Here is a 72,089-nt window from a genome sequence, read left to right as displayed (position 1 = left end):
TTGTGTAGCGGGACCACCGTTGACATGCGCCATTCTATGGGCACATATCCTGTGGAGAGGCTGAGACTGAACAGGGTATTAAGATGCGGGGTTAATTCCTTTTGGAGCTCGCGTATGACACAGCCTGGGACACCATCTGGTCCCATGGAGGCAGTGTTTTTAGCTTTAGATAGAGCCTTGTTAACCAACGTATCAGTAATAATTGGACTTACACAATCCCCTGGAATGGTAATAGGCCCTGGCGTAGGTGGTGAGTGGGGGAGAAATTTGCACTGAACCTGTCAGCCAAGATGTTGGCAATGTCAGAAGGGTCAGTGTATTTTGTTCCATTTTGTACTAGCTCAGAACAGACCTGAGCATTGCCATTTAGGTTTTTGACATAGCCATAGAAGGCCTTATGGTTATCCTTGGCAATTTTCTTTTCAAAATTAGCTTTAGTTGACTTGATGAGGGCCCTCAATTTCTTACTAATGCTGCTCAGGGATGATTTTTCTACTTGAGATTTGGCCTTTTTTTGTAGAAGTCTCCTCCTTTTATTGTAAAGTTTTCTTATGGCCGGGGTCCACCAGACTGGTTTCTTCTTGCTTGAGGAAGGAGTCTTGGTTTTATTTGGGATAGCATGGTCCATGCAATCCTGAAGATGCATATAGAGTGCCTTGGTGTATGATTCCGCATCCAGAATATCATTATCCTGCTGCAAGGGAATAATGAAGCTTTCCACTTTGGATGCAAGTAGTTTGAAGTTTGCTTTGGAAAGGTTTTTGACTATGGTTTCTTTGACTGGGGGAGGTGGAGGGGTGAGGATGTCCAGGGTTATCAGTTTGTGGTTGGATCTGACCAAGGAGGGAGTGATAACGGGTGTGGTACAATGGGCGCCCATATTTGTGATGATTAAATCCAATATGTTGTCCCCTCTAGTGGGGGAACATACTAGTTGTTCAAGGGCATTTGAATTTATAAATTCTATGAATCGCTGAGCATAGGAGTTGGAACATTGGTAGTTCGCCCTGCCTATATCGGGGTAGTTGAAATCACCCAAGATTATGGTGTTGGGTAGGACCTTTATATTTTCCAATGTCTCAAGGAATGCAGAGTGAGCATCTTGGGACATGGTGGGTGATCTATAACCGGCTACAACTTGAAATGTGGTTTTGCCTGCTGATAGTTGCGCATGGATGATCTCTGGGGCATCATGCTGCACTACTAACCTGGAGATATGGGTATCCTTGATGAATATGGATACACCTCCACCCTTTGTACTGCGATCTGGTAACTGAGGCCGGAAGGTATGATATGAATTGTAACCTGGCAGTGCTGGGGTGCTCTCTTGAGCCTTGAACCAGGTTTCCATCACTGCACAAACATCGATTTTCTCCATGCTGAGGAGAGCCTCAAGTGTGTGCATTTTGAGGTTGAGACTTCTGGCATTGAGTAGCATTACCCTTAGTTTTTGGTTACCTGTGCTGGTTGTGGTGGTTGGTTTGTCCTTTGAGCCTTACCTAAAAAAGGCACTATGGGGATGGCAAGAGCCTTGGCCAGTATTCGAAAACCTAGGGGTGACAGGTGCAACCCATCTCTGGCAAACCAGCGAGGCTTGTCTATCATGTCATCCCAAGCAGACAGACACTGGATCCCCTTAGAATGACACCAGAATCTTAGCCAATTGTTGAAATTGATCATTTTGTCTTTGTATTGTGGTATCATTCTAGGTGAAGGTAGTATGCTACTCAAGGTCAGGGTCATACCAGCTTGGGCTACATGATCACAGAGCTCCTCAATGTCTCTCTTCATGTAGTCCAGGGAAGTACGTCTTAGATCATTCACACAAACATGTACAATGACAGCGTCATACGTGTACTTGTTCTGGAGTGACCCAAGTGCTTGTGTTATGTGGCGGATCCGAGCACCCGACAGGCAGCTGACAGTAACCTTCTCCTTGTTCAGCCTGGTGAGTGGAACATCCGTGTGCCTTACTATAGAGTCTCCTATTACTAGTGTGTTAGGTATGGTGTTTTGCCTTAAGGGCTGTTGTGAGGCACACTGCTGAGGTGAATTATGTGTTTTCTGGCTTGTATTTGGGGGTGCAGGTTGCTTGCTTGTCTGCTTTGGAGGGCACTGTTTCTTTTTCAGATTGGTACCTAGTGCCTCCAAATATGTTTTTGTGTATTTATGCGTATGTTTTGCCGGTGCTTGTTTTGTAGATTCATGTGTGACAGGTGGTGTGATGGAAGTGTGTCCCTTATCCTCTTGACTGTCTGTTACAGTCATGGGTTGAGAGCGCTTAGCCTCCAGTCTGGCTGTTTATTTGCATCTCTCACAACTGTTTCTGTCTAGAGGTAAGAAGAGAGGGTTGTCTGTATACATGAGGCAGTTGTGACATTGCCTCAGGATGCCCAATTCCACCAGATGAACTGGAGAGTACACCTGGAGCTGACCTCTGGACATGCTTTGAAGAGTAAATTGAACTTAAGTTCTGCGGACGATCGAGGGTCTTATGCTATATTACAATAGTGCTGTCTAAGAAATTTGGAGAATAATAGTGCTGTCTAGGAGATTAGGACAAGTGCTGATTTCTGGTTTGCAAGTGCTGCAATAAGAGCAGCTGATCTGAAGCACTTGAGTAGAGGCTTGTCTAGTTCTAAGGGAAAATTTACAGCACAGACTTTGTAGGGCCGGGAATAGTATACCCCAGCTAATCGGTGCTGCCCGACGCTGCTCTGTGCGCAAGACCGCGCAGTTGCAGGGTTTTTCCTCTAGATAAGTGAGGAAAGTGAGTACAAGAGCTGTTTTTCTCTAAGCAAGTGAGAAAAGTAAGTACAAAAACTGTTTTCCTCTAGGTAATGAGGAAGATAGAGTGCTATAGTAATTAGTAGCTTATTTAGTGCTTACAAGTTTTGAACAAGTGCTGAGCATGAACAAGCAAATTTAAGTGCTAAAACTAAGAATCTGTATCTGCACTAGATGAGTTACAGGACAGAAACAAGTGCAAATGCAGGCTTTCAAATCAGAAAGTTGAGAGAGATTGAAGAGATTGCCCAAACGGCCAATAACTATAAATTCTGGGCCAGAACCACTACTTATGTTGATGAACAGAGTTGTCTTCCTGCAGTAGATGTGCAATGAAAACTTTTAAGAATTCAAAAAAGAATCACAAACACTTTGAAAATAGTCAGATATACAATGTCTGTGCCCAACTCTGCAGAATTTGATTTCTTTGATTGTACACTAGATTATGAAATGTTCTGCCAAGACGATTGCATTGATTATAGATATAGAGTAAAACATACGGTGTAGGAATGTCTTCAGCAAATAACTGGAAACTGATGAAATTACATTTGCAAAATCATGTAACAAAAGAAGCAACATTCTTTGAACAGAGTGGAAGCAAGCCTTCATTGGGTGGAAGAATATTTAAATGAAGGCCTAGATATAAAAGAATGTTAGTTTTGTCAGCTCAAATGCTGAGTTCACATTTACTTCCTGTTACAGTGACCAAATTTATTTCCTATTAGTACAATCAGATTTAATTGTTGATACTGGAGCTCCTTCTCTACTGCAGTGGTGGTGCTGCGGTAGCATTGTCGCCTCACAGTAAGACGCTGTCCAGTTCGATTCTCAGCTTGAGCGTCTTCTGCATGGAGACATATGTGAATGGACATACCTTCGTTGAAGGTTGTGCATCAGGTCTGGTAAGCCGGTACGTAAAAAATCAACTGTCAATCATTAGCAGACCGGAGTTCCACTGTGGCGACCCCTAACCGGGAAAAGCCGAAAGACACAAACAAACTGGGGCTCCTTCTCTGTTTTAATTAAATAAAAAGGGTTCCTTTTACTGGTATAATTTTATTCTTTCCTATTTCTAGTTGACCGTGTAGCCAGAGGTCTCAGAAGTTTTGATGGAAGTGGAGACATAGCTGGTAAGTTGTAAGCAGAAGTCTCAAACCCTGACATATTACACTAGAGAGAGGAAATAATATTCAGCCCATGAAACTCATTCAGTACCTGTGGAGATGGATCACTTTTCAAGAAATGATTTTATTAACTTTGCAGCCTTTTTTTGATGGCCAGGATTTCTAATGTTGTAACAGTTGGAGCTTGTTAACATCCCGTGTGAGCAAGGCGTCAGGGGGTTTCTGATAAAACATTACTCTGGCAGCAAGATATTTAGTACAGGACCTGAAAATGGTGGTGAAGCAGGTGGAAGCAGACAGTTGTACAGAGGAAGCGGGAGCAATGAGAATACTTTCTATTCAGTGTATAAACAGTGACAATGAAGTCATTCATGAGAATTAGTCTAAAAGAGGTGCAGATGAAAGTCATTTTTAATGAAGAATAGAATCCCAATCCTGTTGCAAAAGAAATGGCAAAAAGTACACAACAATCTTGGATAATCATTCCCTGAATAGTGAACTAATTGCATGGTAAACCACTTACTCCTTTGGCATCTCATTAAAAGACCATAATGGTCAGAAATTTATCAAAACATAATTTTCATCACATATTTGTGGTTTATGCAGGTCTGCTGTCCGCTGTCCCTGCATTAGTGTAGGTAGTAAGTTTAATGTTATTTCTTCTCTTTCAAAGTAGCCAAATAGAAACTCCCAAACAATCATGATTTTCTTTTTCAAGTAAAGTTTTTTTGCCTTGCGGTGTACTCTCTGACACCACAGTAAGGCTTTTTGCCCTTCCTTTGCTGCTCTATCTATACATTTAGGCAAAGACTACTTTTTTAGTTATGTTTTAGTGAATAATTTCTGGAAAGCATATTTGTATATTTTTTAATTCATGACTACTTTAATTTATTTTCTTTGATATCTTATAAACAGACTTTCATTAGTTGTTTTTTGTATTCAGTGCAGGAAGTCATTAAATAAGCTGCTTATGTGGAAGAGGAAGCATGTTTGAGCTAAAATATGCTCTTCCAATTGTTAACTTTGCATCCACACGAGTTTAATTTAAAGAGGGTTTCTCTCTCTCTTTCTCTATCAGTCTATCTCCTGAGAGGGTATGTGGGGTTTCCCACCGAGTAAGTCACTCTTGTTCTGCAAAGTGTACTCACTTACTCATTTTTTAAATCTGAATCCACTTAAGTAAATCTGCTGGAGTCTCCCTATTGAAATGTCTGCACTTGAAATGCCCAGTGCTGATAAACTGTAAAAAAAAAAAACTACAACAGAAGAGTGAATCTCAAAAATTGCTCTTGTACTTTAAACTTCTTTTTCTGCCAGAGGGCAAGCCTCCCTGCAAAGGGTATTTACCCCCACATCCCTAGAACTTATCTAACTCCGAAATGACCATATCTTGGAGATAAGATAATTTTCAAAGAAATGGCATCTTGGACGTGTTATACGTAAACCTGTTTTTTCAGCCATTCATTCTCTCTGTTTTTGGTCTCAATCTAACAGTTCCCAAAATTTCAAATGGTTACACTGTTGGAGACCTAAATGCAACTTTTCGATGAAACAGATTACTAGACAGCTGTTAAAGGATGCTAGAAAAATGTCTGCATTTGCAAAATGTTTAAAATATATTTGTTTTATTTTTTTAATTTTTTCCTGGAATAGTCCAACTGTGTTTGGCATGAGACACTTTCAGTGGAAGCCAGGGAAGTAAAGCTCCATATATTGTATGATATTTAAAACAGTCATGAAAGTTTAAACAAAAATTTTTAGGTTTATATACAGTATAAGATTATACATAAAAGAGAATAAGCAACAAGTTAAACTTTATAAACTGTACAATAATCCACATCCAACATAAAAAGAAGATATTTATACACAGAAACAATTTATGGGCAGCAATAAGTTTATTTCATGGGAATACATTCGTCCTACCATAAGTCCTCAGTGTGGTAAATCAGTTTTTGTGAAAAATTACTTCTAAGACAAAAAGTACTTTAAGAAGTAATAGTGAACTGCGGTGGTGGTGCTGCGGTAGTGTTGTTGCCTCACAGTAAGACATTGTTCTGTTCGATTCTCAGCTAGAATGTCTTCTGTGTGGAGATGTGCGTGAAGGGGCATACCTTCGTTGAAGGTTGTGTGTCAGGGCCGGCAACTCGGCACGTAAAAATCTACTGCCAATCATTAGCGGACCGGAGTCCCACTGTGGCGACCCCTAACTGGGAAAAGCCGAAAGACACAACAACGAAGTAATAATAGTAAAAAGATAGTAACATAAGCATCTCAAATGTCAGAACCTGCTAGAGTGGGTCCCAAAACACATGGACTGAATGGCTGAAAAACAGACTTCCATATACAAAGTCTGAGATGGCCATTTCTTGGGATATTCCCTTTTCTCCACAGTATAGTGATCTCAGAATTGGTATGTATAAGTTTGGGAGGGCTTGCCTTCTACTTGGGGATAAGGGGGGCTTGCCCCCTACAAAAAAGAAGTTTGAAGAAGAAAAATCGTTTAGATTCACTCTTGGGCTTTCAGTCTTTTTTTTTCCAGCTTCTCTGTATTCGGGATTTCGAATACCGACATTTCAACAGGGAGCCAATAAAGATATAACTGACTGAGAATAGGAGAAAATTAATGTGAAGAGAAATCAGAACTGAGGAAGGGAATACAGTCAGGAATGTTCTAGAGATGAGAAAAGATGAAGACTATTGATATTATGGCAGCCAGTCTTCCATCATATGCATCTTCCTGAATTTAAACCTATCTCTGTAGAGATTGCAAACAGTTTGAAAATAGACAGCTGTGTTAATGTCAGGTGCCCAACTCTTGCCTGAGTCTGACATGCTTGACTGTATACCTGATTATGAAAAGTTCTATCAAGAAGATAATATACATTATAGATAGGTACAGAGTAAAATTTATGGTATTAAGACTGGCTTCAGCGAACAGCTGGAAATAGATGAAACTTTGGAAACATATGCAAAAACGTAGCAGAAGAAGCAACATTGTTTTAAGAGAGCAGAAGCAAGCCTTATTTGTGTGAACATGTCTTTATATGATGGCTTACATGTAAAAGAATTGGAGTTTTTTCTGCCCAAATGCTGAGTTCACATTTACTTCCTGAGAGACTGACCAGAATTATTTTATGATAGTTTATATTCACTTTGTTACTAAAATTAGATTTCCTGATACAGAAGTTCCTTATCTTTTTTAATTAAATGAAAAAGGGTTCTTCTTTGTGAAATAATTTTTTTATTTCCTATTTCCAGTTGATCGTGTTGCCAGAGGTGCCAGAAGTTTTGATGGAAGTGGAGACATAGCTGGTGAGCAGCGAGCAGAAGTCTCAAAGCTTGACAAATTATAAAAGTGAGGGGAGATAATATTCAGTCTGTGAATCTCACTCAGTGTATGTGGAGATGAATCAGTTTTGTTGAAATTATTTTATCAACTCAACATTTTTCAATAGCCAGTACCTCCAATGTCTTGAAAACAGGAGATGTTATGTGGTCCTATCTCGCCTACATTCATTACTGATGGGTTCGGAGCCGATAATCGGCTCCAACTCAGCCGACTATTTTCTAGCATGAAGTCTCTAATTGGCTGGGCTAACCCATATCCCAGGATGCACCTCTCCCAAACTCCCAGATCTCGTTTGCCGCTCATTGAGTTAGGACGTGGTCTCGAGCTTGGCTGTGGCTAAGTACCTTTTTGACTGAACTTTCTAAAGTTTTATACCTTTTCTGTCAAACAAAAGCTATTTTCATAGCTATATTGGGTTTTGCGTGTGTTTTGAGCTTGTTAGAGTTTTGTGGAGAGTGTGTGTAGTTTCCTTGTGTTTGGTGGGCTAGGCCCGTTTAATTTAGAGGGGCCTAGTCCTCCCCTTCATCTTGTTCTCAGTGTTTTCTCTTGTCGATCCCTAAGGAGCGTTTAAATTAGAGTTCCTATAATGTATCCCACCTTCCTATAGTTGTGTTGAGTGTTTGGAATTTGTTGGACATGTCTAAAGAGCAAAAGGAGCATAAACCCTCCGGGTTTAAAAAATGCTCAAAGTGTGCCTATAAAATGTCGATCACAGATGGGCATGCCATCTGTGTGTATTGCCTTGGCGTGATTCACTTACAGGAATCCTGCAGTGTATGCCATTCCTTCAGTTCCAGGGTGCTGCAGGAAAGAAAAAATAAACTGATTTTGAAGGGCCTGGTCAAGCCCTCCTTTGAAGAGGATATGGAATCTGCTTCTTCTACTGGCAAATCCAAATCCACCAGAACTAAAATGATTTCTGGCTCCATCTAGTTCTTCGGAGCCCCGGAGAAGATTATGAAAATAGTTACAACTTCCTCAGCTCCGTTGGCTTCGGAGCCGCAGGATAGGAGCTCCAGTTTGTATACTGCTTCCTCGGCTCCATTGTCTTCAGGGCCGCAGGAGGTATCAGTGGTACTGGAGTTGACCTTGGCTCCAATCATATTGGAGCCGATTCGGAGCAGGTCACCCAGTGTTACACAGGAATCAATAGGTAGGAGATCCTCATCTCCTTCAGTTGTCTCCAAATCCTCTAGGTTATCTGATTTGGACGTGGATAGGGTGGTTCAGAGGTTCCTTCAGTTGCCGGTGTTAGCCAAATTGTTTTCGGCTCTGACCCAGCCAGCTCCGGAGCCTATTCCTTTTTCGGTACCGATGATTCCTCCTCCGAGCATTGTGTCATCGGAGCCAGAGTGTTCGGTGCCGAGTGATGTCCTTACACCGGCTCTGATACCCCTGGCGGGTTTATTGGAGCCGTCGTCGGGTCCAGCCATTTCGGTTCCGTCATCTGGTTTTGGCACTCAGGTTTACTCGGTTGGGCCCTGAGGGGGATGCATCGGGACTTCTGTCGGCCCCGAGTCTCCCTCTCGGCACTTCAGCTAGGGAGATCCCGACTCCGGTTGTGGTCTCGGAGACGGGTCAGTCCTCGGATTCGGGGGGGACCTGCCTTTGAGGCCATGAGGAGCACACTGGCTAGGTAGTCAGTGACATCACTTGGATCAGCCACTCCGTCCCCATACACACCGACTAGAACCTCTGATGCCCCCCTATCAGTGGACAGCAGAGCTCAAAGGCCTGAGGACACTCCCATGAGTGGTCCTCAGCTTTCTGAGGGCCCCTCAGAGTCTGTGCCTGTGGAGCCTCCCAGGAAGAAGCTGTGCAAGAGGAAGCACATAGACTCTCAAGACGAGTCCATCACCTCGGATACAGACCTCGATGATGCAGAGGGGTCCCCTAAGTCAGCCTCCGATGACGTCTCCTTCTCCGACATCCTGGAGATTTTGAGGCAGAGAGGCGACTGGCCTTCCAAGCCCCCCCCCTGAGGAGGAGCCGGTATTCCTCAAGGCCTTCAGAGCTCAACCTTCTGCCTCCTGTGTGTCTCCACCCTTCGATGAACTCTTAGACCTGATTTGTCGAAGGGTGTGGGAGCACCCTGATTCCGTGGAACCAGTGCCCAGTCATCCTAATAAGTTCCTGTCTGCTTCTCCGGGGAAAGAGTTTTTGACAAAAGGGGTCCCTGTAAATGCCATGGTGGTGGCGTCAGCTACTCAGCAAGAAGTTGCAGAGGCTTCTTCCTCCGTCCATCCTCCTAACAAGGAGTCCAGGAGTATGGATCGATATGGGAAGTGTACCCTGTCTTCAGCGACCTTTACACTGCAGTCTCTGAATTACCTTTATCACTTTACTCGGCTCCAGAGAGATCTCCTCAAAGAGTTGGGAGACACCTTGATGGGTAACATGCCTGAGGCGGTAGCGCAGACTGCTAACGCCCAGTTGTCTACCCTTGGTTCCATTGCAAACATGTCCATGAGGCTCATATCCTATGCAGCCGAAGGGGCAAGTAGGGCAGCTAGCTCAGGCTTGGCTATTAGGAGGCAAGCCTGGATGCGCCTATGTCACTTTGCAGAGGCCTTCAAGTCTTCCTTCATGGATGCCCCCAATGGGTCCTCTCTTTTTGGACCCAAAGTGAGAGAGACTCTCACCAGATGTGAACAGGAGGGTAAGACTTTATCTGCCATAGGGGCCCATTTTTCTCTTCCCCCTAGGCCTTATCCCAAGGCTCAGAGAGGAGGGAAGATGTGATTCAAGAAATCACAAAAATCTTTCCCTGCCACGCATGGTGAGTCCCCCTCCAGAGGCAGAGGTGGGGGAATTATTCTGGAAGATGCCATCCTAGGGGCAGAGGAAGCCCCTGCAATCTGGGAGACCGTGACTCCTTTCGTGGATCTTCCTATCAGCATCCCTGAGGGATTGCCCGGCTGTGCTGCTCCGGAGCCAGTCGGGGTAATTTTTTGAGGCATCCTCAAGCCTGGGAGAGCATCACTCAGGATCGATGGGTGCTTCGAATAATCACCGGAGGTTGCACCATGCCCTTTGTTTCGCCCCCTCCCCTAATCAAAAAAATCCCGGACATTCCACCCAGTCAAAGGGATCAAGTAACGCTAGAGATATCAAAGCTGCTAATAAAAGGAGTCATCCAACCGGTCCCCTCAGACCAGATCGGATCAGGAACTTACTCAAGACTCTTTTTGGTGCCGAAAAAAACACGGGACCTGAGACCCATCTTGGATCTCAGTCAATTGAATCACTACGTCCTGAAGTCCAAGTTCCGAATGGTCACTCTTCAATACATCTTCCCATTGTTGGGAGAGGGAGTATGGATGTGCTCCATCGACCTCAAGGACGCCTATTATCACATCAAGATAAACAAGGCATCCAGGAATCATTTACACTTCTGGCTGAGAGGCAGTCATTTCCAGTTTCAAGCCCTGCCCTTTGGTCTCACCACAGCCCCCAGGGTGTTTACCAAGTGCTTGGTTGTGGTGACAGCTCACCTGAGATGTCTAAGATTCCAGGTGTTTCCTTACTTGGATGATTGGCTCATTACCGCCCCCACCAGGCATTTCCTCATCCAAGCCAGAGAGGCTACCATAAACCTTTGTCAAAGGTTAGGAATTACACTAAGCTAGGAAAAATCTGCCTTGCTGCCCTCACAGCGTGTTGTGTTTATAGGCGCAGAGTTAAACTCGGTCCTAATGAGGGCCTTTCTACCTCAAGAAAGGATTACAGTGTTGCAATCTCAGGTCCAGGCTCTATTGCCCCAGAAGAAGGTCCAAGCCAGGTTAGTTCTTCAGTTATTGGGATCCATGGTGGTGACCATCATGTTAGTACCCTTAGCCAGGCTACACATGTGGATCCTCCAGTGGCTCTTATCAGTCCAGTGGTCCTATCAAAAATTACCCCTCTCTCACCCAATTCTCCTCACAGAGCATTGCAGGCAGGATCTCTGTTGGTGGCTATGTTCCTCCAACCTGGACAAGGGGAGGAATCTAGTTCCCCTCTCTCCTGCTGCCACAGTGACCACGGACGCTTCCCAGATAGGGTGGGGGGCATTATCTGGGCAGAACGGTCCAAGGCACATGGCAGGATCACGAGGTACACTTACACATCAATGTCCTGGAGATGAGAGTAGTGCTGTTAGCATTGCACTTCAGAGCTCTCTTCCCCGGGGAACAATTGCTATTCTCTCAGACAGCATGTCAGTTATTTGGTACCTGAACAAGCAAGGGGGAACGAAGTCTTACCCCCTTTGCAAAGAAGCCATGAGAGTGTGGAATTGGGCAGTGTCTTCCCAATGGTTTCTAGTGGCAATGCACATTCCGGGAAAATCCAACGTGATAGCAGACAGGCTAAGCAGAGCTATTCTGATGCCTTACGAGTGGTCCCTGAACAACCGAGTTGCTACTCGGATCTTCAGCAGGTGGGGTCAGCCTTGCTGTGATCTCTTTGTCAGTCCCCTCAATGCCAAGTGCAGCAACTACTTCACTCTGATCCCCCCACAGGGGGAGTCACCCAGGGACTCTCTAGTCCACGGTTGGCCTTTCCGTCTGCTCTATGCCTTTCCTCCGTTTCCTCTGTTACCAAGAGTGATTCAGAAAGCCATTCACTTGGGAAGCAAGATGATTCTAATTGCTCCACACTGACCCCACCAGTTCTGGTTCCCCTTCCTTCAGCAGTTCACTGTGGACAGTCCTTGGACTCTGGATCCAGTACCAGACCTTTTGACTCATATGTCGGGACAGCTCCACCCCTCCCTTACAGTCCCTCAGGTTGACAGCCTGGCTGCTCCACTTCCACTGATAGTTAGACTACATTCCTTTTCAACTGAGGTGGTGCATATTCTTTCGTCGTCTCACAAGTCCTCCACCAGAAGAATTTACTCTAGCAAATGGAAGAGATTTTCCATCTGGGCTCAGGCACAAGGTCTAGACCCTTTCACAGCCCCTATAATTGGCAGTCTTAGACTTCTTAGCTATGCTCTTCCGACAGGGCTCTGCTCCCTCGACCATTAAAGTGCAGCTGGCGGCCACTTCTAATTTCCATGTATCCTATGATCCCTCTCTTATGGGCCATAAACTTTGCAAGGCCTTTTTGAAAGGAGACTGGTTACTGCATCCTCCTGTGTCAGAACCCATCATGCCATGGGATTTAAATCTGGTATTGCAAGCCATCACTTCTCCACCCTTTGAGCCGGCTGCCACTTGCGAAGTGAAATTCTTATCCTGGAAGACAGCTTTTTTAGTGGCCATCACTTCGGCTAGAAGAGTATCAGAACTTCAAGCATTGTCCATTAAGCCCCCGTATTTGATATTCCATAAGGACAGGGTATCCTTCAGACTTAATCCATCCTTTCTCCCTAAAGTGTCATCTAGATTTAACCTCCACCAATCCATTGAGTTACCTGTGTTTTTTCCCAACTTCTCCAACAGGGAGGAGTTCAAATTTCATCAATTGGATGTGAATAGACAACTAAGATTCTATTTACACAGGACAAAACATGTAAGAAAATCAGATCAATTGTTTGTCTCTTTTTCGGAGAATAGAACGGGTAGTTCTGTTTCCAAGTGCACAATTTCCATGTGGATTAAGGATTGCATTACCTTTATTTACTCATCAGCAGGCAGAAACTTACCCCTCCCAGTCAAGGCTCATTTCACTAGGGTGGTCTCGACTTCAATAGCATATCATGCCAGGCTTTCCTTGGACGACATTTGTGCAGAGGCCACCTGGGCTTCTCATCACACCTTTATCTCTCATTACAAGCTGGATGTGGCATCTAGGGGCCGGGCTTCCTTTGGTTCCATGGTTTTCAGGAGTATTTTCCTATGAGCCTCCCAGGTTAGAGGTGCTAGGGACGCTGTCCCATCAGTAATGAATGTAGGCGAGATAGGACCACATAACATCAGTTAGTTATGTACTCACCATAACGATCGATGTATGTGGTCCATCTCACCTACATTCTTACGTACCCTCCCACCTGCCCCCTGCCTGAAGGATTTGGAGGATAATTGCTCTGAGACCCTTCAGAATTGGTTTATTCCTTTTTCTTAGTGGATGATACTCCTCTTACTGAGGTTGGTGTATGTGGAGTGACTTGGATGTATGCAAACAAGATCTGGGGGTTTGAGAGAGGTGCATCCTGGGATACAAGTTAGCACAGCCAATTAGAGACTTCGTGCTAGAAAATAGTCGACCGAGTCGGAGCCGATTATCAGCTACGAACCCATCAGTAATGAATGTAGGCGAGATGGACCACATACATCGATCGTTATGGTGAGTACATAACTAACTGTTTGTTAGACAGGTAGTCCAGGTGAGATGAAGCTGATTATTTTCTGAAAGACATGGAGCATTGTCCAGTTTAAAAACATGCTCGGAGTCACACACAAGGTAAATGGAAACTGAAGGAATCAGATTCAAGGAGACAGCATGAAGGTCATTAGCAGCTAATGGACGTTTTCATCACTAAACTGCCAGACTACATCATGTAAATAAGTAAGTAAATAATTAACTAACCAAGTATAGCATAAATAAGTAAATAAACTACTTTCATTATCATTGTCATTATCAACCTTCTTTTCTCCATTTTTCTACATCGGGTTGGGGTATTGTGCTGTCACCATCTCTCTCTCATTTCAGTGGTGCTCTCCTCCTGCTTTCTTCAACAGTCAATCCCAACTGTCACAGGTCTTCTCTTAAGCAGTCCATTCATTCTCTCTGTGCTGAACATCTTCATTTCCTGTTGCTTTCGTCCTGCCTCTCCCACATCCTTTTCATTGCATTCTCTTCTCCTTTCCTGCCTGTGTCTGTTCACTTTCAACTATTCTCAGACAGGACAGAGACATTGATCGTTTTACTGTAGTGGCTGCCAACACAATAAAGCAATACATTTGTCTGCTTTGGCATTCGGTTACAGCTGATTAGACTTACTTGGATGAAACCTTTTTACCAGTTTCTGGGTAATAGATGGAAGGCCACTGGTAATGACTGATGGAATGAATACTTTGGAAGGCAAGTGAAGGAGTTGAGATAGTACTTAGCTTTATACAAAAACAGATATTTAGTTAACATGTTTTGTGAACCAAGCCTCAGACAGTCTATGCTAAACATTCCTAGGATAGAAATATATTGAGTACAGCAACCTCAACTGGAGGTGAAGCTTTGGGGGGGGTGGCAGACAATGGTAGTGAGGTGCAGACAATGGTAGAGAGGACCAACTACCTTTCTATGTATAAACAGGAATGGAGACAATTAAATTAGTCATTAGAATTAATTTTCAAGAGGCGATGATAAAAATTATTTTCAATGAAGAATGGTGTCCTAATGCTGTTGTGAAAGAGACAGCATAAGCTATGCAACAATCTTGGATAATTGTTCCCCTACATTTTAAAAGAACTCTGTGGTAAACTGATTACTCTTTTGGCATATCCTTAAAAGACCAGAATTGTCTGAGACTTATCAAAACATACTTCTTATCACATTTGTGTTTTACCCAGGACCATTGGTTAACAATGGATGAGGGCAAAATCGTTAACACTGCCTACCTTGATGCGGCCAAGGCATTTGACAGAATAACCCACTCGGACATCGTTGACAAACTCAAAAGGTTAGATACAAACCCATATGTCACCCGACATATGGATAGCCAGCTGGCTCACAGACAGGACCCAGGAAGTTAGAATTGGGGAGTCCACCTCTATAAAGAGACCAATCACAAGTGGAGTCACTCAGGGATCAGTCCTTGGACTGCTCCTTTTTGGGATTTATTTCTCAGAACTCAAGGCCGATATCAGTGGCTGACTAAATTTGCAGATAATTGCAAATTAGGAGCGGTCATTGAATCTCACACTGACACAAATGTTCACCAGGATGGGCTGACACAGATAAAGTACAGTTGTGTACACTTACTATAAATGTAGATGTTCGAGTGTATTCACTGTCGCAGTCATCACACTTGGGTTATCTGCCTGCAGGTAGCCCTCAGTTGGCCCGAATACCAGAGACTTAGTATTTCTGCGTTGCATGCTGTCACTTCTTCCTTGACATCAGGTCATCAGGGATATAAAAACAGGCAGACGCCATTACAAGAGTTTTTCTTGCCCCAAATGTCAGGAGCCCCCAAATAGTGAGCTAGGATATGGTGGGGAAAACACCACCAGCAAAAAGTAAATACCAATACCAGTAGGAATAGCCATAGAGAGGAGAGATAGAGAAAACCAGGGGGCTGGAGGGAGAGAAACCAGGACTGCAACAGTGAATACACTCGAACATCTACATTTATGGTAAGTGTACACAACTGTACTATGTTCTTCATGTTTCATTGTTGCAGTCATCACACTTTGGTTGATTCCCAAAGCTGAGGAAGGGTGGAGGCAGACAAGAAGAGTTAGGGCTGGCTAGTAGGCCTTGCAAGACTGCTGTAGCAAAACTTGCCCTGAATTTGGAAAAGATAGGCAGGTGGTAATGCTTGGTGAAGGTGTGTACAGAACTCCAGGTAGTAGCTTCCAGGATGTCCCTGGTAGAGACTCCCCTGAGCAATGCTGTAGAGGTAGATGTAGCCCTAGTGGAATGTGTTCTGACCCCTGGAGGGGTTGGTTTTCCATGGTGTTTGTAGCAGAAATGGATGCAGTGTGCTATCCATTTGGAAATGGTTTGTTTTGAAATGGCCTTGCCCTCTGCCCCTGTTTCAAAGTTGACTAGCAACTGGTCAGATTTTCTGAAATGCTTAGTCCTCTCAAGGTAGTATCTGAGCTGTCTGTGCACATCCAAAGAGTGCAGTATCCTTTCCCCTTTATTTTGTGGATTAGGGAAGAAGGTTGGCAAATGGATGGATTGGTTGAGAGCCACACTGGACACCACTTTAGACATAAAGGAAGGGTTTGTCCTGAGGGAAACCCTGTCAGTATGGAAAATAATGAAAGGTTCCACAGCCATCAGTGCTTGTATCTCAAACACTCTTCTACCTGAAGTGATGTCTAGAAGCAAGGCTGTTTTCCAAGAGAGGAATTTTAATTCTGCTGAAGCAGCAGGTTCAAAAGAGGGAAGCATGAGCTTTTCCAGTACAACGTTAAGGTCCCAAGCAGGAGTGGGTGCTCTGCTTGGTGGTCTTAAGTTGTTTGCCCCTCTCAGGAACTGTTTGATGAGAGGGTGTGAGAATGGAGGTGGCTCAGTATTGTAATAAGCTGAGAAGGCAGAGGCATGGATCTTAATGGAGGAGAAGGACAGGCCTCTGTGGAGTAGTTCTGCTAGGTAATCCAGGATTAGAGGTAAGGAGGGCAGTGATGTGTCCTTTCCTTTAAACTGAATCCAAGAACAATACCTTTTCCACTTTTCAGTACAGGATTTCCTTGTACTTGCCCTTCTGGTTTCAAGGATGATATCCAGCACCTGTTTGCTTAGGGTTGCTGGTGTAGTATTTAAGGAATAAGCCAGGCTGCAAGATTTAGAGTTTGCAACTGTGGATGCAAAATCTGTCCCTCCTGCTGAGAAAGCAATAGGGTTGGGGTCTGGTGTAGGTGCCAGGGTGGCACCATTGTCAGGCTGCACAGGAGTGGGTACCAGTGCTGGCGTGGCCAGTCTGGGGCAATCAGAATTGTCCTTGGTCTGTCTTGTTTTATACTGAGTAATACTCTTGAGAGAAGGGGCAGTGGAGGAAAGGCATAAATTGAGAGGTTTTCCCATTGAAAGGATAGGGCATCCACTTTCCAGGCCCTGCTGTGAGGGTTCCTGGTGCATAATTTGCTTAACTGGTGGTTGTAGGGGGAGGCAAAGAGATCTACCTCTGGGGTCTCCCATTTCTGAATCAGAAGGTTGAAGGTGCGGGGCTCCAATTTCCACTCGTGGGTCTAGATGATTTCTTCTTAAGTCATCTGCCAGTGAGTCTTGTTTGCCTGGCAGGAATTGAGCTTGTAGATAGACTTGGATGTCCAAGGCCATGTTCCACAGGGCCATGGCTAACCTGCAGAGCGGGTAAGAATGGGTTCCCCCCTGCTTGTTGATGTACCACATAACTGTGGTGTTGTCTGTTTTTATCAGCAGCTGTCCTGGCAACAGTAGGTATCTGAAAGTTGTCAGGGCATTCTGTACAGATAGCATCTCTTTTTGGTTGATGTGCAGATGAATTTGACTTGGGCTCCAGTGGCCCTGAATACATTTGACAGCCATGTGATCCCCCCATGCATAGTCTGATGCATCTGTAATCAGGATCTGGGTGGCATGGGGTTGAGTAAAAGGCAGTTCCTTGTTGCTGCATGCCTCTGCCCACCAAAGGAACTCTGTCCTTAGACAAGGTATAATAGGAATGACTGTTTCCAGGTCCTGAGAATGTTGGCACCAAAGACTTTTTAAGTACCACTGAAGTTTCCTCATATGCAGTCTTGCATATGGAATTAGCAGTATACATGAGGCCATGAACCCTAGAGCTTGCAGTATTTTTCTTGCAGATAGCTGGGTTCTGATGGCCATTTGTTTGAAGTAGTCTGTCAGATAGACCTGTTTTTCTGAAGTGAGGAATGCCATCTGGGAAGATGTGTCCAAGCTTGCTCCCAGGAATACAATTTTTTGATGGGATACCAGTTGTGATTTCTTTTCATTGATGTTGTACCCCAATGAAGTGAGAAGGCTTTTTACAAATGCCAGGTGCTGAAGCAGCAATTCCTGTCTGCCTGAATCAGGCAATCGTCCAAGTATGGGTAAATTTGGATATTTCTCTGCTTGCAGTATGCAATGGCTGGAGCCAGGCATTTTGTGAATACCCTGGGCACAGCAGATAAGCCAAAGGGAAGTGCAGAGAACTGATAATGCATAGACCCTGCCCTGAAATGTAGATACTTCTTGTATGACTCCCTTATGGGGATGTGTAGTTAGACTTCTTTTAAGTCTAGGGTGACTAACCAGGCATCCTTGGCTAACAAAGGGAGAAGCTGTTGCAGGGTAAGCAACTTGAATTTTGGTACCACCAGGAAGGTGTTGAGAATTGAAAGATCCAGGATTGGGTGCCAAGAGCCCTCTTTCCTGGGTACCAGGAAGAGTCTGGTGTAGAATCCTTGACCCCTCTGTTCTATTGGAACAGGCTGCACAGCTGTGACATTGAGCAGGGGAAAGTTCTTGGTTTTGAGCCTCTGCCCACTGGTTTGGAGGAACGTCTGGAAACCCGCTTGGGGTTGGCAGTGAATGGAAATAAAATTTGTACCCCTGGGATACAATGTTGAGGACCCATCAGTCCTGAGTGATGGACATCCAGTTTTTTGCATGAAGGGCAAGTTTTCCTCCTAGGGGCACAAGCAATTGGGCAGGGCTGGGAAATAGAAGTCATTGTGAGCTTTTTTCCATAAGGAGGTGGCTTACCACTCCCTGCTTTAGGGGAGGGGGCACTCCATTGCTTAGATCTCTGCATACCCTGAGACTGTAGTCTGGATGGCCTGTTTCCCCAGGGGCTTGTTTGGGAAGGCCTGGAGGAGGCTGGAAAGGACCAGTGTTTTGAAGGGCAATGACTACTGAATCTAGGGGTTGCACTTGTAGGAATTATTTAACGGTCTGCATAGATTTAGCTTTTTCTTCCATCTTTTTAAGAACCTCTTCTGCTTTGGTGCCAAACAAACAGTTCTTATTCAAAGCAGCATCTAGTAATTTAGATTTGACATGATCTGGCAAGGTCTGCTCCTTCAGCCAAGCAGGTCTTCTCAGTACAGAGCCAGTGACTACTTCCCTGCAAGATGCTTCTAGGGCATCAAAGCCACACTGCAAAGTATTCTTACTAACTTGGTTTGCAGAGTGCATAAGCTCCTGCAATTCTTTATTTTCTGCACAATTTGGAAAAGTTACCACTTGTTGTTTAATAATTTCCATAATATGTTGCTGGTATTTCAGCATGTGAAACTGGCAATTCAATGCCCTGATAGCAAGAGTTGCAGAGGTATATACCTTTTTATCCCATCTGTCCAAAGCTCTGGAATCCCTGTCCAAAAGGGTGGGATTTTTGGCTGTAGTAGCCTTAATACCTTTAGGCCCCCGAGAAATTATCTCTGGGTCAGCAGTAGGATTCTTGAAAAGAAACTTGTATCAGGTAATCTGTAGTACCTGTCTGGTTTTCTAGGGGCAGGACGTAAAGTGTCTGGAGTAAGACTGGATTCCATGAAAACATCATCTACAACATCCAGGACAAGGGGTATAGCTAAAGGCCTGTGCTGAGGCAACTCGATAAATTCTCAAGTCTCTTTTTGGACTGAGGATAGTCTTGGCATTCCCAAGTATGTAAGGTTTCAGCAAAAGAAAAATCCTCAGAAGGGGATGCAGACGGAATGGATTCCTCTGCATCTGAATCCTCATAGGTGGATAAGGGCATGTCGTTATAATCAGAAAGGTCAGAGTCATTGGCTCCTGGTCTGTAGAACCTGAAGGGGATTGGATTATTTGTCTCTTTGCAGGGGGAGGCTGGCTTCCCCTAATTAGCGTAATAAGGTCTTCAGCCATTCTAAGCATTTGTTTTTCTGGCATGGGTGCCTGAGCATGCTCTCTGGTAGTCAGTTTTCTAGGCGTAGTGCATACTCTGGGCCCAAGAAACTCGGTAGTTTTCATTAAAAATGAAGTTGGTTTGTTTCGAACATCGGTAGAGCGAAAAACTGGCTCAGAAGCCGGTGCCTGCACAGCGGCTCCAGACCCATCCAAGGTAGAGACATCCACTGGTTCCATAGTCGAAGAAGCATCGCGCAGCATACTGGACTCTGAATGGATCTCAGCAGAGGCCTGCAAATCTATTGAAGTGGGCATCAGGGGCTGCAAAGGAGCCTCACTGAGTACCAGCGGACTGGCAACTAGCTTAACGGAAGCATCATCGGCAGTTTTGGACCTACGCGGTCTGTCTCCTGTCTTTCTCCTTATGTTTTTTGGGAAGATGGCATACCAAATTCATTTCAGAATACGGAGATAGAGGACGAAAGAATTTAGCGACAATGAGAGCCCGATGACGAATGGTTCAGGTGTTAAATAAGGCAAAAAACTGACAGCGAGGGACGTCGTGGTCTGGGCCGAAACAGGTGACACAGTAAGAATGAACATCTGTGTGAGGTATTTGCTTTCCACAGGCAAGACTATTGTTAACTTTTTCTGACATTGGTTAGAGCAAGAAAAAAGGATCCCTAACGGGGTACTTAGCTTTAGAAGACTACAGGATTATTCACCTCGAAAACGAAAAATTCAGGTAGCGGCTGACTGGCACTTGCAAACTGCTTCTGCTTCAGGCTCCTCCTCAGCAAGAAAGACTGATGTAATGGCGTCGGCTGCCTGTTTTTATACCCCTGACAACCTGACATCAAGGAAGAAGCGACAGCATCTGATGCAGAAATACTAAGTCTCTGGTATTCGGGCTACCTGCAGGCAGATAATCCAAGTGTGAAGGATGTAACAGTGAAGCACGAAGAACATCTGGTGTCAGAGCCAAGGACTAAAACTAAATGCCAGGAAATACATAATAGTATCCTTTGGGAAGTCATCCATCCCTGGTAACTATCATATTGACAACACATCCCTTAGAGTTGAAACAGTACTCAGGGACTTAGGGACACACATAGATAGTAATCTATCCTTTGACCATCATGTGTCTACAGTGGTGAGGAAATCATTCTGCGTTGCGCAATTTATAAACAAAGGTATGGCATCTAAGTTCCACTGTATTCAGCATGGTATGTACCTAATCAGGCATATCCAACAATTGGAATGTCCACAGAGGTTCCTCATGAAAAGAATACAGGATGTAAGTAAAATGTCCTATGCAGTCTGCCTTAAGGCCCTATCCTTGTATTCTGTCTCCTACAGGCTTTTGAGGGGAGATCTATGCCTGGCATACAGGGCATTGTCAGACACCACTCTGCTGGACCTCCTGTATATCCACAAAACAAACAGCACCAGAATTACCTGTTCTAAAGACTTAAATCTTGTCTGTGATATAAATAGGACCTGCTGGAGAGATAGGTATTTATCCCAAAGACTACCCGGCCTATGGAACAAGCTCCCCATCCATGTGAAGCAGAATTCCTCTCTAACCCAATTCAAGTGCAACTTGGAAAATTGCATGGGAAACCGGAAATTCATCCATGCTTTAAACACCTATGTCTCTAATGGACACAGGTAACTTGTAAATGGTTCATCTCCCAAGCCCATGCTTATACTTATCAGATTAGAGATTTTGGCTGTATGGCTAGGCTTGAAAAGGCCAGATTAGAGATTTTGGCTGTATGGCTAGGCTTGAAAAGGCTCTTGTAGTCATTAGCCTAGTAAACACCTGTGACGCTATGAACCTATATTGTCCCCAGTTGATGCATTACTCCAGGTAGTTAGTTTACTTTTTATTTGCACTGTCCTGAAGCAGCCCAGTAAAGACTGTGGAGGATCCAACAAGTCATTCTTCAAGCTCACCAGTAGGCAGCCTGGTATGTTATCTGGCCGCATAGATGCAGTGTTCTTAGCCTGAGATAGCACCACTAATACTTCAGGACTGATGTTACTGTTCTGACACATTACTGGTCCTGGTTGGCTATAACTACAAAGTGTATTGCATATGTTTAGCTGTAAGTGCATCCATGTAGTTGACATCTTACAACTGCATTGGCAACTGACTGGTTTGTTAAAGTTCTCATTTTATATACAGAACATAAGTACAAAATAATGTTTCTTGGATGAAAAGCAGCCCCACTTCATGCCTCACACCCATACTTTTTAAACACTCCAAGGTTTCACACCATCAGGAAAAAAGTTGTATTTATTTCCATGTATTGTGTGATCTCCAATTAGACCATACCAAACTTTTGAATTTTATCCTCTCTGTCAGTTGGTGCAGCAATAATGAATACTCTGCACAGGAACTATTCAATATGCATACATACAGGTGCAGTGTATTTTATCTAAGACACATTTTATCTACAAAAAAGAGTCACAATTGATCTAAACACATTAAATGACTGAATCACATTTAATAGAAAAGTATCTAAGGCTATAGGGAATGACTGCTGGTGTGGCTTTTGATCATTGGAATTACAAAGCAAATTAGTGTTGCTCAGTATTTGTGCCTTGCTAATGTCCACTGTTATGTTGTAATTCAGTGGATTATTTCTGATTTCTACACATTTGTATCTGTGTAGTGATACAGATTTAAAAGGGAATCTTTGGAAAACAATAAACTACCCCTTTGCCATGTAAGCATTGCTATTCATGCTACATACCTTATTTGCATATATGTTAAATATAAGCTGCCTACTTGGTGTTCAATGGTGTTTTGCTACATGGCTGCATCTGAATCAGAAATAGGCAATTTCCCACACAAGTTTCAAGCACTTTCCTTACTCAGTGATTAACGTCTACGAAACCCACCCGGTATTCCCAGCATTGCTCTTTTGGCTGCATTACATGTCATGGGAGCCACATATAAATAGTTTACTGTTATTATTTTTTTTTTAAATCGTTTCTTTACTTTTTTTAACTTCCTCAAGGTTGATACTGTGAAATTTATTCATAAGTGTGGTACCATTCACAAATGAAGACATACAAAATTAAGCGCCGGTGTTGATAAAGCTAAATTAAGAAAGAGCTTGTGGAAGTAACTCACTGATTATATTGGCTCCTTTGGAAAAAAAATACTGTATAAAACTTTATGAATTAAAAAAAAACTCGGGGCTAACACATTTGTTTTAAGGTTAATTAATAATATTGTCTTAGTTCAGCATCATATAGCTGGGCACTGAAATGTATAAGTTAATTGAATTAAATATTTTTTTGATTTCATTCTCTGTTACTTCTTTCAGTAGACCTATTTGGTCACAAAATACAGAATGTGAACAATGAAGCATTTTGAAGACCTGTGTAAATATAAATGAATAAGTAAACGGCAGTTGTTATGAAAGTGTAACACTCAAAGATACTCTTCATGCTGAACATTAATCATGTCACAACTTCACAATACTTCACTGGATTTACATTTTATGTACTGCAGCAGCACTGCTCACATGATCACATGTACGGATGCAGTGGTGGTGCCAAATAAAACAATTTAACAATCAAATAATGGTTTGTTATTTGTATATAATACAGCATACCTTATTTTTATACATAACCAGAGTCTGCTGTGTTCGAACCTGTTGCAGTGACTTCAGATTAATTTTAATTGTCATTAAATGAGCATCTAATTTCTTAACACTTATTATTGCTAGTTGCACCAAACGTAATTTCCAGTTAGTATCTACTTCTTGTTGCTGGATTCTGCAGTATTGTTATTAACTACAACATTTTGTTAACTTTTTTTTTTTACATTTTATGAATAAAATATTGTGTTATAAACAATACTGTCTGTTTAGTGTTGGTCTTCCATTAATGTTTGAACTGCACTGTATTCTGCATTTCTGCACTGACCTTGGGTTTGCCACTGTTAAGAGGTTAGAACCAGGCTGTTCCTGGCTGTAATGAGTTACGAGTAACAGATATCTCCAGTATGATGAATATCACTAGTCAGTGCTTTTGACCAAGGGGTAGTCAGAGCAGGGTAGGGCATTACAGGGCTTACTGTATCAACTAGATGCCAGTGCCATAACTATGCAATATGCAACGGCAAGACACATTACCTGCTTTACTTCATTTTTTTGTTTTCAAATGTACAAATATGACCATCGATAAAGAAACACATTGGGAAGATAGGGTAGGAAAACTGCTTATTTTACTAGTTAGATTTCAGGTGACTCACAGTAAATTGTAGCAAATGATTCACAGAGATGTGATGCTTCCCTGCACATTCATGCAAATTTTTGAAATACAAGTAGTTTGTTCTTTTTTGCTTGTCAGCAAGAGTTGAATGCCAAAGAACATTTTAGAGTTGAGTTGCTAGCCTCTTGCAAGTTATATTGTCTCATGTGATAAATAGTTAAGTATATTTCTGAGGAATAGCTAAACCATTATAGCAGTCATTTTAATGCTTGGCTATTTTTGCTGTGGGCTGTGCTATATCGAAATGGGAGACAGCACTCAGTTTCAAATGTGTGGTATGTTATGGTGGTTATAATGCTCACTGGAAAGTGAGGTGAGCTTAGAAAAACTGTAGAAAGTGCTGAGGAAGTGAGCAAAGGGTACTATTTAAGGAATAGGGTCCAATGTGACATTATCCTCCGTGCCCGCAGATTAGTATGTAAAATTTCTGGTATTCCTCGAAAATTCCATATAAACAACAGCTTATGAATTTGTAGTTACTTCAGGTATTCCTCCACAGATTGGAGTATCTATACTTCCAATATAGGGCTTGCACATTGAGTTTCCTAATAACCAATACCACCCTCTTTAGAGACTTCAGAAAGGCCAATCTAATACAATTATATAAAAACAAAAGAATCAGCAGATTCACGTGGGGTTAATGCTCTTAGTATGTAGCACAGTACGATAATGTAAAAAACACCAATCAAGAGCAATGCAATGAAGGGCATACAGTCCAAAATAAATCAAGATTTCCCCGACAGTAAAAGACACATCCAATAACGATATCCAAGCGGTATATGAGGCAAAGGATTTAATACAAGTGCACATACAGGACAGTGGTTAGCGCTTTCGCATAATGCTTCATCAGACCAGTTTAACTGTTGATACAATAGGATTTAAATACTAAACTTGGCGGGAAAACATTCAGAAATCCACTGTTCTTAAAGGAATAACCATCCACATAAAAACTCATCAATACTAAAAAATTTTGACATACAATCAATATTGACTAAATATTTAAAAACTTTACAAGTATAGAGGTATGGGTATATATACACATGTCAGCACTGAAGCGTACCTTTTCAAAATATAACAAAACCATACATATATAACCCCAGAGCATGGACCAATATAAGTCCATTAATCGTGTAAAACACCATCAAATATACTTCAAATATACTTCAAATATGTGTATGTCTTACAATAAAGTCATATGCACTCTACTGTATATGCATTTAATTAACATATGAACTCATATATTGCAATAAAAACATATATATACTATAAATGTTAAAAACATGCATGCATACATAGCATTTAATATTCAACATTGATATCAACTCATCTGATAAATTTTAAAAATAAACTATATCTTAAGCCTCCTCATTTTCAAATAAGGCTTAACTGGTACTTTCCCATTCAATCCTGGGGGCTTATCAGACCTAAGCTTAATAATCCAGTCACTTTCCTTGGATTCCGTGAGGTTGAACATATCCCCCTTCCTAAATGAGTCATATAATTTTTCAACTATCCTAAATTTAAATGTATGGTCTGTGCCAACCTCTACAGTATGTTTGGCCAAAGCATTGTGGAGGGAACCCTTCCTGATGTGATACATATGCTCACGCATTCTATCCCGAAGGCACCTGTTGGTCTTGCCAACATAGAATGCGGAGCATAGAGTGCACGTTGCCAAATACACCACATTAATGGACATACAATTACCGCCAGCTCTTGCTTTAAATTGACCGAACCCACTGGGATGAATAAAAAATGGCCTAGAGTCTATGTAGGTACAAAAATTACAATGTTCACAAGGGACCGTATGGTCTACTACTCCCAGGTCACTATATAACTGAACCTTAGGATAGCACAACAGACTCTTAAGGTTCATTTTATTCTTGTAAACGAACCTGGGTTTGTCTCCAACTACATCCTTGATGGCTGGATCAACTGACAAAACATGCCAGTGTTTACTAATGACGTCTTTAATATTTCCTACATCCCTAGTGTAGTAAACAGGACAAGTAACTCCTCTAGGACCACTGCCCCCTCCTTGATCATTATTACCCAAATCTGCTAGTCTATCCGAAAAATAGGGTGCTGCTCTTCCCTTCCTCAGATTATCTATATCCAATGTACCTGTGGATAAATCTCTATCAGTATATCCTCTCTCTCTCAACATTGATGTAAGACTACCTAGTTCTGCAGCAAAGCATGCATCACTAGGATTATACCTAGAAACTCACATAGCCTGGCCTTTCACTATGTTCTTATAGATGTGACCTGGGTGCATGCTATGTCGATGTAGAAAGGAATTCCTGTAACATGTTTTCCTGTACAGTCCAGTATTTATAATACCCCCTTCCAATCTCTCTACAAAAATATCCAGGAAGGATATCCTGGTCTCAGATGACTCATAAGTAAATTTCAGGAAGCTGGTAGTGTCATTCATTTCTTGGTCAAACTTCTCTAGTTCGTCAACAGTTCCCCTCCACAAGAAAAACAGGTCGTCCACAAAACGCCTGTAAAAATGTGCATTCCTACAATATGAACTGCTGGTAAACATGTGCCTGAACTCCCATTCAGCCATAACTAAGTTGGCGTAGCTATTGGCACAGGAGGTGCCCATAGCTACGCCATCTTTCTGGAGAAACAAGTTCTCTCCAAAACAAAAGACATTGGACTCTAATATGGCTTCTAAGAATGTCATAAGCAGATCAATCTCCTTGCTATTAAATCCAGACACTCTCTTCAAATAGGTGCCCACCATCTCAAGTCCTGCAAGGTTGGGTATCATCGTAAATAAGGACTGTACATCCATCGTGACAAATATATATCTAACATCCATAAAATTCGAGCCCAAGAACGTATACAGATCTAACAAAAATTGTTTCGTGTCACGTAGGACGTATTGATTGCTATTGACAATACCCCTCAACTTGTGTTCTACATAAATGGAGAGTGGTTCCGTAGACCACCCTCTCCCAGCTACTATTGGCCTATAAGGAGGATTAATTAGATCCTTGTGGATCTTAGGTAGGCCTTGGATAACTGGTGTCAATGGGTGTATCACTTGTAGAAACTCAAACAACTTTTCATCAATTATGTCGCTCTTCAAGAGATCTAATAACATACTATTCACCCTTCCACAGATATTGGTGGCCTGTTCCATGGGGATGGAGGCATAAAACTGTTGGTCGCTCAACATATTCAACATATCACTATTATATCTATCTACGTCCAATACAACCATGCCACCACCCTTATCTACAGGTCTCACTATAATATTAGGATTGCGGCGTAGATTATTAAGTGCTGTTTTCTGACAAACGTTCAGGTTAAAAAACTTCTTATCATACTTTTCTCGTTCTTTGTATCTCATATTGTATAGATCATCTTCAACGAGTTTACTATACGCTGCTAATAAAGGAGGAATGTGAGGCATATAAACACTGGGTTTCCTAATAGCCCCACTACAAATAGAACCTTTAAACTCTAATGCTAGAGACAAATTACGAATATAGAGTTTGAAGTCTCTCAAAGTTTCCTCTAAACTACTAAAGCTGGTAGGAATGAAGGACAACCCTTTCGAGAGCACATCCATCTCTGCAGGTGTCAAATCATGGGACGACAGATTAAAGACTAGTCCCTGTTCCTGGGTCCCCACATTTTCTTGAGATTCAATGTTTGAGGGCGGTCCGGGGAAAATTTCCTCTTCTGCCGCCCTCTGCTCATTGAGCGGTTCCTCCCTTCCCTCGAGAGGGACCTGATAGGAAAAGGGTGTTTTGCATCAAACACCTTGACTACAGAGTCATTACCATCTGGGGATGAGGTGGTTGTTCTTTCTACCAAGTTCGTCGTAGACCCTCTAGCCACCCCCACTTTCTTCCTAACAGCAGGGCCCTCTACATTGGCCACAACTGAACTTGTACCTGACGGAACAACAGTCGAGCAACTCACATGGACTCCCATTGTATCTTTATTAGTCTGTATATCCCTTTGTGTCTCAAGTCTATCTAAGGACGTAGCTGACACCCTCTCAGTGTGGTTTAAATCGCACTTGTCAGCAATTGGGTCTAAAGCTAAATTATTCGATACCTGTTCACCAACAGTTGATGCAGGATTCAATAAAGAAACAAACCCATCATTAACAAAACTATTAGTGACCTTAGGAACAGGCTCTCGATGTTGTGTTGTGACATTTGTGCCATTATTCACTCTGGGCCAAGTGAAAATATTGCCCATTTTAAAATCCATAGAGTCCTGTTGTAATTTAGTTCTTTTCTGATTATAGAGCCTTTTTTCATATTGAGTCACATTGTCAATTAAAATATGGCAACAATCATTAACAGCCGAGGCTGGAAACTGAGAAAAAATAGAAGCCTTTTGTTGTTGTACTTCTAACCTCAATGTCTCTTCAATTGGTACAAAAAACTTGTTCATTAACCTCATATAGTTGAGGCTTACCTCCAAATTCAGTTGCTGCCATTCGAAAAGGAGTTCTGGATATAAACTAGCCGTCGTCGGCATTTTCAGGACCCTGAGGCCCCTCGGGATTAATTTCCTTTGAAGGCAAGCATCGAAGTGTTGCCTTTGAATCTGTAACCTTTTTAACTTGAATAAGTCCACTTCGAGTTTTTCCATGGCCAAACGCAAACTTTCTCTATCGTATTGTTCATCAGTTCCTTCTACATACAGACGATCATCACATTCAAACGCTTCAAGGGGGTTCACGTCATGTCGCAAACAATCCGCAAAACGGTCCACAGCTGGGCGTGAGGTATCATTCGCCTGTGTCCCTTGTAGAACATAAGGAAGCTCAACAGGCTGAGGTAGCCCTTCCATCATGCCCCCAAGTGAATCGGAAAGCCACGGAGTAACAAAAACAAAAAGATCAGCAGATTCACGTGGGGTTAATGCTCTTAGTATGTAGCACAGTACGATAATGTAAAAAACACCAACCAAGAGCAATACAATGAAGGGCATACAGTCCAAAATGAATCAAGATTTCCCCGACAGTAAAAGACACATCCAATAACGATATCCAAGCGGTATATGAGGCAAAGGATTTAATACAAGTGCACATACAGGACAGTGGTTAGCGCTTTCGCATAATGCTTCATCAGACCAGTTTAACTGTTGATACAACAGGATTTAAATACTAAACTTGGCGGGAAAACATTCAGAAATCCACTGTTCTTAAAGGAATAACCATCCACATAAAAACTCATCAATACTAAAAAATTTTGACATACAATCAATATTGACTAAATATTTAAAAATTTTACAAGTATAGAGGTATGGGTATATATACACATGTCAGCACTGAAGCGTACCTTTTCAAAATATAACAAAACCATACATATATAACCCCAGAGCATGGACCAATATAAGTCCATTAATCGTGTAAAACACCATCAAATATACTTCAAATATGTGTATGTCTTACAATAAAATCATATGCACTCTACTGTATATGCATTTAATTAACATATGAACTCATATATTGCAATAAAAACATATATATACAATAAATATTAAAAACATACGTGCATATATAGCATTTAATATTCAACATTAATATTAACTCATCTGGGAAATTTTAAAAATAAACTATATCTTAAGCCTCCTCATTTTCAAATAAGGCTTAACTGGTACTTTCCCATTCAATCCTGGGGGCTTATCAGACCTAAGCTTAATAATCCAGTCACTTTCCTTGGATTCCGTGAGGTTGAACATATCCCCCTTCCTAAATGAGTCATATAATTTTTCAACTATCCTAAATTTAAATGTATGGTCTGTGCCAACCTCTACAGTATGTTTGGCCAAAGCATTGTGGAGGGAACCCTTCCTGATGTGATACATATGCTCACGCATTCTATCCCGAAGGCACCTGTTGGTCTTGCCAACATAGAATGCGGAGCATAGAGTGCACGTTGCCAAATACACCACATTAATGGACATACAATTACCGCCAGCTCTAATTAATCCCCCTTATAGGCCAATAGTAGCTGGGAGAGGGTGGTCTACGGAACCACTCTCCATTTATGTAGAACATAAGTTGAGGGGTATTGTCAATAGCAATCAATACGTCCTACGTGACACGAAACAATTTTTGTTAGATCTGTACACGTTCCTGGGCTCGAATTTTATGGATGTTAGATATATATTTGTCACGATGGATGTACAGTCCTTATTTACGATGATACCTAACCTTGCAGGACTTGAGATGGTGGACACCTATTTGAAGAGAGTGTCTGGATTTAATAGCAAGGAGATTGATCTGCTTATGACATTCTTAGAAGCCATATTAGAGTCCAATGTCTTTTGTTTTGGAGAGAACTTGTTTCTCCAGAAAGATGGCGTAGCTATGGGCACCTCCTGTGCCAATAGCTACGCCAACTTAGTTATGGCTGAATGGGAGTTCAGGCACATGTTTACCAGCAGTTCATATTGTAGGAATGCACCTTTTTACAGGCGTTTTGTGGACGACCTGTTTTTCTTGTGGAGGGGAACTGTTGACGAACTAGAGAAGTTTGTCCAAGAAATGAATGATACCACCAGCTTCCTGAAATTTACCTATGAGTCATCTGACACCAGGATATCCTTCCTGGATATTTTTGTAGAGAGATTGGAAGGGGGTATTATAAATACTGGACTGTACAGGAAAACATGTTACAGGAATTCCTTTCTACATCGACATAGCATGCACCTAGGTCACATTTATAAGAACATAGTGAAAGGTCAGGCTATGCGAGTTTCTAGGTATAATCCTAGTGATGCATGCTTTGCTGCAGAGCTAGGTAGCCTTACATCAATGTTGAGAGAGAGAGGATATACTGATAGAGATTTATCCACAGGTACATTGGATATAGATAATCTGAGGAAGGGAAGAGCAGCACCCTATTTTTCGGATAGACTAGCAGATTTGGGTAATAATGATCAAGGAGGGGGCAGTGGTCCTAGAGGAGTTACTTGTCCTGTTTACTACACTAGGGATGTAGGAAATATTAAAGACGTCATTAGTAAACACTGGCATGTTTTGTCAGTTGATCCAGCCATCAAGGATGTAGTTGGAGACAAACCCAGGTTCGTTTACAAGAATAAAATGAACCTTAAGAGTTTGTTGTGCTATCCCAAGGTTCAGTTATACAGTGACCTGGGAGCAGTAGACCATACGGTCCCTTGTGAACATTGTAATTTTTGTACCTACATAGACTCTAGGCCAATTTTTATTCATCCCAGTGGGTTCGGTCAATTTAAAGCAAGAGCTGGCGGTAACTGTATGTCCATTAATGTGGTGTATTTGGCAAAGTGCACTCTATGCTCCGCATTCTATGTTGGCAAGACCAACAGGTGCCTTCGGGATAGAATGCGTGAGCATATGTATCACATCAGGAAGGGTTCCCTCCACAATGCTTTGGCCAAACATACTGTAGAGGTTGGCATAGACCATACATTTAAATTTAGGATAGTTGAAAAACTACATGACTCATTCAGGAAGGGGGATATGTTCAACCTCACGGAATCCAAGGAAAGTGACTGGATTATTAAGCTTAGGTCTGATAAGCCCCCAGGATTGAATGGGAAAGTACCAGTTAAGCCTTATTTGAAAATGAGGAGGCTTAAGATAAAGTTTATTTTTAAAATTTCTCAGATGAGTTGATATCAATGTTGAATATTAAATGCTATGTATGCATGCATGTTTTTAACATTTATAGTATATATATATTTTTATCGTAATATATGAGTTCATATGTTAATTAAATGCATATACAGTAGAGTGCATATGATTTTATTGTAAGACATATACATATTTGAAGTATATTTAAAGTATATTTGATGGTGCTTTACACGATTAATGGACTTATATTGGTCCATGATCTGGGGTTATATATGTATGGTTTTGTTATATTTTGAAAAGGTACGCTTCAGTGCTGACATGTGTATATATACCCATACCTCTATACTTGTAAAGTTTTTAAATATTTAGTTAATATTGATTGTATGTAAAATATTTTTTAGTATTGATGAGTTTTTATGTGGATGGTTATTCCTTTAAGAACAGTGGATTTTTGAATGTTTTCCCGCCAAGTTTAGTATTTAAATCCTGTTGTATCAACAGTTAAACTGGTCTGATGAAGCATTATGCGAAAGCGCTAACCACTGTCCTGTATGTGCACTTGTATTAAATCTTTTGCCTCATATACCGCTTGGATATCGTTATTGGATGTGTCTTTTACTGTCGGGGAAATCTTGATTCATTTTGGACTGTATGCCCTTCATTGCATTGCTCTTGATTGGTGTTTTTTATAATACAATTATATGACAAAATCTCTAAATTCGCCCACAGTTTTTCCACAGTTGACCCTGGATATACAGCCATTGATACAAAAAAAAAAATTATACCAGTTTAGATAAATGCATTGCTTCAGTCTTCGTCCCTAGAACCAAATTCATTAGGAAGTTAAAAAATAAACTACTGTAGTGGTCAGTCAACATAAACTCTATAACAAAATGCAGAAACTCCTTAAATAGCAAAGTAAGAGTAGAACTCCCAACAGTAAGAACAGTATATACAACATACTAAGAAACTGAAGGCCACTTTAAAGACAATTTGAGGCAAAGGATAACTATAACTCCTTCTTCAGCTAAGTAAAAATAAATAAATAAATAAATAATGATTCACAGCATTTTTCTAAACTTTTTTCACAATGAAGAAAAGTGTGTTCCATGCCAATTTCTTTTTTTGAAACTCCCATTCTATCTCCAATCAACCCCTAGTCACTCTCCACCCCCTACCATTACTACTGATCCTGTCTTTATGGTACTTTCAAACACCAAAAGCATTTATTCCATGGGTCCTGATAATATAACAGGTTGTTTAATTAGTAGTGTAAAACACTCACTCAAGGACCCCCTCCATTAAAATGTTTGGTAACTTAAGGCTAGCTACAGACTATGTCTACAAATCCTGGCACATTGCTATAGTGATGTCACTTCACAAAGGTGGAACCTTCATGGACCCTGGAAACTGCAGACCTATCACCCTTATGATTACGTAAAGTCAGAGCACATTGTCGTTCATCATCATCATTATCATCATCATCAGTGACCTTATAAACCATGATATCAAAAATCTCAGTCTCAACCCACAATCATTTGGCTTTGTAAAATGTACATGCCTTCTAAATGTTGTCGGCGTCTTTGAGAAGGTCACTCAAACAGTGGAGAATGGAAATACCATTCATGCTGCCTATCTTGACTCGGTCAAGGCGTTTGACACCATACAATATGAAGGAAATATTGATAAGCTACTGCCTTAAACAATGATTCCTGTGTGGTAAGTTGGATAGCCAAACAGCTCAAGGACACAACATAGATTGTCTGTATAGTTGATGTCTCAACAAACAGTCAATAAGAAAAGTTTTCTCCTAACTAACACCTCCCTGCAAATCCTTAGTCACCTCCCTACTAACATGCCCTCCCATATAGATGCCCATGATACTCAGGGACTCAAATGGCTTGCATTGCGTGACGAGGCCAAGGCCCTAGTGGTCATTAGCCTAGTAACAATCTATGAGTAGAGAGAAGGAGACCAGTAGTGTCTCCTGGGATTAGTGGTTGGTTTCTTCCTGTTCAGCATTTATTTCTCTAACCTCAAAACTGTTAAGTATGATCTCTGGTTGGCCACATTTGTTGATGACTGCAAAACTAAACATAACTGTCAAATCTGAAGATACGTTTAATCTTCAAAATGAACTAACACAAATTAACACCTGGTGTTTAGAAAAAGGGATGGAAAATGAATGCCAAGCAATGTAGTACTATCCTCTTCAGGAAATAGCTAATCAGTGTGACACCCCATTTATCAAATGAGACGGTGATTAGAGGTCTGAGCACCTGGGTGCCAATCTCCCTGCCTCTTGATCACCATGTACCTACTGTTGTTAAGAAATCCTCCTATACTTTGCAGATAATTGCCAAAAATATCTCTTCCAAATCCAAGGAAGCCATTGCTCCCTTATATTCTGCACATATATACTTTTTGTGTTTACAGTAAAGGGTACGTAAAAGATTCTGATTATATTAATTAGAAGATTTGAGGTTCAATTCCTGTCTAATTAGTAGCTGCTAAACTGACAATTAAGATGTCAAATATATTGTAGCATATAGTGAAATCAAATAGAGGTGTTTATTTTATGGTTAGTGTGCCAATAAATTACAAGGAATTTCAACACTAATAAATTTATGGGCAGACAGATAGAAACCTTCATTCACGTAGATGGTGGTAATCAATAAAAATTGACAGTTGTTTCATACCAATGGTAACTAGTATAATATAACTGTATCTGGATTATTTCACACATGCATATTTGTGGAGTTTCACAATATTTTTTTTCTAAAATTATAAAAACTTAAGTGGGATTTTATTTTGAAAAGCAAATTTTATATTCAGATTTTTTTTCTGCATGACTTCAGTGATATGCTATAATAATTCTCAAATTCTTTTGAAGAGGAATATGAATATAATTGTCTAATTAATGACAGAGAGAAAAGTTGATCCATTTACAGGATAAAGAAAAATGAGTTACAGAAAATGACAGTAAATATGTTAAAACCAGGAGGCAGAAAGTAGTATAACTGCTTGCAGAATGAATGTAATGCACCAGACAAAGTTAGGTATAGCATTAATTATATGTTTATGTCTATGCATCAGTGGGGAGGTTACTTATGAAATGTGAGGCACATTTCGTAGTCATAGTTATTTTATAGTTATATTGACCTGAGGTCTGACCTATGCATTAAAACATATTTAATGACTTTCTTCTCTTGACAGTAAGGACATCAGTAGTTAAAACAACTTTACCAAATTCCTAAAGCATAATGAGATTTTGTTAGAATTCTACCAACAGGAAACACAGCTATTCCAATGTTCAATACAGTGTGGGAAGTTTAAAACGTTGCCAGAAAGCTTCCATATGATGCACAGTATGGTTGTATGATCAAACAGATTTTACAGTATAGCATCCCAGCTGACCCTATTCAAGAATGAGCTTGAAAGTAGAAGTGGCTTGTTAACTGTGATATGTTTATCAACATGAGTTATATAGCTACCTACAGAAACATGAATCAGACATTATTTAATGATAATAACCATAAGCTATATAAATCAAGAGAACGATAGGCTATTACAGATCTTGAAACCTTAGCAAGTTGTAGATTTTTCATATGCCTAAAAAAGTTGATATCTCACTGTAAGGATGGGTAATCAACCTGTTTTCAGGTTGGGAGAGGAAGGCATTAAATGTTCTTAGCTGTAGCATTAATTCTAATTTTGTTATATTTTATGTGTAGCATTTTAATAATAAAGATAGTACAAAGCAAGTATTGAGTTTATGTTTGATCGGGTCATGAATTGTGGAGAACTGTTACATAGAGTCCTAATACAGACGTCAGGATGGATTTCCTCAAATAGAATTTTTTCCAACATTACTTCTATGCAAGCTAAGATAGAAAATATAATTATATTCCGTGAAATTACTTCAGACATCATGCTGCAGAATGAGAAAAGAAAACCTATCCATGCTTTGTTTGTTAGGTTGCAATGTGAACAAAAGTATTGTCAGACAATGCATGACTATGAATATAGTTAAAGACATCATCATACCGCTCGGATGTCCAGATTTTCACAAAATGTCCAGATTTTTATCTAATTTTTCTAGTCTGTTCCTCATAAAATTTTTGTTTTGGTGGCAAATCATTGGTGGTTGAAGTCACTAAATAATGACATACATTTTCGTTTCAGACTTCATATCTTTCAGAAAAATGCATGCTAAAAGAAGTCATTCTAACAACTTTCTAATTTTATTAGAGCAATATTTAAAATCTCCTCCCATTTTTGCCTTTGTCCTCCTATTGCTTTATTTCTTGAGCTAAGATGTTGAAAGGTGTGGACATTGTAGAGATAAAACACTGGTATATATAACCCTGCTTTATGACACATTCTGTTCAATGTAGTATTGTTCGACATAAATAAATTTACTGGATGTGACAGAGTGTGAGAAATGTGTTCAGAAACCGAGGTTTCCAGAAGGGTGTCACATAATGAGCTATCATTTAGATGAAGAAAGAAAAGTTTATTGGATAATGGAGCTAAGAAGTGTACTCTGTGTCGAAGAATAATCCAAAAAAAAACAGCTAAACTGAGAAACTGCTGATTTTTTACTTTGTATGCATATATTAGCTAGCTTTTAGTCTGCCATGGTTAGTTTTGCTTTTGCAGTTCTCAAGATGCTGATTTTCCTCTTTTAAAAATAAACCTGCCTTACTGCAACATGATTTATGTCTCCACAGAATTTCTTTTCATAATCTGTGACCTACAGTTTGTAGTTTTGCCCTGGTCATACCTATTATTGAATATAATTCACCCTTTGGCATGTATCTCACTAGACACAAAAAAAAATCAAAAATCCAAAGCAATTCCTAACCAAAAAGGTCTTTGATCTAAAAACTTCTAGTTGCCATGAGAGACTAGATGCTTTGTCCTTGTATTCTATGTCTTATTTGTGCCTCATTTACCATGCCCTTAAGGATCTCTCATTCTTGACCTCTTTTCTTTTTTTAGTCAAGTAGTGCAGCAAACACTAAAACCTCAAATCTAAACCTATATCAAGAAATAAATAAAACAAAATGAGAGGCAAGTTCATCACCAAGCATCTTCATTGCTCTGGAATAAACTTCCTCTGCAGGTCAAGCAATGTGATTTCTTGTTGTCCTTCAAATGTAGTTTGGATGACTGGATTGGCACCCTTAAATATGAAAAAAAAGGTGGTAGGGCTTGATGGTGTTTATTGGCAAGACACACATGACCTCTGGTTTGATTGCTTTGTATATCCTATGATGATCTTACAAGGAGTTATGAAATATAAATGCTGCAGCAGTGACAGTATGGGACTGATTTTAATGTGTCATCACTTCAACTGAAACCATATAAGTTGCTGTCCTGGAAATGGGACAGACTTTGACAACAAGCTCCATAAGAAACAACATGTAAAAAAGGTTGTAACTTTCCTCTTATGAACTGGAAATAAGCACATTGTCCCTGACAAAAAGGCTCTTTAGAGCATTTGTTGCTCCTTTAGAAAAGGCAGCCTCAGAATATGGAAAAGCACATGCTGACAGAAAATTAAAGGGAAAGCAAGCCCTTCTCAAAAGAAGCATCTCAAATGTGAAATCTTGGAACATGCTTCATAAACCATGTGCAATAAATAATTGTTCAGCTACTGAAAATGACAGATAAGGTAAATTGTAGTAATATGTAGTAGAATAACCTCTCTAATGTGAAATGACAAGTATATGTCCATCGTATGTGTTACTGTATATATGTATATGTCTTTTTAATTTGAGCACGTTGCAAGCAATTTCTTTAGACTGCACTTGTGTAAGCTAAGTAACAATAAAGTTTACTTTGATTTTGATAAAGGCTAAAAACAGGAAAATGAATCATTCAGATTAAATAGTACAAGCTGAACAGAATAAACTAGATAATTGCAATGGGTATCTTTAATTTCTCCGATGGTCTATATTATCTTGAGCTCCCTGAGAGTGGAGAGGCCCTTTGAGTATGGGTTTATTGGCTAGGCTTGCAGTGGTTTGCAGACTGATTGCATAGTAATTACCTATGAGCCTATACATGACACAACTGTATGATTAATTTATTATCTACTAATAATGAACTTACTCAAGGCAGTTTATTTGTTGGCTTCACATGAACTTTCCTTACCCCAGCCACCTCCAATTCAAGAAAGCACCCTTGGGCTATAGTAACTGTCATTTTTAGACTAAGAGTATATTACCAGCACAAACTGTTCACCCTTTTATGTCGTAATCTTCCTGAAAACAAGCAAATACTTAAAATATATTAAAAAACAATCTTGCTAACCGTGTCCATGTCTAGTGTCCACTAAGTCTAAAGCCTGAAGTTCCTAACTAGTTGTGTGTCATTGCCAACTGGTTCCCACTTAGTTATTACATCCTGGTAAAACAGAGGTGTGTATTAACTTGATTAGATAATGCTGTGTTTTACACACCTATAACAGAAATGTGAATTGACATGCTAGATGTTTGTTTGCCCTTACTATACACTGACCAAGATAAGCAGCACAACAGCCTGTGGTTCTTTTCTTTTCTTGTAGAAAACCGACTAAAATGATAATTTAGCCCTACTAGTATGCCTTAGAAAATTCTTGGCTTCTGTCTAAGAACATCTTCTAAAAGAAATTGGGTTTGATTAATTGAGCCTTATCTGTAGAATTTGTGGCTCATAAAAAAATAATTTAACCAGTCAGAACACCCAGCTCATTCCTGAGTAAGCCTTTGTGCCTTGTGTCATTATCTGGTTAACAAATGAAAAAAAATCTCACCCAAAATAGCTTGGACGGAAAGAAATTCCTCTGACTTCACACAATGTGGCAGTGCAGTGGTGGTTTATGGTGGGTTGGGGGGGGTAAGAATTGCTGACCAGGCCAATGGTATGAAAATGTACAATAGTGCAGGTAACATTTGTAGTACTTCATATTATATTACATGAAGTAGTTTGGCAAACACAAAGGCTTGATAACCACACATAAGCCATCTGACCCTTCCTCCTGTTTTAATTATTTTTAATTATTTATCATCAATGCACTTTTTATTATTGGATAATGGTTTAAAGTCTCTCTCTGAGTTATGGTCTCAGGTTTCCTTTTGTTCATATGTCAAAGGTGATTGTTTATAAGGTTGCAGCATGGCCACTTTTCATTTGGACCTCCTTTTTTGACCAAGTTAGAGTACAGGATGGGTTCCCTGATAAACATAGCTTACAATTTCCTCCACAAGCCTAAGTATTGGCCAATCACGTTACATAGGGTCCCCATCCCTTTGTATTATTCCCTGCCCTAGGCCTATTGTGTTTCCCTGGCTTCTTGGCTCAGCATTATAGCCCGGTAGAGTAAGGCTGTATTTGATCCAATTTACCTTCTTTTGGAATGGGCTTTGGAGTAGAACAGTAAGTCCCTCTTTGTGCACTAATCCTGAGGGGAATGCCTGATCAACAGCTAGTTAATTATTTTGATTTTTATTCCTTATGATTTCCATACAAGTAATAACAACCCTCTTATGATTTTCTGGCACACTGCTAATTATCCCCAGCTACCCAAGCACTGATTATCTCCTTACATTTTGGGCATGCACCATCAGCATGGAAGCCCTATAGTCAAACAACAAAGCAATGAATGGCACAGGATTAAACTGAAGAGAATGTGCCACAGGAAGATGCTATGGAACTTTCTACAGCATGCTTGCAGGAAATGGAGAACAAAAAATGTGCCCTCAGTTTAGAAGAAAATGAACTAAGAGAAGAGTTGCTTGATTTAATAGAGACAGATATATTAAGAACAATGAAAGAAATAGACTGCAGAAGGTCAATGAAACCCAAAAAGTCAGAAGTTTCATAAAACAATGAATACAGTCATTAGGACAGTTCACAGAAAATATAACCAAAGTAAATAGGATATATTACTGTGCAGCTAAATTAATAACAGAGAAAGTCTTACCACAAGAAATTAGGGTAATAAGGGAAAGGAAGGCAAGAAACTGAATACCATCATGGAAGTATTGAATAGAGAAAACTATAAAGCAATTAAGACAAGAAGTGTCACTGTTAGAAGAATATAGAAGAGGGAACAAAGCAACAAAAATACTCAGAAGGACAGACGTGATAAAAGAAATGTACAGTATTACAACGGATCAGGATTTATCATGCACTATCTCAAATAATAAGTTAAAAATATCAGCAGAGGCAGAAAAACTTAGAAGATACACAGATAAATATAAAGGAAAAGTACAAAATAAGCAATTTATTGATGACCCCCAAAAAGTTTTATAGCGAATTGGGAAACAAGGTAAAATAAACTGAAAGACCACCAAAATAAGAAGAAATAGGTGCATTTTGGAGAAGTATTTATGAAGATCCTGTGGAACATAAAGATGCTAAATGGATAGAAGACGTGAAAGAAAGAATAAGAAGTTCAAAGGTACAGGATATGAAATGGGATGAAGTAACAGCCAGAGAGATTGAAACAAAGTTAAGAAAAGCCTCTAATTGGAAACCCCCAGGCCCAGATGCAGTGCCTAACTTCTGGTTAAAAGTATTAACATCTCTGCACAAAGATTTAGCCATGAGTAAGAAATATTTGTATGCACAACTCAAACAGACACAAACCTGGCTAACAACAGGAAAAGCAATGCTCTTATTTAAGAATGAACTTGCAAGCTACCCTAAAAATTATAGACAAATAACTTGCCTTCTGACGATGTATAAACTATACACTGGAATTGATGCTGACAGAGTTTGTAGTCATTTAGAAAAAACCTCAATTATGGCAATAGAACAAAAGGGCAATAAAAGTAAGTCATATGGAACAAAGGATATTTTGTTATTAAATAAATTCATAGTGCAGAACTGTAAAAAGCGGAAGAATCTAAGTATGGCATGGCTTGACTACAAAAAAGCATTTGACAGCATCCCACATTCATGGATAAAAGAGTGCTTAACAATGTATAAGATACACCCTACACTGAAACTATATCACAGCAACCATGAAATAGTGGCAAACCACTTTGCAAATAAGCCACGACAAAGGGCAAATTATTATTCCAGGGATAAAAATCCAAAGGAGGATATTCCAGGGTGCTTCTCTGTCATCGTTGCTCTTTTGCCTTGCCCTTAACCAATTAAGCTGTCTGCTTAACAGCTTAGGCCATGGCTATAATTTGGCTCCTAGAAAACAATAAAGTGTAAAGACTTCTCCTCCTCTCTTTGTCGATGATTTAAAATTGTACAGCTCATCAGATGAGGAACAGAAAGCATAAATGCAAGTGGTCAAAACTTTTTCAGATGATATAAGAATGTCATTTGGATTTAATAAATGTGCAAAAGCAACCTTTAAAGCAGGAAAGTTGCAGCACCAAAAAAACATCAGCTTGGGACAAGGATGTGATATAAAATGATCAAGAGGGAGTGTATAAATATTTGGGAATTGATGAAGGCTCAACAATAAAACATGAGCAAATGAGAATAAAACTTTGTAAGGAATATTTTAGATGACTTAAATGAATCCTGAAAATAGCGTTGACATCTAGGAACAAAATTCAAGCTATAAAACCAATTTGCTCTTCCTGTCCGAACTTACAGTTTTGGAGTGATTGACCGACTCCAAAATGTGTTAGATAGATTAGACAGAAAAACAAGAAGGATGCTTCCTGCTCATCAAATGATTTATAAAAATCAGTGCATACCAAGATTATATATTCCCCATTCGAAAGGAGGCATGGACCTTCTTGAAATTGATTACATGTACAGATCTGCTATCGTGAGACTGCATATATATCTGCTGACCTCACAAGACCCAAACATAGTAAAAGTGAGGCATGAGGAGAATAAATCTAAGATGAGTTCCCTTCTTAGTCTAGCAGAAGCATATCGGCATCAGACAGGAATGGAAATCAAACCAGAAGTAGATAAAAATCAGGCAGCAACTGAATGTGCCAAAAAACAAAAAAAAGAATATAAGGGTAAGGATCAGACGAGAAGCCAAGAAATGTGGAAAAGCATAAATATATTTGCAAGTATAGAAAACTCCTGGAAGAACCTCATGTTGATCAGGACTGAATGCTGGAATGGTTAAGGAGAGGCAAATTCAAACAAAAATATGAAAGGTTAATACTGGCGGCCCAAGACAGTTGGCTACATACATATTGGTTTACAAAGTCCATTGAACATGTGGGAGAAACAAACAAATGTAGGTTTTGTAAAACAGAATTGGAAACAGTTGCACACCTCATTGCTGGTTGTGATATACTAATGGCAGAAAGACTGTATATGGAAAGACATAATAATGTGGCAAGACTGTTGCACTGGGGATTGTGCAAACATTATAATATTGAAATAGCTGAAAAACACTAGAAACAAGAGCCACAAAGCATCACAGAAAATGATGAAGTCTACATTACATGGGATCACCCATTACCAACAGTTCAAAAGATAGACAGATGTAAGGAAAACCAGATATAGTGGTCCATGAAAAGAAGGCAAAAGTAGCACTGATCATTGAAATCTCTACACCCAGTGACTACAGCATCTTGCATACAGAGACAAACAAAATAATAAAATATCAGGATTTTCAGGTAGAAGCGAGAGCAATGTGAAAGAAAGATACCCAGACAGTTCCAATAGTAGTAAAAACAACAGGTCTTATAAAAAAGACTGAAACATAGGATTGAGGTTTTTGCAGTAGCTGATTTAGTTAAGAGTTTTTGGCTTAGAGAAATATCTCCATTTGAGGTCCAAATGACTTTTAAGAGGAGGGAGGAAACAAGGATCATCCACCCTCATTTTAGCAAGGAAGAAACAGGGATCATCTACCCATGTTATTTTGTTACTCAAGATATGATAATGTAGCACACATTCTCCAGGTTATGCAATAGTCCAATGCACTTACGTTAAGTTACAATTTGGTGAAATGGAGCAAGGCACATGTGAGATGATGTGCAATGTACTGACTAGTCTTCACTTTTAAACTTGATCTTAGGTAACAGCCTAAGAGAGGAATCAAAAGTCGCACACACCTACGATCCTATGAATGTGGAGAGGAAATTCATATACATGGCTATTGACCAACTATTTCAACCCCTGCGGGTGGACCAGTTCCCCTCCACTTGGAAGGACTTGAACTTGCTTGGCAATTTAGATTAAATGCCTATAAATTCCCAGGACTCAACGATATGTGTTCCATTAGTTGTATACTCAAACGTAAGAACCTAGGTAGATGAGTGAGATGAGGGTTGATTGAGATCGGGAAACCAACTGCATATTAATTATTCAGCTTTTATGGCTTATTTTTAAAAGTATTCATGTATATTCTTTTTAATTTAGTGTTTTACTGTTTTTTGAAAGTTTGCCATGACTGATAAACATTGGTGCATCAAATGTAAAGTAACACTTAGTATAACTCTAATAGCAACATATTTTAACTGTATCAAAGTTAAATAGTTGCAGTACATCTTGAAGTTTATTTGTTTCGTTGTACAAGGTTGAGTTCCAATGGGTTACTAGTTAAATGTATTCATACATATGTATTGTTTTAAGTAGTAATGTGGGTTTTAATTGAATGAGATGTATGTTCTAATACGTGACTTCCAATTTGTTCTTTAAATGTCACAAGAACTGTTCTTTTACACTTCTGAAGAAGTTTGCTTTGGTGCAAACGAAAAGCGCTTAAAGTCATTAAAGTAGAAGATTTGCCTTCTGAGTTGCATTGTTTGTGTTGTTTACTAGTTTGTTTTTGACTAATTGTACAGGCAGGAAAATGTCTACTATACAAAACATATTGTGTGACTAAAATCAGTCCATCATAGCAGTCCTGTTACCTAGGTAATGAATTATACTATAAAAAAATAAATAAATATATGAATAAAAGTTCCAGTATGAGCCTATTGCATTCTATGTAACAAAACTGCATTAACCTCTGGGAGATAATATTCACGCCTGGATATAAGTTTTTTTCCTAGTCTTTCACCAGTATGAAATTTTCCTGGCTTCTAAAACATGGGTAGAACCCAATATCTGATTCACAGTTCCTTAACATGATTGGGGGATTTCCAGCAGGAATATAGCTGCTGTTGATTGTATGTTGTTCCCTTGAAACTTCTGCACTGCTCTACATAGGACCATAGAAAATGCAAGGCAAGCAAGTGTTACAGCTATTATGCCTTGACAGTACCATCATTTAGACTATACCTCATTTTTTGAAGAGGGCTAGGCAAGACAATACAGGGATGAATTTGTGAAGACCCATCCAATCATCAAGTTCCCATTTGAAGAAAAATAATGTGTCACACTACTTAATTTGCAGCAGGAGCCTAGTCCAAAGAAGGGAAAAGCATTGCATAATGAATGACCCTATCTCTCTAATGCGTTTTATTTATTTGTCAGTGAAGATTTAAATCACTTGTTCAGGTATCTGTGGTACTACTTGATTTGTGAAGCTATAAGAAATCTAGGACCACTGTGCCCTTAATAGCATGGCAAGCAATGCACAGATCCTCCCTCCGGAGTCTGTAAGATACTGAATGAAGGGAGCATGCTTCCAGTCTTTTCTGGTAGCTTATAGTTTTTAAGCCAGTGATCTTAGTCAGAAACCTCTGTGGTCTTTCAAGTTGTTTGATGTGTCTAGCAAGGTACATCCCAAAGAAGACATTTATTCAAAAATTTCCCTAATCAATCCTTACTATAAGGGGACAATGACCTCTTTAGAGCTGGATGATATTCCTTTGGCAATCAGCTGCATTAAGTAAAAGGACATTCTGACTCCTGTTGTTACATGATGATCATTAAATAATAAAAAGAAGGAAATTTTGTTGGAGCGTGGAAGATAAGTTTACCTGTTTTTAAAAGTTTTTTTATAACACCTTTATTGAATTATCATTTGTGACATAGGCAAATATATTTATATAAAATAACACACACCATATTAACTTGTTCATAGTTACAAACACTATACATTACATATATTCTTTTGAACAATATAATACATCCAACATACATAAATTGGACAATTCCTGCCTTCTCTTAAGCATCATTCCTCCTCCAAAACATTTTTGTGCATGTATTGCTCCCATGATTTGCAGTTTTTTCTATGTATTTATTCCTACCATTTTCTAAAGATCCCACTTCCAATTCTTTTATCTCTGTTAAAATATTCGCTACTTAAAATATGGTGGGTTTAGACTTTGATTTCCATTTTCTAGTAATTGTTTTTTTGGCAGCCATCAGAATTAAACTTAACGAGGCCTTACTATGAAGAGGCAATTCAGATCTTATACCCCAGCTCAAAAAAGTAATTTCCTTAGATTCATTTGCTTGACCAGTATTTCTGATAAAGTACTCTGTAGGGAATTTTTAATGCCTGCCGTCTCATTACACTCCCAAAACATATGTACCCAATTATCTCTTTCTTCCCCATCACACCTCCATCATTTGTCATCTACTTGAGGAAAAAATCTTTGGAGTTTGCTTGGTGTATAAACATACCTTTGCAAACATTTCCAAATAAAAATCTTAAATCTTCTAGATTTTGTTGCATATTGGCGAGCCATACATATGTACCCCCACTCTTTCTTTGTGAATTGCTTATTCAGCCTCTCTCCTCCCAAGCTTTTCCAACCTCCTCTGATTGATTCCTATAGTTATCATGCAGTATTTTATAGATTTTTTTTTCAAGGCAGTATTGTTAAACCTCCAGACACGGGTACTAAATGAGCCTCTTTGTAAGAGGTCTGTTTGAAATTATAACCATGATGTGAATGATATTAAAAGTATTACTGAGAAAAATTGGAATATACTCATACATTTTGATAATGTTAGAGAAGTCATGGGGACACAGCCCACATTTATTTATAAAAAGGGTATAATATGAAGAACTGATTTGAGTGGTATGGTTTGGGTGACAAATCTGGTTTTAACAGTCACACGGTTAAATGCAGGTGCTGTAATCAGTGCCCATATATCAACAAGGACAACTTTGGACAGGTGGTTGGAGGTGATTCTCAAAATAGCTTCCCTCCTTAAAACTAACTGTGAGTCTAAGGCCTTATTCTATTTAGCTGCTCGTTATCCCTGTGGAGTGTTCTATATAAGCAAGACAGACCACACCCTTAGGAAGTGAATTTACAAGCATAATTATGCTATTAGGATTACAAATATTAAGGATGCATTGGTTAATCATAGCCAGAGCTGTTTACATTTTGAAAAAAAAATGTTTTTAGTAATAGAAAAGTTAAACATTGGTCTTTTATCAGGCAACTGGGAAAATTATTTAGAATGTAGAGATCTATGGGGGAAAATTAAATTATATTCATATGAGCCACCAGGTCTTAATGATATGGTCAGCATCATTTGTTTGTTGAAGAAAAAGGCTCATTATTTAACAGTGGTAACTCTTTGAAATATTGTGCTGCGTTTCATTATTGTCATTGTTTATAGTACATGACTATTTTACTAGTACCTTCTCTTTTAGTATAGTTGTTCCTTAAGTCACATGTTTTATGTATATTATTTAACTGATTCTAGAAGTTATTTTTCCCTAGCACTTTAATCTATTCCTAGTGTTTACTGCAGGTATATTCTTCTTTGTCAGAGCTACAGTCCATTCCCAGTTATTAATTTGAGACTGTGAACATGTGCCAAACATATGGACACTTTACAATGTGGGACATGTGCACACAAGTTGCTGGCTAAGGCATGTAGTACATCCTTGTTCTCATTCTACCTGTGTGTTACCCACTGTATTTTTTTTCACATCTATGTGTATAACCTGCTATATTACAATATTCTGTCCTGTTAAATTGTTTTAACATATTATTACGTTATTTGTGTATGAATGTGTATTGACCTTGATTTCATGTACATTCCAGTAATGCCACTGATACACATACATACCAGCGGTGTAGCTGGGGGTAGGGGTCAGAGGGGCGATCCACCCTGGGCAACACTTTTGGGATGGTCACATTTACTTTAATTAAAAAAAATTGCTTTTATGAACGGTCCGGTTATGATTCAAGCAGCTGAGTCACAGAATGTCTGTATTGTTTGGTTTGGTTTATACTTTTGGTCTGTTCCTCTTAAAATTTGTGGTTTTCTGGCAAATCAGTGAGGACTGAATTCAATAAATAATGACAGACATTTAAGTTTCAGTCTTCCTATCTCTCAGGAAACACATGGTAACACAAACAATTTTATTCTAACAACTTTCGAAGATTAAACAGGCAATGTTTAAAATGTGTCCCTGGTTTTAGGCCTTTGTCCTCCCCCCAATACATTTTGGCTTTTTCCAGATTTCTTGTGCTTCAACATTGAGAGATATAATTGAGTGTTAATTGCATTTTACAAGGAGCTGAGAGCTTCAGGGGAAGAGTTTAGTGCTGCTTATGCCAAGTCTGTTTGCAACGTGCAACTGTTGTTTAGCAAATGATACCACTATTGTGCTGAAGTATTTAAAAGCACTGTTAGTATTACAACAGGCAGTATGCCTGCATTTGATGCATTTTCTTTGAATGTGGGTTTCAATGCTGCTTCATTGAATGTGACTTTCAAGGGCAGAGAAGCTTTAATGTTAAGTCTCTTATCATTGTGAGCCTGTATTGCTTTGTTTAGCAGATGTCTATCAGCGTGTGTGCTATAAAAATTAAAATAAAAGTTTAAAATTAAATCCAAATAATCATTGTAGAAGTAAATCATAAAACAGCATGCACATTACAGTGTTTATGGTAAATAGGGAGAAATAGCCAAATAATGGGAAACTGGAATGACTTCGCGGGGGAGGGCTGTGTAAGGGAGGGATCCATTTGACCATGATTTTGTGAGGGGGGATGGGCAGCAAACTCAAAGACAGCCCCGAGTGGCACAAACTCTAGCTGTGTCACTGGTACGTACACATGTACACCAGTGTGTCGTCTGTAACATGGCATATGTGTGCAACTTGCACACATTTGGTTGTGTACAACTACATGTGTATGTACCAGCCTTGGCTGATCTTCTGCAGTACTTCTGTTTGGCACTGTGGTTGTTTGCCTTTCACATGCATGGTCGTAGGTTTGTTTCTGTCCTCTGGAAATATGTACCACTTTCTGACCTGCATTTGCTCATCTGTGATGTGGCTTGGCTAACACCTAGACTGCTTGCAGACTAATTGGATACATGTATATTTATCCAACGTGTAATGTGGTCCTATTTTATTACTCTGAAATATACAAGTACCACACACCCAGATATGACTGTCACACATTATGCAACATGTGTTAACACCATGGCTGGTATGCAACCCCACCCAGTTTGACAACTTTCCATTGCCCATGCTGTGCAGTGTACCATCTGTGTGACTCACCTGTCCATACTGTTTTTTCCAACCTTTGTGTTGTGTTGTGCTATTTGTTCTATGGGTATACCTACTGTGCTTACAGTCACTTCCTTGCTCCTTATCTTTATTTTTCCTTCTGTTATTTAAAAAAAATAAAAAGGGACCTATTTCCACCAAAAAATAATGTCCATGTCCCTCTGACTTTCCCTCAGATTTTCCTGTTCCAACATTCTTTTTATTTGTCCCTCTTCTGCACCATACCTCATATCTTCTTTTCATGTCTCACTTTCATTGGGTGTGTGTCTCACGTGTGTTCAGGTCCTGAACCCAGTGTTAGCAACTGTTAGCTATGGCAAAGTGGCTGTGAATGCCCTTCACTTTTAAATTTTTTTATTAGGAAATTTACAGACTCCATCAGAATCCATAAATTCAAGTCAATATTTCTTTTATGATACATGTATTATGGAGATATCAGTAGCTGTCTCTGATTTTCATGTAATGAGTGATGTGAATATATATGTATCACAAATAGCCTTGTAGCTTTAGAGCACTTATAAGTTAGTGGATAGCATATACACATATCCATGATTGTTTAATACATTTTTGTGTATACTGCAAATTTCTGTTATGACTGCCATGCTCAGTTTGGGATACTATACATTTTTTGTGTGTGTGTGGTGTGTGTGTGGTGTGTGTGGTGTGTGTGTGTGTGTGTGTGTGTGTGTGTGTGTGTGTGTGTGTGTGTGTGTGTGTGTGTGTGTGTGTGTGTGTTTCTTTTTTTGGGTTTTCACTATGGAGTCAGTAACATTCCACAGTTGTCCGTAAAGCTACATTACAGATTTTATTTTTCTAAATAACTATCAGTATTCTGGATTGGTGATATCGTTCCATTTGTTTGCTAATGTACAACGTTATTGGACAACTATTTCTTATACTTATGGATTACTTGCACATTTGTATAGTGTGCTAGAATTGCAGTACTCCATTGTGTGCTGAGGTATTCTGAGTTGCCAGTTATATATTAGCATATTACACTGCAATCCACAAGTTTCACACTCAGACGGGCATAATGCACCAGATTCCGTGAGATTTACGAAATCCTGCCCAATATTTCTTTCACTGTAAGACCAAATATGGGACATTGGTGAAGAGTTCTTTAGTTATACTTGAAATCACATAAATGGTGCCAGGCATGACAGTACACAGCAAGGCCAGCACATGCAGCTCTTGCCACTCTATGTACCTCATTGTGGAGAAGCCTCATGCAGAGGATTTTTATATTCAATATCTTTCCAACAATAGCATGCAATTATTTCTGGAAATATTCAAAGTATCGCTAGTCTGATTTGCTAAGTCCCTTTAAAAGCAATTCATGTGCATTAACTCATTCCCTCCAATGGCGCTCTAGAAATTTGCACTGTTACTTCTAATGGGTGAAGCCTAAGCTTTTTAATAGAATCCAATTATGTCCTCACATTTCAAAGAAATATTCATACCTCTGGAACTATATGGGGTTACTAAAGAAGTATAAATGGCAATCTCTTCAGTACAAAATATTTTATATAGTGGTCTTATTCTTTAGGTTCTAGGCCTTAAAACAGATTTTTATAAGTTGCAGTAAACACAGTAACCATTAAGTTTGTAATATTTTGTAATCAACTTACAATATCTCAGGAATACTAAATTTACACATATACTGACAGCAACAATTTGTTCATCTGGCTGAGAGTTTTCATGTGAGGCTAATATGTTCTGTCTGTTCTACTTAGTTGTTGAGATATTTAGAAAAACATGACAGCTATGACAATAATACTATTCCATGAACAACAATTAATACCTGCTTACCTGTACTAGTTAGAGGTCAAATGTTAATATAGTTGTATTTGCCATAGTGTAACTTTTAAGATGAAATATTTGAATACTTTGCATGTAGTATGGTTTTAGAATTATTAATGCAAATGTGAACATGCAACATTTGACACCTAGAGGCATCAGTATTTATAACTGCAGAAACACCTGAAGTTGTCATTCAGCTGTAATGAGTAAAGAAATTCAACTCCAAGGAAACTGTACCTGAGGCATAATGTCACTTGTCCATTCTATCTTCCTAGACTCTCTATTAGGAGGCTGTATAGATGAAGAACCTTGATATCCCCTCTGTCTCAGTGGCTCAAGTATTTTACCACAGATGCCATCTTCAGGAGGGAATTGTGGAGATCCCTCTCAATCCTCTAAATATGTGTCCAAGGTAAGTAACTCTGTAGGGGAGTCAGTGTGTTTTCTTTTGCACATTCTCTTCCTGGGTATCTCTATGACTAATCCATGTCCCTGGAAGAGTCTGTCAGCACTGTGGTCTTATCCTTGAGAACATCTGACCTGCTTTGTCTCTGGGAACCATATAAGAACTTACAAACAGCTGGGCTGGCACTAGAAGGAGGGACAACTGCCAAGGTAAGTCCCACAGAAAATTTTGATGGAGAAGCTATTTTCCTTTCCATGACTTTGAATGCTGATCTGGAATCTGTTGGTCTCTGGGAATCCATCTTCAGAGGAAAGCTACCCCCACCAAAGCTGAACTCTTTGAAGCAAAAAGTTGATCCCCCAGAGATGAGGAGCCAGATGGGTCCAAGCTGGAGACTGGGCCAAAAGTTCAAACCCAAGGAGTCTGACACTGAAAAGGCTCCCACACAAATTGGGGACAAAAATGGTCCTGAAGACCCAGCTTTGAATGGTCTGAACCAGGACTCACCTAACATGAGGGCCTCGGAGCTGAGTGTGACTGAAACAAAGCCATAGGTGCCAAATGCACAGGCATAGGGGCTAATGTCATGGGTCCTGGAAGCAAGACAGCTGAGAAGCCACTGGCACAGACAGGTGATGGAAAAGTAGCTAGTAATGCTGAGGAGAACCAAGCCAATTCACCCTGGGTGCAGAGGGAAAAAATGATGCCAAACTTCATCTGGGTCCTAAGAAAGGCCCTAATCTTTGGCTCCCAATCCATGTCTGTGATACTTCTAACCAATCCTAATGATTTTATGGAGGCAGCTGAGGGAAATCTGAAAGGGATAATTTTTGACATTTCCCTCTTTGATGTGGGTATCTGTTTGGAACCAACAGAAGGGACTCATTTTTAATAATGATGGTCTCATAAGACCTGACTGTAGCTGCCAAGGTCACTGGTAAGGAATGGTCCTTATCCTGGCTTTAAAGGATTTTCAGATCTGATGAGGAAGAACCTCCCTAGCTTTCTCTTTCTGTTTATCTGAAGCATGAGGGTCTGAGGCAAAAGGCTCTTAATCAGCAATCCACTTCAAAATGTTCTGGGCCCAAACACAGTACACAAAGACCATTAGGGTCCTGACAGAATCTTGTATCCACACTTGGCACACTTTTTAAAGCACTTGTCAAAACTTTTCTCCATGGTAACATGGGCAGCAAAACACATAGAATGAATCTTGATGATAAACTGTAAGGATAAAAGAAGTAGACAACTAACTAAAATCCATTTTTTGTATGTTTTAATGCTGAGACAATGGGAATGCTAGGCAGTTAGAGTTCAGAGGAACGGAGACTAAGAAAACATTAAAGAAACACCTTCTACTCATCAGAAAAAGACTAACAACTTTAGTATCATAAGAACAACTCAAATAACTATCAGAAGAAAGAAATATACTGAAGCAAAAAGGTATAAACTGGGAGCACTTAGCTACACAGTTTAAGGACAGTACAACTTACCATAACTGTAGATGCTAAATTGATCACTGTTGCAGTAGCCTTACCCTTTTTGGATTATTTCCTGCATAGGATATGACAGCTGGGCAGCAGAGTACATTCCATGTGCCCAAACCATTATCAGCTGGAACAGAGTTGAAGAAAGCTAATGGTTTGGGTGACAAGCCCTTCAGAGCTTTCTTGCCAACACAGATGAAGGATAGAGCCCAGAAAGAGATCAGTGCTAGATAAGTAAAATTCCTAGTCCTCACCCAGGCAACAAAATATACAAAAGTAATGTGAATGGAGGTAGGGAGTGGCTACTGCAGCAGTGATCATTTCAACATCTACTTTAATGGTAAGCTTACTTATACAGCTGCACTACTGCTCATCATCTGATCACTACTGCAGTGACCTCAGTTATATGGGTAGAATAGCATAGCCTATGCTCACTGGGAGGAGGAAGGAGCCCCTGGAGAATGGTCATAGCAAAGTCTATTCTAGACCAGGAGATGTAAACTACTTTGTACTGCTTTGTTAAAGGTATGTACAGAGGACCAAGCTGCTGCTGCTTCTAGAATACTTCTAGAATCCACCCCTTTCCAAACAGTCATTGATGAAACCTAGGCCCTATTAGAGTAAGCCCTGAACCTATCTAGGACCACCTTGTTGTGGTGGGTATAATTTACTTTTACTTATCCTTTAAATGGGTTAGTCCCACTAGACTAGTAGCCCCTTTTCAGGGGAGACTAGAGGTGGTGTTTATACTACTAGGGAAATTCAGCCAGGTCAACAGGGAACCAATTGTACATGTAGCCTCTTTAAATATGTATAAGGTATTAAAAGGAGTTATGAATGATAATAACAATTTGGTAGAGTCAATAATGTGTAGTAAATACAAGTAACTTTGGGAAGAAATGGAAATGAAGCAAAGTAGTAAAAGTGTCATTAATGAAGAAATGAGAAAATTTCATAGTAAAATTGCATTATGGAAACAAAAAAGAATGCAACAAAAAGGAATAGAAACAAATGGTATGTTAATATTATGAAATATTTTAATTTTGTTGAGTGGACAGAGTTAGAAACAAGTAAGAAAAAAAGCAATGATGATGAGATATACAAATTATAAAATAATTAAAAAATAATTAAAGAATGTAATGATTTTATGTGGAGGTTGTCCATAGGTAAATTACCAGTAAAAAGCAAATATGAAATACAAAGTAAACAAGACAGGATATGTAATAAGTGTAAAGAGTTTGAAACCACAGAACATGTTTGTTTATGTACCACATCACTGTGGTGTTGTCGGTAATCACCTAAAGAAATCCAGGGATCGATAGATGGTGAAGAGATTTTAAGGCATGTATCACAGGACACCTGGATTTAGAGCCATTTGTTGTCTCCTTCAGTGTAGTTCCTTTGTTACAAAGCCCAAAATTGAAATCTGAAATTCCAGAGGATGCAACAGAGTACAAAGGATTAGTCTAGAAAAATCAGTTTAGCTAGCAGATCTAGCAGACTCTCTCTGACATACTCCCTGTGGGAGGAATAAAGATGGCTTGTTGAAGTTTCAAGTAATTTATTCCGTTGAGCAGAGAGATTGTCCATCTATCTACTTAACTGAATAAACTACATGAAACTTCAATAACACATCTTTATTCCTCCCACAGGGAGGGTATCAGATAGAGGGTTTCCTAGATCTGCTAGCTAAAGTGATTTTATCTGTACTAATCCTTTGTGCCCTATTTTTTGTTAGTCTTGTCACCCTCTGGGTCACAGGTGGGACACCAGACTTCAATCAAACCCTCTGGATTAACTCTGTTTTAAATTCCAGAGGTTGAAGATGTCGGGTATATATATTTTTTAACAAACCATTAACTTTGTCTCACGTGTAACCTGGTGAGGAGAATCATAGACTCACGGAGATCATGAAACCTAGGAATCATGAGATATGCTTTTGCAGAAATCTGGTCTGTTTAATGATACGTTTTCAGATAAAATTCCACCTTCTCCTGTGTAAGAAAAGCCCTTTGCAGAAAAGTGTCTATAAGGCAGCCTAAAAACAAATCCTATGTGATGGAGTCAAGGAGGATTTTGTACATTTATCTGGAATCCCAAATTGGTATGAAGACATGAAACTTGTGTAAAGGATTCTTGACATCTGAGAAAAGTCTCTGGAAAGATAAGTAAATCATCTAAATAAGGAAATATGTGAATGTCATTCAGTCTGCAATGATTTAAAACTAGAGCTAGGCACCTTGTAAACACCCATGAAGCTGTAGATAACCCAAAGGGTAATATAGAGCAGTAATAATGTGATCCAGATACAGAAAGTCTGAGAAATTTCTTGAAGCCTGTTGCTATGGGAATGTGATAAGCATCTTTAAATCTAATGTTACCTTGACACTTGATGGTGATATGAAGGGGTAACTGTTAGAAGGATCAGCATTTTGAACTTTTGCACTTTCATGTACAGATTGAGAAAGTTTTTTAGTACCAGAAAAGTACAGTTTTGTACCTACCATAAATGTAGATGTTCCAGGATCTCCATTGCTGCAGTCCTGACATAAGGGTATTCCGCTGCCCACCATCGGCCCCTAGAACCGGTCATCATGACTGACATCAGTACGTGTAAGTACAAATGCGCATGACCGACGCCATAACCTCAGTCTTTCTTGCCTCAGATGTCAGAATGCAAAAAAAAAAAACCACCACCCAAACCTCAACCTAAAAAGAAAAAGGGGGAAGGAGGGAGGGAGGACTGCAGCAATGGAGATCCTCGAACATCTACATTTATGGTAGGTACAAAACTGTACTATGTTCTTCGTCTCCCATTGCTGCAGTCCTGACATAAGGGTAGAATCCCAGAGCAACGGAAAAAAGGGAGGCTGGTCAACTAAATAGCAGTAGGAGCTGCTGACATGCCCTGTAAGATTGCAGTGGCAAACCCAGCCCTAGACCTAGAATAAAGAGGTAAATGATAATGCTTTGTAAAGGTATGTACAGAACTCCAAGTAGCTGCTTCTAGAATGTCTTTAGTAGCTACCCCTCTCAAAAACAGTAGAAGTGGCCGTAGCCCTAGTAGAATGAGGCCTGATCCCAACTGGAACATCCTCACCATGATGAGAGTAACAAAAGCAATACAATGGCTAATCCACTTGGAAATAGTTTGTTTGAGACAGCTTTCCCTCGTGAAGTCAAAGCAAAAGAAACAAATAATTGTTGAGAACTCCTGAACTTTGGTTCTGCTCAAATAATACCTCAACTGCCTATGTACATCCAAAGAATGCAAAACTTTTCCCGTCATTTTGGGGTTAGCATAAAAGTAGGCAAATGTATAGACTGGTTCAATGCCACATTAGAAATCACTTTAGAGTAGATTAGTACGTAAGTGAAACCCTGTCATTGTGTGAAAAATCAGAAAAGGTTCCACTGCCATGAGGGCCTGTAATTCAGATACCCTTCTAGCAGAAGTAATAGCCAACAAAAAGCAGTCTTCCAAGACAAGAACTGCAATTCAGCTGTAGCTGCAGGTTCAAAAGGAGGCAGAGTCAGCTTTTCCAAAACAAAATTAAGATCCCAGGTAGGAGTAGGAGCTCGGGGGTCTGATATTCTTTGCCCCTCTAAGAAACTGTTTAACCAATGGATGTGAAAATAAAGGAGGGTCACAATCATAGTGAGCAGAAATAGCTGCAGCATGCACTTTTACAGAAGAGAAGGACAAACCCTTGTCCAATAAAACAGTCAAATATTGCAATGTACAACTCAAGTTAGGCAAGTCGACATCAAAGCCTTTAGCTGAACTCCAAAGAAAAAATCTCTTCCATTTACCAGCATAAACTTTTCGAGTACTAGGACGCCTGGCTTCCAAAATAACATCCAAAACTTGTTGAGGGAGCTGAAGGTCCTCCTTCTCTAAAACAGAATGCGCCAGGCTGTCAGGCACAGGGAGTGCACCCTGACATTGAGAAAATGATTGTTCTCCTGAGACAATAAATGAGGAATCTGTGGCAATGGCCAAGGTGGTACATGAATCAAGCTCCTCAACAGAGGGTACCAATGCTGACGAGGCCAATCCGGTGCTATAAGGATCATGCAAGGCTTGTCCCTCCTGACTTTCAACAGCACCTGTGGAAGAAGAGGCAGAGGAGGAAAAGCATACACATGAAGGTTGCTCCAACTGAAGGATAGTGCATCTATTTTCCAGGCTTTCGGATGAAATAGCCTTGTGCCCTGTGCAAAAACAGTGGCAGTTGGAAATTCAGAGGAGAAGCAAACAGATCTATGTCCGGAGTTCCCAAGCCATTGTCAACTGAAGAAATACCTGAGGGTCCAATTTCCATTCGTGAGGATCCACAATCTGTCTGCTCAGAACATCTGCTAAAGAATTTTGTGCTCCTGGCAGAAACTGTGCTCGAAGTGATGCGCAGATTCAAAGCAGTTTCCACAACAGCATTGCTTGTCTGCAAAGAGGGTAAGAATGAGTTCCCCTTGCTTGTTGATGTACCACATGACCGTCGTGTTGCCTGTTCGAATCAACACCAGTCCTGGTTGAAGTAGGCTTTTGAATCCCTCCAAAGCAAATTGAACTGCCAGCATCTCTTTCATGTTGATATGCAAGTGAAGTAGCTCTGGGGCCCAAAGGTCTTGAATCCATTTTCCTCTGAAATGAGCTCCCCAGGCTGACTCGTCTGTCGTTAATATCTGACTTGCCTCTGGTTGGGTCACAGAGAGCCCCTTGTTTAGGTGACATTCCTGAGCCCACCACAGAAATTCTCTCTGAAGGATCCGAATGACAGTGTCCAAATCGTGGCAGTGTTGAGTCCAAACGTTCTTGAGATACCATTGTAGCTTCCTCATATGCAGTTTGGCATTGGGAAGTACTAGAATGCAAGATGCCATGAAAGGCTCTGTCCTTGCAGTCAGCCTGGACATTACTGATAGCTGTTGGAAGTATAGGTGAAGATTCCTTAGTTTGTCCGGGGTAAGAAATGCCATCTGAGCAGCTGTATTCAGTTTCACACCCAGAAAATACATCTCTTGTGAGGGTACTAGACTGGACTTTATTTCATTCACAGAATACCCTAGGCATCTGAAAACTGTCATTACATACTGCAGATGTTGAAGAAGTTCGTGCTTGCCTTGAGCCAGAATCAAACAGTCGTCCAGATAAGGATAAATTTGAATTCCTGCTAGCCTGAGAAAAGCTATTACTGGAGCCAGGACTTTCGTGAATACCCGACAAGCCAAAGGGCAATGCAGAGAACTGATAATGCAAATTTCCATTCCGAAACCTCAGGAATTTCCTGCAACTGGGCCTGATAGGAATGTGAAGATAGGCCTCTTTGAGATCCAGAGTCACCATCCAGTGATCTTTGCCCAGCATAGGTAACAGCTGTTGCAGTGTTAACATCTTGAATTTTGGAATTTCCAGAAAGGTATTTAGAATGGACAAGTCCAGAATTGGTCTCCAAGTATTTCCTTTCTTTGGCACTAAGAAAAGACGGGAATAAAACCCTGTGCCTCTTTCTGCAGAAGGTACTTCCTGTATTGCTTCCAACTGAAGCAGAGAAGAAATTAAGCTTCCAGTTTTGCTGAGGCACATCCGCATACCTTGAAAGGAGGGAATGTGGAAATAAAAATTTGTAGCCTCGATTTATTATGTCCAATACCCATTTGTCTTGGGTAACAAATGCCAATTCCTTTGAAAAATCTCAGTTTTCCTCCCAGAGGCTGCCAGCAAGGCAGAGTCCAGCAGATGAAGACACGGGTTGGGTCTGTTTCCGAAGGACTGACCCCTGCCCTCCCAGCAGAAGGGGTAGAAGAACTCAAAACCTAGAAGTAACAGGGCCCTGAGAGGAAGCCCTACCCTACCGCCTCGACCTGCCCCTAGACTGATAATCCGAAGAGGGAAAGACCAACCCTTAGCAGGCCAATTCCTACTGAACTTAGGGGCTGAACCTGTAAAAAATTTAACTGTCTGCATAGACTTAGCTTTTCCTCCATTTTTTTCAAAACTGACTCTACTGGAGGACCAAAAGAACATCAGATTGTAGAGGAGCATCCATAATTCGAGCCTTAACATGCTCTGACAAGGTCTGATCCTTAAGCCAAGCATGCCTACGAATGACTGAACTAGTAGCAGCCACCCTGGAAGAAGCCTGTAAAGCATCAAAACCACACTGCAAAGAATGCTTACCAACTTGGTCTGAAGCATGCACTAAATCCTGAAGCTCCTTACAGTCAATACCTTCAGCTAAAGCATCTACTTTACATTTCAATTGGCCCAGCAAATAATTTTGATAAACATATGAAACTGACAATTTAAAGCTCTCATAGCCAAAGTAGAAGAGGTATACATTTTTGTACCCCACCTATCCAGGGCCCTAGCATCCTTGTCCAGAGGAACTGGATTCTTAACCACAGAAGCCCTAACCCCTTTGGGGCCTTGAGTAATAGTTTCTGGATCTGCCCTAGGACTCTTATATAAGTACTTGTGAGCTTCCGGAACCCTGTAGTATCTGTCTGGTTTAACCGGGCAGGAGGCAGAGAATCTGGGTTAGGGCAGCCTCAGAAAACACATCCTGAACAACATCCAGCACAGGGGAATAGCCAAGGGCCTATGCTGAGGCAAAACAAGAATTCCTCAGTCTTTACGGAATCAGAATAATCCTGGCCCTCCCATTTGAAATGTTCCCTCATTGAATGCAAAGTCTCAGAGAAAGAAAAATCTTCTGCAGGGCATGCAGAGGAGTAGAGTCCTCAGCCTCCGAATCAGAATAGGGAGGGAAATCCTGAAGTTCTTCTACAGAGGAATCACACTCATTGGAAGACTGAACCAAACCCTCCAACTCTGGCTCTACCCTGGGCCTCTTCACAGGGGGGGGCATAGAACCCCTAATTAAAGTAATCAAATCTTCAGCCATCTTTAACACGTGCTTCCTAGGAGCTGGACCCTGGGGACACGCACCAACAGGGGCAGACTTAGACTTAGAATGGCCTTTGCTATGAGAAGGAGGAGGCCTAACTACCCTATGAGGGGAGGGAACCACTGACATCAGAGAAGCACCCTCAGCCTGGCCTAACACAGGAGAAGCCACTGCCTGCAGTAACAAAGGCCCCCCTTGAAACTCAGGTAAACTTTCAGAAGGAGCCGCTGAAGTAGCCAGTGGTACTACAGAACCGGCGTCTGAAGCGGCCGCCTCATCCTGTTTGGACCGCAAAGACTTTTCTTTGCGCTTCTTAGAAGAACCAGTCGTCGGAGAATCCAACGGCATGTTATAATTGCAACGTTTACCAAACACTAGCCTAGCACAGTCTAACCGACGTTTAATAGTACGCTTGTTAAAGGTAGCACAAAAGTGACACCCAACAACGTCGTGCTCAGGCCCTAAACAAGGAATGCAGAGTGAATGGTAATCCCTATGAGGAATCTGTTTCCCACAAGAAATACAGTTATTAACTTTTTCTGACATCCGTCAATACTGAGGCAAGAAAAGACAAAATGTCCCCAAAGGGGTACTTAGCCCAACTTGGTCTTCGGTCTGAAACTCGAAAACCGACAATTCCAGAATGCCGAACGGCACTTGCAAAAGCTGCTTCTGCTTAGGGACCATGCGGCAAGAAAGACTGAGGTTATGGCGTCGGTCATGCGCATTTGTACTGACCGCGTGCCGTCAGTCTCTCGCGCCGATGCCCGACGCCGGTTCTAGCCCTTTGGTATTCGGGCCGATGGTGGGCAGCGGAATACCCTTATGTCAGGACTGCAGCAATGGGAGACGAAGAACATCATTCTGGAATCAAAGCCTTTGCACCTTTGATTTAAAGGCACTGGTTCTACTGAGTTCTAGGAGATGAAGAACCTGAGGGAAAAAAAAAGAACTATGGTTTACAGGACGGGGAGAAATTCCCCTGAAAGAGGGCTAACTGTACCCCTCCTCAATGACTGTTAGCATCCAAGAGTCTAAATTAATGGGCCAGACTCATTAACACCTACACTAAGTGTACAAGATACACATTCAAGAACATCCCTATCACACTGTTTATGGTTTTTGGTCACTCAGAAAGATTACACTGTGTACATGTAGTCTACACTTTGTGGTAACCTTTATGAATCCCTGTCAATATTTAAAGCTGCAAGAAAATCAGTAGAAAAACTAAAATTAGAATGAAAGAAAAATGGCTGAAAAAGAGTTTAAAACCTACCTGCCTAGCCTTTTACTGTGCCACTAACGTCAGCGGTCTCTGTATTTGCGGTTTACAGCAAATGGCTCCCTAGATCCCAGTACATAAAACGTCTGAAAAAGAGTTAAAACCTACCTGCCTAGCCTTTTACTGCGCCACTAAACGTCCAACGTTTCTGCATTTGCAGTTTACTGGCAAATGGCTCCCTAGATCCCAGTACATAAAACGGCTGAAAAAGAGTTTAAAACCTACCTGCCTAGCCTTTTACTGTGCCACTAAACATCTGAGGTCTCTGCATTTGCGGTTTACTGGCAAACGAATCCCTAGATCCCAGTATATAAAACGGCTGAAAAAGAGTTTAAAACCTACCTGCCTAGCCTTTTACTGTGCCACTAAATGTCCAAGGTCTCTGCATTTGTGGTTTACTGGCAAACGGCTCCCTAGATCCCAGTACATAAAATGTCTGAAAAAGTTAAAACTTACCTGCCTAGCCTTTTTACTGCACCACTAAATGTCCGAGGTATCTGCATTTGTGGTTTACGGGCAAATGGCTCCCTAGATCCCAGTACATAATACTGCTGAAAAAGAGTTTAAAACCTACCTGCCTAGCCTTTTACTGTGCCACTAAACATCCGAGGTCTCTGCATTTGTGGTTTACCGGAAAATGGCTCCCTAGATCCCTGTACATAAAATGGCTAAAAAACAGTTTAAAAGTATGCATACAAGTGTTAATTTCAGTGTGTAACTGCTTGTAATAACTTTTTGGCTGAAACCCCTTGCGCGCAAGCTGCCTCTGAACGCCAGCAATCCCAAAAGTTCCTAGGACTGCTCACTTAGTCCCGAGTCTCTACAAGCCTTTCCCAGCCATTTAAACTAGTTTTATTTCACCAAACCAGACTGCCATTGCTACTTCTAGCAAAACAGCCCATTCCAAACCCACTAGCAGCCCTGGGAAAGCTCCCCACAAAAACAGTAACCTGGCTGACTGTTTAATTTCTCTTATCTCGTGCTTGCTGAGATTGGGTTGAAGCCCCGCCTCCATCCTTATCCCTTCCAGCCACTACTACCTTATTCAAACTTATATCCCTACCCTGTTCCTACGGGCGCCATATTTAAAAGTTTAGTCTAGCTGTGCTTTCCCTAGAGGTAGCGTGCTTACCAGGTAAGGGCTTGACCATGCTAGAAAGGAAAGTGTTGTAAGCCTATGTATTTTTTGTTTTCCTTTTCATTGCTCATAACTGAATGTTGTGTGAAACACACTGTAGTAGTAATTGTAGTTTGCTAGCTAACAGTGACATTATGTTATAATTAGCAGTGGAAAAAAAATGGAGTAGGGAGTTAACTGCATTGGTTTTCTTTGACTGTCGAAATACTCCTATAATGTGTGTATTTGAAATGCCAGCTGTAGCTAAGTGAATTTTCCTGCACTACAGCTTTATGTATTAGTGGCATGCTAACACTGCTACCCCATATTGTTAGTGTGTGAAAATCAGATTGTAAAGGATTAATACTGAATATGAATGTCTGCATATATGAACTACAAAAATTGTCCACAATTATAAACTGTAGAAATTGTAGCATTGCTTGTTAAAAAGGACTTGCCCTTTAGTAATTCTAAGCTGTCCTTGTCTGCTACAAAGTGATGAACTAACAGTTAACTTCTCTCTCTTACTAAGCCTATGTCTGAATTCTGTATACTGAATTTAAGATATACTCCCATGTGAATGGTGACCTTTTTTGACTGCACTAAAGTCTTTCCCCTTCTCTATCTTTTTTCCCCTCCATAGCCTACTGGCCTAGCCTTTTACTATGCCACTAAACGTCTGAGGTCTTTGCATTTGAGGTTTACCTGCAAATGGCTGCCTGGATCCTGGTACATAAAACGGGTGAAAAAGAGTTAAAAAGTATGCTTACAAGTCTTAATTTGAGTGTGTAACTGCTTGTAATAACTTTTTGGCTGAAACCCCTTGCGAGCAAGCTGCCTCTGAACGCCAGAAATCCCTAAAGTTCATAGGACTGCTCACTTAGTCCAGAGTCCCAGCAAGCCTTTCCCAGCCCTTTAAACTAGTTTTTTCACCAAACCAGACTGCCATCACTACTTCTAGCAAAACAGCCCATTCCAAAGCCACTAGCAGCCTTGGGAATGCTCCCCACAAAAACAGTAACCTGGCTGATTGTTTAATTTCTCTTACCTCATGCTTGCTGAGATCGGGGTGAAGCCCCTCTCTGTTTGCCCTCACTATGCTTGGGCTCACTTCGTCTCCCCCACCCCCATTCCCACCCACTCCCCATATCATTTCCTTTATACCCATCCATCCAAACATCTCACTTCCCTTACCACTCTCCTTCCAACCCCTCATTGGGTACATCTCCCTCCCAAACACTCCCACACTTCTACTGCATCACACAAACTCATCATACAATCACTACTACAATCCATCCCACTCTTACATTACCCACAACCCTATCGACTAAGCTTTAGACTCCACTCAGCCTTTCCTTTCTCTTTTCTCCTACCAACGACTTTCAAATCACAAGCCTTTGTATTACTACCTCTCTTACTCCTTCTCTACACACTCACCTATCACTCACATCTGTCACCTTCACACTTCTATCCAACAAATATGAATACAACTTCTTCTATTAAAACTTACCAATACTTCTCCATATGCTCACCCATCCTACCTCCCAACACACCCCTCCCAAAAATTAGAATACCTCCTTTTATAATCACTTCTCCAACTGGCAAAATAATGCATCTGATACTCAAAATATTATCCCATCATACATCACTATTGCTGGCTGGGGATATTCATCCTAACCCTGGACCCTGCTTTACTACCCCTAACTTAAATACTGTCCCCCCCAAACTCATTCACTCAGACCCCTGTAAAAAAACAAGTATCCCTCTACTCTCTGAATCTCAAAAGTATAGTTAATAAGGTTAGCGAATTCCATGCCTGGATGTCTAATTACTCTCCTGATATAATCACCCTAACAGAATATGGTTAAAACAACACAAGCAAGACTGTGACATACTCCCACCTGGGTATAACAGCCTTAGATTAGACAGACAAAAGAAAAAGGTGGAGGAGTAGCCATTGTCTACTCTGACCATCTCACCCCCATAAGCCCCAACAAACACATAACCTCTTTCTCTCCTGCTGAGCTACTACTAACCAACTTTAAACTAAACAGCCACACTTCTAAAACTGTGGTAGCTATCTATATTACCCCTGGCAACAACATAACTATCCTAGAAAACATTCTCTCTCACCTCTCTCAAACCATTGATAATGAAACCATTCTCTTTGGGGATGTAAACATTGACTGGTTTGCACTACACGCACACAACTCAACCTCCTCCATCAACTTACATGGCTTTGAGCAATTGATCTCTACCCCCACACACACTGATAAATCTTATGCCACCAGCTCTCTCTTAGACTGGATCCTAGTCTCCCACCCTCAAAGATACCACAATCCACAAATCCTACCAAATGCCCTCAGTGATCACTCTTTCCTGTAAGAGTCATCAGGTATACTCCTCACTTCACCAGACTGCACAAGTATATAACCTCTCACAAACATTCTCCTTTCTGTCCTGAGATCTTCAAAGATCATCTCTCCAGAATTAACTGGTCACATCTTACTACTCCCCCCATAGACGAAGCTGTCTTCTCCTTCATAGGTAAGTACTAGGCTACTGGCCCTAGGGCCCATATAAGCCTAGCCAAAAAGGTATGCTGGCTTTCGTCACCCAAGAAAATTATTTTCCTGTGCCCCTGTCGACCAGAGCCACAGAAATGATCCCCGGGGTGAATTTCCTATTTCCCATCCAATCATCAAGATTTTTCTTGAACAGTGCTAATAAGGAGCTTTGTTTGATATAGACAGGTAGTTTGTTCCAGAGTATGGGAAGTCTCTGGGACAGGAATCTATCCCTCCAGCATGTTCTGTTTATTGTGGTGACAAGGTTTAGGTCCCTAGAGTGTGTAGCTTGGAGGGATTGGGATTTCTTTAAATGAAGCATGTCCAATAGCTCTGAGTTTGACATAGCTTTGTATGTTAGGCAGAGATTGCCTCTGAGTAGGCGATATGCGATGGAGTAAATCTGGAGTTTTTTGAGGTGGTCTGCATAGGGCATCTGTTTGAGGCTGGTAATCCTCTTTGTGGGTATTTCTGCAGCCTTTCCAGTTGTTGTAGACGTCTTGTGAGGTACATACCAAAAGGGGCACTGTACTCTATAATGGGTCTAATGAGTGAAGAGTAGAGGGGAACAATTACCTTTTTTTTCCTGGATGAGAAACCTTTTGTGATGAGGTGTGCCACGTAGAAGGACTTCCTGAATACTGCGGCGATGTGATTATCAAAAGAGGGACTACTGTTCACCTGTGTCCCAAGGTCTCTTATCACACTTTAGGTGTTAAGTAGACTACTGCCTATGTGGTAGTTCATAGGTTATAACACACACACCACACACAACGACATCACACACACACAACACCACACCCACCACAACAACACAATCATCACACAAAAAAAAAAACAACACAACAACAAAAACCAACAAACACACACACACACAAAACACAACACACACATACACACAAAAACAACACTAAATAAACACTAACAAACTAACTACTAACTATAAACCACACCCCTAACCACCGCTACTATACTACTTCCCCCTAACCTAACTCACAACCTAACCCCAACCTAACCTAACTCTCCACTAACCCCTCAACCCAAGCAATACTAACCTTGCACCCCCCTAACCCCTAACCCCCTAATCCCTTAACAAACCCAAAAAAACAAACACTGCACCCACCCTACTTACCCTTTACTAACTCTAAAACCCGCCCTAACCCGCCCCTACCTAACAGACACACTTACCCCTTACCCTTACTACCTACCGTCTACACGTCACTACTGCACCACTTTTCCTCCCCCGATTGTTTCTGTTCGTCGTTCGGTTTTTCATCATCCGATCTCTTCTCAGTGGTGGTTTTTCGCTGTCGGTCTTCTCATCTGTCGACGTTGTAACCTAGACCCGGTAGTTCATAGGTACAAACTTTTTACCAAAAGGGATGACAATGCACCTTTTGGCATTGAGCTTGAGGCCATGGCTTTGACACCAGGCATCTGTCTCAGTGAGGCCCTTTTGTTGGATGTCCACATCGTTAGGAGTTTCGATTATGGCTTCTAGTTTGCAGTCATCTGCGAACTTCATTAGCCAAAGACCTTCTGTGTTAGCCTGTACTCCAGAGAAGTAGATACCAAACTGGAGAGGACCCAGGACTAAACCCTGTGGTACTCCACTTGTCACTGGTCTGAAGTCGGACTTGGAGTCTGCTACTTTCACAGTGTGGGTTCTGTCAATGAGCCAGTTGGCAACCCATCTTGTGACATAGGAATTTATACCTAGTTTAGTGAGTTTATCTATAATTCCAGAGTAGGGGATGGTGTCGAAAGCCTTGGCAAGATCTAGATGGGCTTACCCTCATCTACAGCTTTGGTGACTGCTTCAAAGAAGCCTATAAGGTTTAGGAGACATGATCTGCCTTTTACAAACCTGAACTGGGTGGGGTCCAGAGTTTGGAGATTACCAATGTCTTTGTTTATAAGTTTCATGATGATACGTTCCATGGCCTTGCAGACCAGGCTCGTCAGGCTAATGGGGTGGTAGTTCCCAGGGTCCGTGGTGGATTCCCCTTTGTGGAGTGGGATAACCATCACTGTGCACCATTCAGTGGGCACAAAGCCTGAGGTGAGGCTAAGATTGAACATGGCACTTAGGTGGGGTGCCAGTTCATTCTGTAATTCATGTAGAACGCAGCCTGGGATGTTGTCAGGTCCCATCGATGCTGTATTCTTGGCTTTGGAGAGTGTGGTTTTTACCTGTGCAGCCGTGATTACAGGAACTTTGCATTCTTCCGGTATGCTGTGGCGGTGCGCTGTCACAGTCGCCGTGGCGTTCTCCGTTCTCTTCTCAGTCATCTTCTGTGTCATGAATGGGCTGATGAATGTTGTTTGTTGGGTTGTGGGTTAGTTGGCAAGCACCAGCAAAACTAAACTCTACTATCATTAGCGAGCGGACCAGGACTGTGGGCAACCCCTAACCGAGAAAAGCCGAAAGACACAAACAAACAAGAGATGGGCCCTTTAGGGGGTGAGAGGGGGGCAAAGTTAGCACTGAACCTATCTGCCAGGATGTTGGCAATATCAGTTGGCTCTGTGTAATTAGTGCCATTCTGCTGTAACTCAGAGCAGATCTGAGTGTTGCTATTGAGATTGCTGATATAGCCATAGAATACTTTGTGGCTGTCTTTAGAAACAGTGGCGATTTTGTTTTCATAACTAGCTTTGGAGGATTTTATGAGGGATCTCAGCTTCTTACTGAGGCTGACCAGGGAAGTTCCTCCAATCATGGGATTTTACTCTTTTTTGCAGCAGTTTCTTTCTTCTTTTGTAGAGTTTATGGCAGGGGACCACCAGACTGACTTCCTTTTTTTGGAGGATAGCATCTTGGTTCTGTTAGGGATAGCACGATCCATGCACTTGTGTAAGTGCTTATAAAGTGCATCTGTGTAGGATTAATCAGTCGTACCTCTATTGTCCGTCTGGATGGATGTCGTGAAGTTTGCCACTTCTGTCTTAAGCGTGAAGTTGGCTTTGGAGAAATTTTTTATGGTGGTTTCCCTAATGGGGGGTTGGGGCGGGATGTGGATGTCTGGGGTGATTAGCTTGTGGTTGGATCTGACCAATGAAGAATTGACCCCTGGTGTGGAACACCGGTTACCCATGTTGGTAATGACCATGTCTAGGATATTGCTGCCCCTGGTGGGGGTGTGGATAAGTTGATCCAAGGCACTGGAATTTATGATTTCCAGAAAATGTTGAGCAAAAGAGTTGGTACATGAGTATTTTTCGCAGTTAGGGGGGGTAGTTGAAATCGCCCATTATTAGGGTGTTGGGTTGTACCCTAATATTTTCCAGTGTATCAAGAAATGAGGAGTGGGAATCCTGGGGCATGGTGGGGGATCTGTAGCAAGCTACAATTTAGATTATGGCCTTGCCCAGAGTTAGTTGCACTTGGATCATCTCGGATGCATTATGCTGTGCAACTAGCCTGGAAGTGTGGATATCCTTAATAAATATGGACACGCCTTTAGTGTTTCGGTCTAGGTTAGGTGTCCGAAAGGTGTGGTATGAATTATATCCTGGTAATGCAGGGGGTGCTCTCTAGAGCTTTGAACCAGGTCTCTGTCACTACACAGATGTCGATGTTCTCCATTTTACGGAGTGCCTCAAGTGAGTGTATTTTGAGGTTTAGACTTCTAGCATTGAGTAGCATTACCCTCAGATTTTGCTTGCTTGTACGTGTAGTTGTTGGTGGTGGTACCAAGAGCCTTAGCCAGTATCCGGAATCCCAAGGGCGACAGGTGCAGGCCATCTCTGGCAAAGCAGCGTGGTCTGTCGATCATGTCGTCCTATGCAGACAGATACTGGATCCCCTTAGAATGACACCAGAAGCTTAGCCAACTGTTGACCTTGTACTGTGGTATCATTCTGGGTGATAGCAGGATGCTACTCAGGGCTAGGGTCATACCTGCCTGGGCTACAAGATCAGACAACTCCTCCATGTCCCTTTTCATGTAGTCCAGGGAGGTACATCTCAGGTCATTCACACCAACATGGACAATGACAGAGTCATATTTGTAATTGTTGTTGAGTGACCTGAGTGCGTGCATTAGGTGGCGGATCCTGACACCCGACAGGTAGCTGACAGTAACTTTCTCCTTGTTTAACCTGGTAAGTGGAACATCAGTGTGCCTGACTATAGAGTCACCTATGACTATAGTTTTGGGTACGTTGTTATGCCTTATGGGCTGTGGTTGGGTGGCACACTGAGTTTGTGGGCTATGTGTCATTTGGGTTGTGTTGGGGGGTGGAGGTTGCTTGTGTTTCTGCTTTGGAGGACTCTGTTGATTGGGTAGATTTTTACTGAGAGCCTTCATGAATGTAGGCATGTGTTTTGTGTTTCTGTGTGTGTGTTTTGGTGGCGAAGGTTTTGAGGGACTATGTGATGAGTGTGGTGTGGAGCAAGTGTTTACCCTCTCCTCTTGAGTGTCTAGTCCAGTCTAGGGTGAATAGAACTTTTCTTCCAGTTTGGCTATATAAGTGCATCTCTCATAGGTTGTAGTGTTGGGTGGTAGGATGAGAAGGTTGTCTGTGTACATGGGGCAATTGCTGCACTGCCCAAGATGCCCAGATTCATCAGGTAGACAGGATAAAACACCTGGAGCTGACCCATAGACATGCCTAGATATGTGCTTATTTATTAAGCACTAAAAAACGTTTTCCTCTAGACAAGTGAGGAAAGTTGAGCGCTGTAGTAATTTGTAGCTTATTTAGTGCTTACAATGAGTTCTGAACAAGTGCTGAGCTCAAAGAAACAGATTTGAGTGCTAAAGCTAAAAAAACTGGCTAGTTCTAAGGGAAAATTTGAAGAAAAGACTTTATGGCGCCAGGAATAGTTTAACCCTAGCTAAGTGGTGATGCATAAAGTGTATTTTTTCAACTCTATCTTCCTAAACATTCTCGACTCTCTAGCTCCCCTCTGCAAAGTCAGAATAAAATCTATTACATCTCCCTGGCTAACTCCAACTATCATTACTCTAATGAAAAACAGGGTCAATATGTGGAAGCTATGGATAAAAATCAAAATCTCTTCACATTTACAACATTATAAAGAACTCAGAAATCTGGCAAAAAACAAGTCCAAAAAGACAAAAAGGACTTTTACTCCAACCACCCTTCTACTCAAAGATCAGACTCCCCAAAAAATCTGGAACTCTATTAATCTCATCCTGCACCCTGGTAATCCTTCTTCCCCTGATCTCTGCCCTAACAACATACCCAAAAAAACTGCTGACCTCTTCAACAGCTACTTTATCGAAACCATAACTAAAATGATAAACTCTCTCCCACCTCCCAACAATGCTAACAACATCCCTAATTCTAATTCTTCAACTGACCCCCTCTAGCTCTTTCACCCTCAAAACTGTACCTACAAACTACATAAAATCCCTACTCTCTAAACTTAAACCATGCTCTCTTTCAGCTGACAACCTATCCCCCTATTTCCTGCAGATAGCAGCAGACACCATTGCAGTACCAGTATCTACCTTAATCAATCACTCCATCTCTGAATCATATTTCCCCCTCATATGGAAGAATTCTACACCCTACCAATGCACAAAGAAGGAAACTCCACTAACATCACCAATTTTAGGCCAATTGCTATATTACCTCCACTCTCAAAAATATTGGAAAAATGTCTCCACACACAAGTTATACAATACCTTCTCCAGAAAAACCTGTTAACACCCACACAACATGGATTTCGCCCCAAACACAGCACCTCTACTGCACTAATATCTTTCACTAACACCATAGCCCTTGCTCATAACAATAGACTAGTCTCCTGCCTGTTTCTAGACCTCTCGAAGGCCTTTGACAGTGTCCCACCCCATTCTACTGACCAAACTATCTAATCTGCATTTCTCCCCTTCCACTCTCTCCTGGTTCTCTAGCTACCTCTCTGATCATCTGCAATCAGTCAAATGGCTCTCTGCTCTTTCTACACCCCTCACAGTTAAAATAGGAGTCCCCCAATGATCTATCCTTGGCCCACTGCTCTTCAATATTTTTACTACTTTGCTACATACCTCATGTCCCCAATCATCCCTTTTACAATATGCTGATGACTCCACTGTCATCACCATCTCAGACACTCCCTCTGACCTTCACTCTCTCACTCAATTCTCCTTCAACTACATTGAAGCCTGGCTCTGTGATAACAAACTAATACTTAACCCCCACAAAACAAAACTTTTACTCTTTCTCCCCCAAAATCACTAATCCATCACAGCGGAAAAAAGCACAAAATTACTTGGAGTCACAATCGATGATCAACTGAAATATGACTTACATATGTCTAATTGCATAAAAAGGACACACCAAAAATTAGGGCTCCTTTACCAGAACAAAAAGTACTTAACTAGCAAGGCAAAAATAGCTCTCACACATGCATACCTTCTTCCCAGTCTATTGTATAGCTGTCATATTTTTACCAGTCTAAACTCCTCTATTCTAAATAAACTTGATTATATCAACAATAAGGTGGCAAGATTTGCTGCAAACCTCAGTTATAACTCTCACCACTGCCTTTCCCTAAAACAACTTGACTGGCTTGAACTACTCCATCAGCTCAGTCTCTCTCAGCTAAAAATAACCCACTACATCCTATACCAGCAATCTTCTGCCCCAGCCTTTCTCCCATTATCTCTAGACATTCCCCAACTAGGCCTCTTCGTAGCTCTGGACAAAACCTCCTTCAAATACATAAACCCAAAGCCAAAATTGGCTGCAACCTCTACAACTATAACCCTGCCATATCCTGGAACAGACTTCCCTTAGAAACTAGATCCCTAACACACCCTAATAAGTTCAAAACAGCCACCAGAGAATACCTAAAAACAATCTGGTCCTGCCACTGTACACATCCTCGCGAAACTGTTTCACCCTCACACTAATGGACCCCCCTTACAATCTTCCACTGCAAAACCTACAAATAAATATTAAAACAGTCTATCATTTCCACATCAATCTCATTATCTTACTCCAATCTCTTTTCTCACCTTCTGTACTTGTTTCTTTCCTTTTCACTCCTTCTCTCTTCCTCATCTACTCTGCCCTAACGTCTCTCTCATATCCTCTAACATACTAGCCAAACTCTGTCTACAACTTATTGTACATAATCCTTCTTATGCAACAATTTTTAGCTCTAAACACTACACTCTAAGCACTGCCTCGGGTTTGAAACTACAACTGTACAACTATTGACCACATTGTATGCAATGTGTATTTCTCATTTTAGTCTAATACCACTGTAATAGAATTGTATCTTACTGAGGAGCTTTTCTCCCCGGGTCTCTGCCGAAAATGGGCCACTAAGCTCAGTCAGACTAACCCGGTCAACAAATGTAAAACAGTGAGTGTAGTAGTAGACATTATTGAATCCCGAGGAATATTTTGTCAAAGGGAACTATAACGAGCCAGTTTCCGGGACAAATTCTGGGGACTTTCTCTTTTTTGTTGTTCTCCTCCTGCCACCTCTTTTTTACATCCTGTTTGCTTTACATTGGCAGAGATCACTTGTTTTGTTTTATAAAAGGAAAAGAGGATTTAGAAAAATTGCAAAGGTGGGGCTTGAAAAATCTTAGACACTCCCTGAATTAACTTCCCTCTTTCATCAAATTGTTTGAGGATCTGAATGGCCAAAAAGAAATTGCCTTATCTTGAGCAAAATTCATAACTTCAGACTTTTTACTTCATCATCAAACTTTTGGTTATGTTCCCAGACATATGCCCTCAAAAATATAGCAGTAGCAGTGGCCCTAAACACAGTATCTGCACAATCATACACGCTCTTCAAATCATGTTTAGATACTTGAGAAATGTTAGAAACAATAAAATTCAGAAAAGACTTATCCTCTGAAGGAAAAGAGGTGCTGTACCCTCTTAAACTGTCTGCACGAAACAGAATAAATATCTACATACATGCCTGGTTGTTAAGAATTCTATACGCTAATGTGGAAGTAGAAAAATTTTCTAACCAAATCTGTTCAATACCTTGCCTTCTGTGTCCATTGTATAGGGGATGGTAAAAATAATTATCTGTTGACAGCTTGCAAAGGAGTAGATATTGCCTCTGTCTCTGGGTTTTATCTAAGATGAGAAAAGAAAAGTTTGTTAGTTTGAGGTACTTTATACAATCTATCAACCATTTTGGGGAGTGAAGGAAGGCTAAGTCAAAATTATTGCAGGCAACAGTAAACACACCTTTCAAGGATGGCAAAATGGAAAGGATGGGTGAAATATGAGGTGTATTCACTCGTAAAATATATCATCTGAATTCAGGAGAAACATCCAACTAGTCCCACAAAAATGCCTCATTAATCTTGGAAATATTCAAAATTCCTCCATAAGAGAAGGAAAGAAGCAAGTTTTCTCTAAATCAGAGTTACGGGCTTATGAATCTCCATGAGAAGAAGCCCTATCTCTCTGTCAGAATCCTCTGACATATTTTCCTTAGGAATTTCTTTAGTGATTTTGCCCTCAGTTAAATCTGCATGGCTAAATTTAAACAACTTTCGTAATAAGCACCATGTCTTC

The sequence above is a fragment of the Protopterus annectens genome, chromosome 3.part1, assembly GCF_019279795.1.
Source record: "Protopterus annectens isolate FY-2018-M chromosome 3.part1, PAN1.0, whole genome shotgun sequence".
NCBI lineage: Eukaryota > Metazoa > Chordata > Ceratodontiformes > Protopteridae > Protopterus > Protopterus annectens.
This window is presented reverse-complemented; position numbering follows the sequence as displayed.